The 70723-nt window shown below is 37.1% G+C and overlaps 8 protein-coding genes across 15 annotated transcripts in view; 4 read left to right on the forward strand and 4 right to left on the reverse strand.

The window, feature by feature from the left end:
- Positions 1-52, forward strand: part of LOC147860573 (pathogenesis-related homeodomain protein-like) — a 5909-nt gene extending 5857 nt beyond the window's left edge. For both annotated transcript variants that reach the window (XR_015530278.1, XM_087325109.1), the window contains one exon: positions 1-52. This exon is cut by the window's left edge. The gene's annotated coding sequence lies outside the window, so the exon portion shown is untranslated.
- A 5695-nt stretch (positions 53-5747) lies between these two features.
- LOC147860574 (NEP1-interacting protein-like 2) lies at positions 5748-9776 on the forward strand. Of its 2 annotated transcripts, XM_087325094.1 has the most exons (6): positions 5748-5848; positions 6552-6815; positions 7473-7651; positions 8165-8248; positions 9045-9218; positions 9536-9776. In XM_087325094.1, the coding sequence occupies exons 2-6, from the start codon at positions 6578-6580 to the stop codon at positions 9659-9661; spliced, it is 801 nt and encodes a 266-aa protein (XP_087181220.1). In that variant the 5' UTR covers positions 5748-5848; positions 6552-6577; the 3' UTR covers positions 9662-9776. The 2 variants fall into 2 exon arrangements, with proteins under 2 accessions (XP_087181220.1, XP_087181219.1); XM_087325093.1 differs by lacking the exon at positions 5748-5848 and having other exon boundaries at positions 6498-6815.
- Positions 9777-16852: 7076 nt separating this feature from the next.
- LOC147860575 (AMP deaminase-like) lies at positions 16853-25570 on the forward strand. Of its 3 annotated transcripts, none has more exons than XM_087324970.1 (19): positions 16853-17345; positions 18071-18285; positions 18449-18653; positions 19218-19396; positions 19601-19652; positions 19738-19865; positions 19954-20133; positions 20428-20495; positions 20576-20718; positions 20842-20903; positions 21285-21398; positions 23697-23837; positions 24000-24152; positions 24237-24290; positions 24364-24474; positions 24552-24725; positions 25048-25128; positions 25226-25324; positions 25413-25570. In XM_087324970.1, the coding sequence occupies exons 1-19, from the start codon at positions 16898-16900 to the stop codon at positions 25479-25481; spliced, it is 2676 nt and encodes an 891-aa protein (XP_087181096.1). In that variant the 5' UTR covers positions 16853-16897; the 3' UTR covers positions 25482-25570. The 3 variants fall into 3 exon arrangements, with proteins under 3 accessions (XP_087181096.1, XP_087181097.1, XP_087181098.1); XM_087324971.1 differs by having other exon boundaries at positions 19741-19865; XM_087324972.1 differs by having other exon boundaries at positions 18155-18285; positions 19741-19865.
- Positions 25571-30505: 4935 nt separating this feature from the next.
- On the forward strand, positions 30506-31420 carry LOC147860576 (chaperone protein dnaJ-like protein). Its single transcript, XM_087324168.1, has one exon. The coding sequence runs from the start codon at positions 30691-30693 to the stop codon at positions 30994-30996; it is 306 nt and encodes a 101-aa protein (XP_087180294.1). The 5' UTR covers positions 30506-30690; the 3' UTR covers positions 30997-31420.
- A 794-nt stretch (positions 31421-32214) lies between these two features.
- LOC147860577 (NC domain-containing protein-like protein) lies at positions 32215-34820 on the reverse strand. Its single transcript, XM_087325036.1, has 2 exons — positions 34663-34820; positions 32215-32953 (listed from the first exon to the last, which is right to left on the reverse strand). Exons 1-2 carry the CDS (start codon positions 34754-34756, stop codon positions 32247-32249), a joined length of 801 nt encoding a protein of 266 aa, XP_087181162.1. The 5' UTR covers positions 34757-34820; the 3' UTR covers positions 32215-32246.
- An 880-nt stretch (positions 34821-35700) lies between these two features.
- Positions 35701-42632, reverse strand: LOC147860578 (P-loop containing nucleoside triphosphate hydrolases superfamily protein). 4 transcript variants are annotated; one of them, XM_087324326.1, is made up of 10 exons: positions 42486-42632; positions 40375-41087; positions 39667-39855; positions 39480-39578; positions 39232-39358; positions 39011-39146; positions 37167-38924; positions 36458-36912; positions 36169-36356; positions 35701-35968 (listed from the first exon to the last, which is right to left on the reverse strand). In XM_087324326.1, the coding sequence occupies exons 2-8, from the start codon at positions 40949-40951 to the stop codon at positions 36640-36642; spliced, it is 3159 nt and encodes a 1052-aa protein (XP_087180452.1). In that variant the 5' UTR covers positions 40952-41087; positions 42486-42632; the 3' UTR covers positions 35701-35968; positions 36169-36356; positions 36458-36639. The 4 variants fall into 4 exon arrangements, with proteins under 4 accessions (XP_087180452.1, XP_087180451.1, XP_087180453.1 ...); XM_087324325.1 differs by having other exon boundaries at positions 35701-36356; positions 40375-41072; XM_087324327.1 differs by having other exon boundaries at positions 35701-36356; positions 36469-36912.
- Positions 42633-46606: 3974 nt separating this feature from the next.
- LOC147860579 (uncharacterized) lies at positions 46607-49713 on the reverse strand. The gene is made up of 3 exons (XM_087324925.1): positions 49044-49713; positions 47614-48060; positions 46607-47184 (listed from the first exon to the last, which is right to left on the reverse strand). The coding sequence occupies exons 1-3, from the start codon at positions 49663-49665 to the stop codon at positions 47003-47005; spliced, it is 1251 nt and encodes a 416-aa protein (XP_087181051.1). The 5' UTR covers positions 49666-49713; the 3' UTR covers positions 46607-47002.
- A 4495-nt stretch (positions 49714-54208) lies between these two features.
- On the reverse strand, positions 54209-62978 carry LOC147860580 (uncharacterized). The gene is made up of 10 exons (XM_087324251.1): positions 62249-62978; positions 60641-60761; positions 59747-59832; positions 57833-58274; positions 57633-57733; positions 57152-57218; positions 56139-56366; positions 55511-56020; positions 55360-55432; positions 54209-54991 (listed from the first exon to the last, which is right to left on the reverse strand). Exons 1-10 carry the CDS (start codon positions 62896-62898, stop codon positions 54495-54497), a joined length of 2775 nt encoding a protein of 924 aa, XP_087180377.1. The 5' UTR covers positions 62899-62978; the 3' UTR covers positions 54209-54494.
- Positions 62979-70723: the final 7745 nt, after the last annotated feature.

Genomic DNA, 70723 nt, shown 5'->3' on the forward strand with positions numbered 1-70723 from the left:
TAACTTATGAAGGCTAATGCTTTTCATTAATCATGATTGATTTATTTTTCTACATCCAATACTAATGTATGATTGGCGTAAGTGCATTGTGCTAAATTAAGTTATCAACAATCAGTTATTCAGGCTTTAGATGGTAACTAATGTAGTAATCAAATAACGAGCCATTCATCAATTGATCATTTTAAGTAATGTGCCGATAATGAACTGGCCATTTGAATAATTTGCCACTTATGAATAAGTTTTACTTTTTTCAAAAAGATACTACATCAGTATTAAGAAACGCCTTAAGGGTGTATACATACAAGATGAACCTTTCATTAATGATTCCCATTTTCTAAATTCTGGTCGTCGGCTTAAATAAATACTTCAATGTTTAGTATAACCACTCCACCTTATCAGAAATCCTTCTATAAAATCTTTCCCAGGTGGCATGAAACTCCAATCGTTCAAGCTTTGCATGTTGCGTATTACCTTTTATATTATCCAAAGAACCTTTGAGATTATGCACAATCTTTGTCCAAATCCTATAAATTATTTAGGTAGGTCTTTCAGTCGCATTTTGAAATATCTTCAAACATTGAGCCTTCCAAATATACCAAATTGTGATACTACTTACCAATTGCCATATTTGAGGTTTATCAATATCTATTTGTGGTTTCAAAGGTATCAATGTTTTTTGCATCAAACCATGTCTCATAGCAATAGCATTTGCAACCTCCTTTGTTAATCAAGTGATGTGTTGTAAATAAGTTAATCAAGTGATGTGTTGCTAATGAAATGATTAATTGAAGAAGATGCTATGAATGAAACAATTTGCGTCCTCAATGAATGTCAATTACAAATTGTGGCCTTCCCTTAATTACCACCAAATTGTTTTGAATCAGTTATGCATTTCTTCTTTAGCACACTAAATAAAGTTTTTTTAGTAGATTAATTGAGAAAAAAAGTGTGGGATTTTGGCAAATACAAAAGCAATATGCTATGTAAGATAACGTAGAGATGGTCTAGAGAGAGTAGAGCATAATCTAAACCAGCAAGGGAGATATAAAGCAAAGCTTAAGTTTTAGGGTTCTACACTAGATATGGTGAATATCATATGGAAATAAGATGAGCATAAGTCAAATGGTAGATGTGCATTGGAATGTCTATATTGTTTTTTGCTCTTCAAGGACATCACCTTGTGTGTAGTGCTTACATAATTCAAAGTAGTGGTGAACCATGCGACAATGCTAACGATCTTAAGTATGTTTTTGGGGCCCGTCTACAAAATATCATGTCACTAATTTTTCATATCAACATGACGGTTTGACCCCCTCTTTATTTAATATTTTCAATGGTGTTTTGTAATTTGAAGCATTGACTACATACAAAATTTAGTTGAGCAAATTATTGGTTATACAATGCTTCAATATAGAAAGCAATGGGTTCATTGTTGCATATACTTAACTTTATGTTTGGCTTGATCATACATGCCAATAGTCGTGCTCCTAATATAATGGCTTTACATGTAAAATTTCCATGGCACACAAGTCGGCATAGCCGAATTAAGAAAATAGAATGCATCTAACATAATGATCCATTTGTCAATATGAAAGTTTGAAATATCCTATTTTTTCAAGCATCTTGCTCCTTTTTCTTATTATTGAAGTCGGACAAAATATTTGAATTGATCGACCCTCCTATTTCTTATATGGCAAAGTTTGTAGGTGGAAAATTTATTTGACTAGATCAAACCCTCCTATTTCTTATACAAGAAATACGAGAACATTAATTATTGCATTGCTTGATGATTGTGGTTTATTATTTTAGCCCTTTAGGAAACTTAACTTTAGCGTAATGTAGAAAATTGAAGCCTTACATTATCTTTAACAATCTTAAATCCTGCATATTCGGCACCGAAGCCCACAATACATGGATGTTGAATGATGAAATGTTAAAAGAGTTTTATGGGTTCATTCTTAAGCTATATATAAGTTCAAGATACGGAAGGTCCAAGATGCATGCAATGCATATACAACATGTTTACATGCAAATGATGAATACAAGCTTCAAGGTCAATTTTTTGCTCTAATACAATCATAACAAATTCAAGGTGGGTATGTTTTATATGTTATAACTTATAGTCTTGGACTTCAGCTCCTATCACTACCCTTGGGGAGATGTTGATGGCAATCAAACCCCCACGAGGAGAAAACAAAAGCCTTAGACATGCCCCTAATACTTAAGAATAATATCAAAACTACCCGTAACGATTTGGGGTAGATCATTGTTTTCGTAACATATATAGTTATAAATTATAATGCAACAAAGCCATAAAATATGGAATGAATTCTAAAACTAAGTGAATGCAAATGATAATGCATTAGTTGCTAATGAGCAACAATAATTATTAATCAAAAAAATCTAATTAAATAATATCATTTTATGTAGGTCCTAATGTTTGTGGATATAATTGTGCATGTATGTGAAATGATGCACTTAGGCATGAAACATTGATAGGTTATAACACAAGGATTTATCATAATCCCTCCACCCCTATTTGACTTCTAGAAAGACTAAGGACACATTCTACTAAATGCAAACCTTAATAAAAAAAGAATATCACTAAAGCCTAACCATCATGTTTTACTATTATAATATATCTTATACTATGACAACATATATGGTGATTTTTATGTAGCTTTCTGGAAGGCATGCGTGATGAAAAATAGTCAATGCATCGAGGGTCATCTCTAACACATAATTGAATGCTTTCATAATGTGTTTAAACACATTGTGGCTTGATTTCTCTTGACTTTATTTTGTATGTTTTTTTTCATATCAAACTATATAACTTGAACTTTACATTCTCTCGACTGTATTCGTACATTGAAATGAATTTGATACAATGTCAAAGTCCAACATTCACGTGTAAGAAAGCGAGGTTGAAAGATGATAACACATGCTTACAATGTTATGCGCATGTTGGCCACCATTCCTAATCGACAATTGACTTCAATAATCAAATTATTGAAACACATAATATGGGATTGAAGTAATCGTGTGACATTTTTTTCTATGTGAGATTGTATACATGATTCATGACTTATGTGATTTATTGATGAAGAAACAATGTTGTAATATGACTTTGGGAATTTGCAAACCCATTCTTTGATGACATAATTGATATAGCTGATCTAATTGACAATCTACTAATCCCAACGAAAAAACATGAATGATTTTCTATGATGGACTACATAACTCAACCCACACAAAAAGTTCATTCAAGCTCCTTTGATTATATTCATGTGATAGGACTTCCACTCTTTTTTAACTTGAAATGTGTTCAATGTCTCGTGGCCACTGGTTCGACCTCCCCTTGAAATGCATGTGATGCATAACGTCTATTCTTAGGTTTAACTCCACTTTCATACTATTTTTGTCTATTTGAGAGAAGCTCACTCAACATCAAGGAAATTAAGGGTATCATTGCTAAGTTGAGGAATGGCTAATTTTGTAAGTTTGTTTCGGTCTCTTTTGAGAACTCTCGTTTGTGGTGTAAATTGAATATATGACAATAATGTTGGAGGAGAAGTTCACATCAAAATAAGTATCTTAATTTTGCAACAACAAACAATAATACAAATGATTTCCGCCATGCATCCACACATATGTAGGTATCATATATGGGCTGAATGCGATGAGTTGACCACCCACGATATTTCTATACTCATTCAAAATACAAGAGAAGAAATGGCCATCACTCTCGTAACTTTGTCGAGAGGTTTATATGTGTAGCATGACATGTAGGAAAAGATAACATATTTGAAGGAATATGAAGACTTATATTGTGAATGAAACTCGGATACATGTGCTTGAAGCTTGCCATGCATTTCTTATATTATCTTAATAAATTTCGTTGTTTTGTGCATGTGTACGTTGCTAAGGCAAGTTATTAACGGTCAAGTGGATCACATCCACACACATCAAATGTATCTTTGTTTGTTCAATGGTGATCAAATGCCAACTCAAATTTTAAATAGATATGAACTTGAGCGAAATTGGTGCGTTTAAGTTAAACCAACATAAGGCATGTGATGATAGATGAGATGAAACCACCCATACAAGTTATCAATATATTGGTTGAAATGTGTTAAGGAGAAGAAACCGACCATTATTTTATTATAACTCCCTCATACAAGGAGCTCTGTTATGTACGATGGGTCACTAAATAAAGAGATTTTATTATAACTCTCTTGTACGAGGAGATTTGTTATGTATATACAACGGGTCACTACATAAAAGGAAGCAAAATCTAAGGAATGTAAGGAGTCTGCTCAATAATAATATACATATCCTCGAAGCATGTCCACGACTCAATAATAATAATACACATATACTTGAAGCTTGTCCACGACTCAAAAACAATAATACACATATCCTTAAAGCATGTCCACAACTCAATAATAATAATAATAATAATAATAATAATAATAATAATAATAATAATAATAATAATAATAATACACATATCCCTTGAAGCATGTCCACAACTCAATAATAATAATAATACACATATCCTTGAAGCGTGTCCAAGACTCGATAAAAGTGCACACATCCCTAGAAGCATGTCCACGGCTCAATAAAAAAAAATACACATATCCCTTGATGCATGTCCACGATTGTCAACCTCTTCTTAAGGAGTAGTATTTAGGATTCCTTCCATTCATGTTAATATCGTGTTATGTTCCATTGCGGGTTAGAAGTACACGTGATCAAGGAGTAGGGAAGTATACTGGGATGAGTTTCTTCGACAAACAATAAAAACAACTCTTATTTCTATATGATGATGATGATTTGTGTGAAAGAGATGTCCACAAGAGTTGTGGGACGGGCGGGCGCCCATTTTCCGAGTGCATGGCTGGCCATCATGATCATGATCATGACCATAGCACGTAATATACTCGAACGCATTGGCAAACATTCTTTTTCATACGAATGAAAACGAGTGCATATTTTATCAAAACATTCTTATGTTTTTTCTTTTTTAACACTTTTTACGTTAACTTTCTTACCTTTAAAAAAAATTTACTTATAAATTATAATAAATAATGAATACAAAAAGTATGGTATTTACAATACTTCCCGTGTTTACAATACTCGAAATAAATGAACCATTCTCGAATGCGAATGCACGTATGGTATTTACAATACTTCTGGAGTGTACCATACTCGAAATAAAATGAACCATTCTCGAATGAGAATGCACGGATGGTTCATACTATGATTATTACGATGGCCATGACCATAATGAACATGACCATGACCATTACTCGAGTATTTGAACCATTCTCGAATGCGAATGCACGGATGGTTCATACTATGATTATGACCATGGCCATGACCATCATGAACATGACCACGACCATCATGGCCATGACCATGACCATCATGACCATGACCATGACCATGGCCATGACCATGACCATCCTATCCTTATCCCCTGTCAGAGAGAGTATTTTGCAGAACCCTAATTTTGGTCCCACTGTGTCTGTGTGTGGAGAAGAAGAAGAAGAAGAAGAAGAAGAAGAAGAAAGAAGAAGAAGAGATAATCCGTCTGCTTTTTCTCCCTGCCATCAGAGAGAGAGAGAGAGAGAGAGAGAGACAGAGATAGAAACGGAGACAGAGACAAGAGAACAGAGACAGAGACAGAGAAATCGAAGGTAAGTAAATAATATGTATGTATGTATGTATCGACAAGAGCTGCTTTTTTTGTTTTGTTTTTTTTCCAGTGATGGCTCCTTCACAATCTCAGAAAATGCCACGAACCATGGCGAGGGCTGACGTGGCACGTTCAACTCTTGGAACGGTACTCTCTGTCTCTCTCTCTCTCTCTTTCCCCTGTTTCTTGGCTTGCGATTATACTGCATAATCGTATATGTGGGCTGCACATACGACCGTATGTATACGTATATATATACGTACATGCGTATATATATATAGATTATATACACATGATATACATAGCTTTTATTTATCCATTTCCTTCCATCCTTTTTTGAGTCCCTCCCTTTTCTCTCTGTTTCTCTCTCTCTCTCTCTCTCTCTCTCTCTATGTCTCAAGTCTTGGGCTCTGCTTCATCATAAGATCCATCTCAAGAAACCTTCACTGTATCTCTGCAATCTGTGTAGAAATCTCCATATACATATACATATACATATATATATATATATATATATATATATATATATGTAATTCCTCCTCCATCCATATCCGCATACCTCACATTCGTCCATGGATGTCTGTTCTGTAATGGATGCTTCATATACAAATTGATATATATATATATATATATATATAGGATTTTTTGATGGAATCATGGAGGTTTCATCAGATTATATGAGGTTTTGAAATGGGATTTCAAATGAATCTTGCAACCCCATTCCAACCTCTCTAACACCCTTCATTCTTGCCCACATTCTTTTTGCTCCTTTTTCCTTCTTCCTTTCTCTCTCTTCCTTCTTCCTGCTTCCTTCTACCCCTCTTTTATTTCACCTGTTTGTTGGACCCAGGTTTTCTTTAGGAATTCGTCTTTGCTATGGATGAACACGAACAAGAAGAAGAAGAAGAACAAGAAGAGGAAGAGGAAGATGTGTGGGTTTGCAGTTCTTGCACCTTCCATAACCAAGATTTGGATGAGGTTTGTTCTATGTGCTACACAACGAGACCTGGATTCTCGTGGTTCCTCACATATGGTCGTTCTTTCTCTATATGCCGACTCTCAGGGTTTCTCCAAAACATGCTATCAGGCGCTGTGACCGGTACCTTTGCTCTAGGTAACAAGAAATTACACCTGTCCTTTCCAATTCTTTTTCTTCCGTGAAAAATCATCCTCTATGGCCTTACTTAATTATTTCCTCCAATGAAGAATCATCATGCCATGTGATTATAGCCAAGCTGATCTTTGGTGGATAAGAAAGGAATCTAGTTTATCTTTGCTAATTTCTTTCTATGGAGGATCACAGCTCATATGAATTTGCAAATGTTAATCTTTGCGCTAGCTTGTTATGTTCCTGTATTGGAACAGGCTTCCCATGTAAACATGTGGCAATGCTAATTTATCTTGGCTAAACATCAACAATGTTGATTTAAGAACTATATTTATCGAGGACATGACCATGATTCAAATGCTTAAGAACTATATGTAATTATGTATACGTGATTATATATATACATATTTATTTCTTTAGATAATGTAATCACTGAACTCAAAGCAATTTACATCACATTTGTTGTAGCAATAAAATTTTAACCCATTTATGCTACTCATCATAAAAACAAGAGCATATTATTTGTTTTAGTTTGCTCGTAAGGGTTGATATTCCAAACAAAGAGGGGTGCCTGAACAATGTTTGCATTCAAAAATGTCTTATTTTTGTTGTAATTTGTAATTATATTTGCTAATTCATATGTGTTTATTTTTTTGTGGGCAGTGGGTGCAGTCTCAGGTGCAATTACTGGGGCTTTGGCCGGGCGTGCTGCCCAATGTGGGCTGTTACGAGGGGCAGGTTTGGGTGCTGTGGCTGGGGCAGTACTCTCGGTGGAAGTACTCGAAGCTTCACGAGCTTATTGGCACTCTCAACGGTCGATGCCCATCTCGCTTCCATCTATGGTCAGTTGAATGCACTATTTCTTTGTAGAACAAATTTAATTAGGCCCCAGAGATTCTTTTTTATGATTAAGGAGCAATGATTACCATACTATTTCTTTGATTAGATGCTTTTTTATGCATAAAGAGAAATACATATACTATTTGTTTAGGCATTCTTCTATTCTTAAATAGAAATCCAGTTCTGATTTGTTCAGAAGTTTTTATGCATAAAGAGCAATACATTTACTATATGTTTAGCAATACACTGCCTTTTTATTTAAATGATCTTTTATGCATACAGTATGATGCATATACCATATGTTTAGATGTTCTTTTATGCTGGGAGCGCTATCCAATTGCTATTTGTTTAGATGTTTTCTCATGCATAAAGAGCCACGCCTTTACAATTTATGCATATACAAATTTATGCATTAACAACACTTCATATACTATTTGTTTAGATGCTTTTTGTGCATAACAGCAATACACATGCTGTTTAAGCTAAGAGCCATATATGCGATTTGTTTTATGCAGAGTAATTTCCTTGACGACATTTTAAGTGGAAGGTTTGTTCAAGGTTTTCTAGCCCCTGCAATCTCCGCCACCCAACGATGGCAGGTTGGCTCTGTAACATATCCATTTACAAGTCACGTATAATCTCTAGGATTCAAAGTTTAACATTATGGCATGCTATATTACCAGATAAGTTTTGTTTGTATCGAGATTCTGTGAGAAAAGGATTGCCTGTATAAGTAATGCTATCTTCTGCAAGCTCTTAGAGACTCATATAACAATGGAGATATTCTTATTTCCTTGAGAGTTGTTTTTTTACTAGGATGATTTTTCACTATGAATAAAGCAGTCTGTCTGCTAATCGAACTAGAATTATCTAATTTCAATTTGAGGCTTCCGAAAGTGATATTTTAGATGAACAATTGTGATAATTCTTTCTAACATGGGAAAGAATTTATGTACCATGAAAAATTATCGACCCTACTTGTAATCATACATTTTTATGACTGTTGAAAAACGCATTCGACACTTCTTAATCTTCACAAGGTTTTTCAATCTCTTTTAAAGCATGGAAGCTTGGGGATATTTTTCTTTTCTTCAGAATGAAATGATTTCTTGTTTTCCACCGACAATATTTTATTGTGCGATCTGACGTCACACTGCATTTTGCCTAAATAAAAACTATATGTCTGTTAATAATACATTCACGGAGGTAGATATTTTTGACTTCATTATTTTCCTCCGAGGTAAAAAATGACCTATAGAACCCCCGGGAGAGAGTAGTGAGTGTAGTGATGGATGAAAGGCCTTGTTGATAACCTAATGTTTTATCACTAGGATAAGCCCATTATGTTAAGGGAAGGGTGTGATATGAGGTTTGACTTTGTTTCATTCTGGGCAGGTAAACTTTGCGGAAATGAGCTACGAAGAGCTATATGAGATGTTCATTCCATCCGATGGAAGAATAAAAGGCGCATCTGATGAGTTCCTCAAGACTCTTCCACAGCATGTAATTACACGTGGCAACCTCGTGGATGCCTCTGGCGATGCCATATGTTGTGCCATATGCTTGCAGGTAGTGACAACAACATCGACAGACACTCTGAAAATCTCTTAATGTTTTTTTAGTTCCATTTTGATGTCTTCATTTAACCAAAATTTGAACATTTCTAAATCAGCTTTCCCTTTTTTGCAATGCTTCTCAGTAATAACGCTTTAATTGCTGTTTGCATTTTACAAAATTCCGAAGTGGGGTGTAATTTCTCAAAATGTGGATTGCTTTTTTGCTGAAAATCCTCAGATTTATATTGGTAGATTGGTATAGTTTGTTGTCGATTATATGATGGATCGCATCCTGCGTGTTAATCCCGTGATTTCCTTACTGTAATGCAGGAGCTAGAGGAAGGAGATATTGGACGGACATTACCTCCATGTAACCATACCTTCCATTTGAGTTGCGTGGACCGATGGCTCATGAAGCATGTGGTTTGTCCGGTTTGCCGACAATGTATGCACTAATTATACCGATTCCCTAACTTGCTTTCAAGGCACGGCTGTGGATACTAAGTGAGCATAAAAATTTGATCCCCCCTTTTTTCTTTCTTTTGAAGAGAAGTCATCTCATTTCCCTCACTCCCTTTCCGAAGAAGCTTAGCAGAATAGTCTATCTCTCTCTTGCTCTCTACCCTTATATATATGTAGTATTGCAACAACAGATGCCCAATATACCTCAATATGCAATAATGTAGTTGCTAGCCATCAATACCTTGTGGAAACCAAAACCAGAGAGGATTATGCAAAAAATATTGAAACTTAATTATCATGACATAAATATTCAACTGGAAAGTAAATGTGTGCTATGAATACTATCATAGTATAAAAGGTACACATAAAGTAGAGATCAATCAAAAGGCATACGTTGTAAAATGTTTCGAACAATACAATCATATATAGATTATACTATAGAGCATTGCATATGCTCAAATGTCAAGAAATTAAGAAAATATGGTACTGAGCAAACTTAGTGACCTTATTCTAATCTATCTCTCGTAATTACTGTAACATATTGTTGAGTTATTGTCAATATTTATAGGTTATATTGCCCATCTTCAAAACCCTTTCCGTCATTGGCTATTGTGATATGCTAAAAACAGCTAATGACTCACATTCTGTTTTGTGTAAATGTGACCTTGCATTTCTGTCAACATGCAGGGCTTAGGGGAATGTTGTAAATTTATGTAGATGTCACATCATGGTAATTTTAATCTAGAATACTCCCAAAGCAAATTGAATTTGCCATAGTTTGAAAAGAAACATTTAAGTTAACTACGAGAAAGTAATGTTATACATAAGAGAGAGGCGCTAGATGTCCCATTCCATTTGTATCCGATCAATTATTCCAAGGGCTTATTGCCCCATAGAAAAACTAAACCAATGAGCATGTGCATGTGCTCATTGTTAAAAAATTTCATAAATTTAGCAGCATGCTTAACAATTCTTGTTGTGTGCTTGGAAGTAATCATTCACCTTTATTAATATTTTATAATATTCCAAGACGATACGTCTCATGTTTAATGTATGTTGGAACAATCTATTAAGAAAGTGACTTTCTTGGAGTTGGAGGAAGTATACCCAATGACATTAATTAATACTACATTATTGGCACGCAATTCTAAATTTTCTATTGTGTGGAAGGATATTTGTCAAGCATAAGAAGTGTTTGGTTAGAGGTAGTACATACACTAATAAGAATCGAAATCTACTTTTAAGGGCAATGTTATGGTTTACAAGTATCATGATTTTGTGTTTCAACAACATAGAGAAGATGCAACCACAACTTCATAGTTATTGGATTCTATTCATCATGGCACTACAGATGCAAGAAGACATTTCATGAGTATTACGCAATGATGCACTTCATCTTATTTATAAATGTTGAAGCATTACATTGATTTGCAAGGCACACAAAGCTTTACCTCTTGTTTCAGATATGTTTGAATGAACGAGAACAATTTGTTAGTCTGGTGTGGCTGCAATTGAATGCCTAAGTTTGTTGATAACGAATTCTTGAGACGAAAAAGAGTCTGTGTGTTGGTATAGTTGTCAGTAAATCATTAGATGGTTTCATATTCATCGAAATAAATGTTGGTATGCATGTATGATCATATTTGTGTGAGTGTGTGTGTTTGCACGTGCACATGCATGTGCATATGCTTGCATGCATGCAATGTTTGTACGGATGTGTTCATGTATATGTATGTATGTATGCATGCAATGCTCCTATGTATGTGTGTGTATATGTATACATGAATGCATGCATGTTTGTACGATTTTATGATTGAACGTATGAGTGTATGCGTATGTATGTACAATTAAGTCTACATTGTTTGTGTGTACCTATGGGTATATATATGTACAATGGCAAATGCGTATTTACGTTTGAATGATTGAATGTGTATGATTACGTATGATTGTATGCATAGAATGAACCATATGTATCATGCGTGCATTCACATTCGAGAATGATTCAATCAAACGTGTATAGTAAATCATCTCAAAGTTGGATGGATTGACAAGTTGGATTGGATTGACTAGGGTCTATATTATATATTGATTCACTCTCAATCCCAATAAGTGGACTCTAATCCATTGTGAACCACCAACATAAGTATGGTTGCAATATTTGCATTTTATCACATGCATACTTTTGGGATGCAAATCAAGACATCTCTATCATCCTCACTTTAAAACTTTACAAAAAAATGAGTATGAACTATAAATATTGAATCAAAATATGTCATTATAAATTATAATAAAACGTTCAAAAACTCATAAAACGTATATTCGAGAATATGAAGAAAACATGACATAGGCAGCATAACAACTTACCACTAGGGTGACCTAATTTCTAATAACAAAGAAAGAAAGAAAGAAAGAAAGAAAGAAAAAGGAACATGACACTAACATAAAATTTTGCCATGACATAGGCAGTAGTAGCATAACAACTTACCACTCAGGTGAGCTAATTTCTAATAACAAAGAAAGAAAGAAAAAGAAGAAAAAGGAACATGACACTAACAAGAAGATATGAGAAAGTTGGGAATTGAACCCAAGACACAAGTAATAGTAGCACAACAAGTTACCACTAGGTTGTGCTTAGTTCTAACAATAAAAAAATAAAAGAAAAAAACTATTATAACACTAACATAAAATGTTGCTATGACATGGTACTAATGAGAGAGAGAAAGAGATGAGAAAATTGGGAATCGAACCCAAGACATAAACAGCAATAGCACGACTCCTTACCACTAGGTTGAGCTGGATTATAGTGGTAATTAAAAAACAAAATAGATAATGTAATTTTCCCATTTCAAACGTGTTGGTTTCCAAACGTTTGAATGCTTGCACGAACACGAATATTATGTTCTATGATTGTATGTATATATATATATATATAATTGTTTGCATTTATGTTTGTATGTGCATATGATTGAGTGTATGATCATTGTGTGAAATATGTGTATGCATGCATGCATTACATGCACGCATCGTGTATGTATGCATACACGATACATGCATGTAATGGAGAAAGAAAATACTTATAGCCAATTGAGGAGGAAAAGAGCTTGGTGTTCGGGGAGCACTCTATGAAGGGTTGATGGGAGGGAGTAGAGTTGTCTTTCATGCATACATTTTTTAATACGTGACACTAAAAGCTGATTTCTCTCATGTTCTAGTGTTGAACCGTCATCTTTTTTTTTTGTTGGTGGCACGAAACATCGCAGTTTAAGTCACATAGTTTTTGCAACGTTCAATGTCTCTTCTTTGCAAAAAGTGGCGTGATGATAGATTTGCATTAATAGGAAATACCAATTCTAAAACTAATTTGGGAAATTTGAATCCCTCTTGGGAAGTAGCGAAAAACATAGCACATGGAGATGGAATGAAGGGCCATATCTCAAACCGAAACAATGAACACTTGGCAATGACCACAACCATGAGCACACTTAACCAATGGGTATTCACTAGTGCTCATCACAAAAAAAGCTTCATAATTTTAGTTGCATGCTAACAATTTTTGCCATACACCACGCTATAAGTAATCATTGCCCTTCAATAATATCTTAAAATATCCCCATATGATAGATTGGTTTTGACTATGCTTGTATGTTGGGACCATCTATTTAGAAAATGACTTCTCTTCTTGGAGTTGAGGAAGGAGACCAAATGACATCACTACTACATTATTGGCATGCAATCCCAACTTTTTTCCATTGAAATGGTGTGGAAGTATATTGATCAAGCATATGAAGGTCTGGATCAGAGATAATACACAGACTAACACGGATAAGAACATAAACCTTATTTTAAGGGCAATGTTTTGGTTTGCAGTTATCATGATTTGGTCTTTCGATTGTAGAGAAGAAGAAACCACAATTGCATCGCTATTAGATTGTATTCATCATGGTATTATGAATGACAAAAATATCATGCAATGATGGACTTCACATTTTTTTTTTTGTGAATTTTTATTGATGGGTTATGGATAAATCTCTACTTAAGAACATTATACAAGTTAGTGATGTTTCTGTTCTTGTGACCATGATGAAAAAAATCTATCTAGAAGACCATAACTCTTGTTGTATGACTTAAATGCACAAAAAGTGACGAATTGTTTTTGTTAAAAAACCCAAAATTGACAAAAAATTGCAAATTACTTGGATAGGAAAGTACCATTCCTTTTTCATAGGTATCATGATCTTTGCCATAATGTATTCAAACTAAACTTGTCAAAATGATAATCCATCTATTCAAATAGGGAGTGCTTGATGGAAAACAATACCTCAAAAGGGTCATTTCTAGTGTGCATATGTTGTTTTCATGTCATTCATACTTTAATCATCATTTCTTCCGTTGGAACCAACATGACTTTTAGAAATGTTAGTGTTGCCTTTCAAAGGGCAATGCTATTGTTGTCGCTCTTTACATTATGGAAAACGTGTTGATTCTTAGGATGAAAAACATAGTATAGTTGGTCTTAAATTAATATTTGCACAGAGTCACAATCATGAATGCAACGTCCCATCTATTTGCTAAAGATTTGAACCATTACGTTGATTTTGCAAGACACAGCTTTACCAATGATATGTGCCCCACAGCCAAAAAAGTGCAAGCCCATAACTGATGTGCACTGGTAGTAAATACCAATTCCAAACCTAATGTGGGAAGTCTGAAATCCCTCTTAGGTAGCAACCCAAAAAACCTACAATTGAAGGTGATGTTGAGGACACATTCATGTTACGAGCAACAAACTGAGTCTTGGATCCAAACTTAGAGCACATGACCACATGACCAAGACCAAGACCAAGAGAAAGACCAAAGACCAAGACCAGGACTAGGACCAAGAGAAAGACCAAAGAGAAAGACCAAAGACCGAGACCAAGACCAGAACCAAGACCAGAACCAAGAGAAAGACCAAAGACCAAGACCAAAATTAGGACCAAGACCATAACTAGGAGCAAGATCAAGTCCAAGACCAAAATTAGGACCAGGACTAGAACTAAGAGCAAGATCAAGACGAAGTCCAGAATCAAGATAAAGACCGAAGACCAAAGACCAAAGACCAAAGACCATAACTAAGAGCAAGATCAAGTACAAGACCAAAATTAGGACCAGGACCAGAACTAAGAGCAAGATCAAGACAAAGACCAGAACCAAGATAAAGACCAAAGACCAAGACTAGAACCAAGACCAAGAACAAGATCAACCCAAGCGCAAGCCCAAGCCCAAGACCAAAATTAGGGTCAAGACGAGGACCAAGACCAGAACTAGGAGAAAAATCAAGGCCAAGACCAAGACCAAGATCTTGATCATGACAAGGACCACCAGTTCAACAAAAGTCTTAAATAAATAAATAAATAAATAAATAAATAAATAAATATATATATATATATATGACATAGGTGATAAGAGTGAGACAAGGGTGTGGTCATTTTGTTTGTGTTTGTGGTGTATATGTATATGTATATGTGTATGTGTATGTGTATGTGTATATGTGTCTGGTTTTCTTTCCAAAATAAGGAAGTGGGCCATTACCTTACCTGATATAGAATAATACATCGATTCATCTGATTTTAGACATGCAGAATGTTGTACACACAATCTCGTCTCTGCTCTGTGTTTGTGTTTTGTCTTTCTGCCTTCTGTTCTAAGAAGTCTGAAGAAAGCTTTTAATCCCTAAAAAAGAAAGAAAAACCCTTCAGCTTTCTTTCTGCTTATCGTTTGATTGAAGTCCGGCTTCTTGTGTAAGCACTTAAGAATTGTATGCAGGCTCGCTAGACTTTCTTTTCTGACTTCCTTTTTTGGCTTCAATCTCGGTTTTTGTCGGCAGATTGTGTGTGATCCATTTAATTTCTTCTTCATCTCAAACTCCTCCATTGATGCTTCTCGTGATGTTAAGACTAAAATAATACTGCTGGTGAGAAACTCTGGTAATTCTCTACTTCAATAATCCTGTTGGGAAAGCATCAGAGATTGGCCAGGAAACATTAGCTTATTTTTCCTTCATCAATCTTGTTGAGGAATCATCGCAGATTGAAATTCGTAGCGTAATTTTCTTTTCTGTGGACTTTCTCATGGCTATGGATATTATAGTTTCTTATTGAAAATTGGTTTATTGTTTTTCAGAAAAATCTGATTAGTTTTACGTTAAATCCTCTGATTCGGCACCTTAGCTTCTGTTTCCTCCGTAAATGCCTCTTGCTTTTCGAGATTGATTGGATTGTGAGTCGTGGAGACTGTAGTATTTTATAATAGTGATCTGTGATTTCCATAGCTAAGATACTTCCCAGAAAATTAGATTTCTAATTTGGCCTCTCATTTTGAGATGTCCGAGGATTTTAAGTTCTTCCATTGCAAACGTTTAATCTTCATCTTAGTTGTTTATTGGGCCATCCGAAATTGGACTGATCTTTTTTTTTCTTTCATTTGAGAATTCTGGATAATATGTTAAATTTGTGGGCCAATTTTGGTCTTAGAAGACGTTAATATATCTTTCATTCTTTCTTTCTCACTCCGCTGTTGCGGCCATGAACATTGTTTCTCCAATTAGTTGAATTCTTCATCTTTTGTTGGCAAACTTGGAAGGTTTTTAACTTATTTTTCCGAAGAATTTACTCATCTTCATTGTTTCAGCTGTCACGGATGCTTCTCCGAATCGGTGGATTTTCGTCCTTTGGTTTGACAAGTCTAAAGATTTTACATCCGCAGATTCTCTTCATCCTCATTTGTCCCACACATAGCAGGTATTGGATTCCTGATCTTTTGTTTGAGAAGTATAAAGATTTTGACTTAAATCGTCTACGAAGTCTCAGATACCTCTTCATTGTTTCGATCATATTAGAAACTGGATTCTTGATGGTTCTCTCTGGAAGTCTGGAGATTTTATCTTAAATCCTCATAAGAAGTCACTCCATCTCGAGTTTCAACTGCCCTAATTCGCCAATTGGGTTCTTGGTCTTTGAAAAAGAAATTATAATGTTTTGCCTTTTCTCTCCATCTTTGTGTCTTCTGCCATATCAGAAATTGTATTCTTGTTCTTTCATGTGAAAGAAATCTGAGGCTTTTACCTTCATTCTCTTAAAGTTTCTCCATTTTCATCAGAAGCTGGATTCTTTGAGTTGTGTTCGAGAATTATTCTGAAGATTTTTATTTACCCCAAGTCATAATTGTGTTTCAGCCAACATTTGGGCGGCCATGGATCTTTCTCAGAAATTAGATTATTGGACTGCAATGGCAGCCACAGCTTTTGCAAGTGCAACAATTGTGGCGATTTCTGCATTTTGGCTTCATAAGCGTGCTATAGAACAAATTATAAATGAAGATAGAATGATGAAAGGATTAAACAGTGATCATAGTACTTGTTCTTCAAACATTGAAGAGAACAACATGAGGAGACCAACTAGACCTAAACACCATAAAAGTCATTCTTCTAGCAAAGATAGAAGCTGGGGTTCCTTACAAGAACCTTTAGCACTACAATCTAATAAGGATTCTCAATGTATTAAGATGCAGAGAGGCTCTAATAAAAGGCAAGAACAAGAAAGTAACACATGTCTTCGACCTATTCAGCTCGGCTCCCATTTAAACATGTTAAGCTCAGCTATACCTCCGGGTCTTCCAAGAGTTCAGATAGACAAAGAAGGTATACCTATTACAAATTGTTTCCGTTCCTTTTGAGCATCAACTCACTAAGAACATCCTTGTGGTGTTAGCCTTTTTCTTGAATTAATGCTTCCAAGCATGATGCACTGTAATCTTTAAGAAGATTTTGAACATTAATTGAACTGCGTCAATCAAACATACTCTTTTGATTTTTTTTTATGTTGAGTTAATGCTCCCAAGCATGATAGAGTATCAATCTTTAAGAAAACACTCACATTTTAAACAAAAAGAGAAGGTACCCCTACAATGTTTGAGCTTTGTACTTGCCAAGCTGTAATGCTTAAAGTCATTCATATTGAATCTTTAGAAGGCATTCATAGTACAAACATGCTTTCTTTGAACTTTAGACTTGGAAGAATTTCTATACGTCATGCATGCTGAATCTTTATGAAAACATTCAAAACACAAATATGCTTGCTTTCAACGTTTTATTTAACAAATTACTGTAAAACCTGCATATGAATCTTTCGTAAAACATTCAGATTTCAACTTAAAGAAACAAATTTGAATCTCCACAAAATCTGACAGTGTGAAAATCATTTGTGATGGTAAAATATCCGATGGAACCTATCTATTTACTTCCTTCAAAACATGCATATTGAATCTTCGGAAAACCTTGAAAGTACATGTTTAGATAACATTGATAATACATGGAAAATAGTTTTTTTAATAGATGAAAATTGGATGGAATCTATCAAATTATAGGTATTAACAATCATTTGAGTCCACCCAGAAGGATTTCGTCCATGTCAAACACCATTCTTAGGTCAAATACACCTAAATCTCCAGTATGTGGGAGTGGATTTGATAGCATGGAAGGCTCAGATGCGGAAGACATGATGAATGAAGAGGATGAACAACCATTTGACTACGATGAGCCGGAACAAGATCTTGTCTTGGCTGACGAACTATTAAGAAAGGTATGTTGATATGGGAAGATTTTGAGAAATTTTTGAATGTTCCGTAGAGATATGAGAAATTTTTGAAGATTTTGACACATTGCATGTTCAGAGAGAATTTGAGGTTTTTGTATATTCACACATTCACTCTGCTTAAATATTGTCCATGCATGAATGTTGGCAGGGAGATGCCGTAAAATCGTCAATAAACACTAATGATGAAGCAATGAATAGCGTCAGTGAAAGGAAAGGAAATAGTGTAATTACCAGATCCCACAGTATATCTGAAAATATTCATGGTGTTCATCCACCTGATCCAGTGGCTGCAGATATCCTTCGAAAAGAGCCTGAGCAAGAAACCTTTGTGCGGCTTCAATTTTCTCCAATTGGTATTTGTTTTCCTTCTATCTTGAGGGACTAGAGAATTATGTGTTTGGACTGTCTTTCCTTGCCTTACTGGTATCCACTACAACAATCAAGGTGCAGGCTTGCTCAAGATTGTGACACTTAAAATCCCATCCGATGCCCACTGTGCCACCAGATTTCTTAATGAAGGGTTTGAAGACACACTATGATGAACACCTTATGTGATTGTGGTTAAGCTGTTATCAATGTGAATAAAATTGAAGTAATCTTGATCCAAGAACTATACAGTCCCTATGTAGCATGTTAACATGATTAAAGAAGACGACTGACTTTGGTTAGGTCTTTCTTCCTAGGTTTAAACTTCTATCAGTATGATCTTAAACTGATGGGACATTATTCTTCTGTTTTACGTTTGCCTAAGCTTCCCATTTGTGAACCTTACAGAACCAAGGAATGTTTTCTGTTTTCTAATATGAATATACTATGGATGTTTTAGACAAGCGTGATCTTATTTTTCTTTTATCCATTTATCCTTCTGCACATTGATAAGAGGTGCAGCCTAATGAGAGACAATTAACTATTTGCAGAGGCACCATCTATAGAAGAGCAGGATGTGTGTAGGTTGATGCAAGAATGTCTTGCACTGCGGGAGAAGTATGTTTACTGTGAAGGATCCTCTCCATGGGATAAAGGGCACATAACAGATCCGACCTGTACAATGCCAAATCCAGATCCTTTCTACTACGAGCAAAAACCACCGTCAAAGGTGAGATCGAATAATTTAGTGATTTCAATATTTTTAGCCTTTCTTCTAGTTTTTGTTGTAGATTCTTTTTTCTCCTTTCTTTATCTTCTTCATGGATTTCAACTGGGAAGTTTAGTCCCTTTTATCTTCTCCGAGGCTAGTCTGAGTTTTCATTTTCTTCTCCCTTTAGCTCTGTCATGAATTTGAACTGAGAAATTCTTGCAGCATATTTTTCGGATGATAGATGGAGTTATGCATGTCTATGCAGACGAAGATGGTAAGCATCCTTTAAGCGTATAAATTTAAAAAGTATGCCATACGAATGAATAAAGATTATGGAAAATGACTGGGTATTTCCATAGCAGGAGAAGAACTATTTCCAGTACTATGTGCAACAGATTTTTTTACTGATCTGCATCGAATTCTGAAAATTATCTCATTAGGGAATGTTCGTACACTTTGCCATCATCGTCTTCGTTTACTTGAGCAGGTAGAAGGAAAAAGGTTCATGGTTATTTGGATTGAAAAACAAAGAGCAAGTCTAATGCCTTGGAATTTCTAATAATGTGGGACAACAGAAATTCAGCCTGCACCTAATGCTGAATGCCGACAGAGAGTTTTTGGCTCAGAAAAGTGCTCCTCATCGTGATTTTTATAATGTTCGGAAGGTTGACACTCATGTACACCATTCTTCGTGCATGAATCAAAAACATCTTCTGCGTTTTATCAAATCCAAGCTGCGAAAGGATCCAGATGAGGCAAGTTTTTAGAGAAACATCCTTCCACGCTTAAAAAGATAATGCAATGATTAGCTTAATGTAGTAATAATTGCTGAATGGAGCAGGTTTTCTGCATTTCTTTTGTGTTTAAAGAAATAGTCTTTCTATGCTGAAGAAGATAATGCAGTGATTTTCTTATTTTAGAAGTAATTGTGGATTGAAACTGGTTTGATGCATTTCTCTTGTGGAATACTGTGGCTGCTGTCTGGATACCATTGAATTAAATAACAGAAAGCTTACAAAATTGTAATTTATTAATTTGCAATTACTCAGGTTGTAATCTTCAGAGATGGCAAGTATCTCACACTCAGAGAAGTTTTTGAGAGTCTAGATCTAACTGGGTAAGCTTAAAGTCATTGAAAATCAAATAATACACAATTTCTCATCCATGTTAACATTTTTCTACAACGTTGTATTTTAGATATGACCTAAATGTAGACCTCTTAGATGTTCATGCCGACAAAAACACTTTCCACCGCTTTGATAAGTTCAACTTGAAATATAATCCGTGTGGGCAAAGCAGGCTGAGAGAAATTTTCTTGAAGCAGGATAATTTGATTCAAGGTATATTCGTTCATGATTATTTCAATGTTTCAAATCCTATATACCTACTTGGAATTCACGTAGCCATACTGTGTAGTTAATATTTGTGATTTGTCCTTTGAGAAGACTTGTATTCCACTGCAGGACGGTACCTTGCAGAAGTCACAAAACAAGTATTCCAAGATTTGGCCCAAAGCAAATATCAGGCATGCGTAATCACATTACATACAGAATTAAAAGAAATATCAGGCATGCGTAATTACATTAGAATTTGATTATATGTTATTTATGTCAGCTTTATAAAGTAAATGGTGACAAAAGAAACATGGTATGTTACCTGTGAAATTGTCTGGTTTAAAAGAGAGTATGGTTGTAGACTGGATTGAGCAAATGTGAAATGGGACACTGAGAAGTTGTAAGGTTTTTAAAATGTTTTTTTTGCATATGGAATACTCAATAGTCTAGGAGGCATAGGAGGGTTGTGCTATTGAGTTCCATTTGGCTGATTAGTGTAAATGCGAAATTTTATTTGTTCCTTGGTTGTTTGTATGATTCTGCCAATTTGTTTTTCATTATGGATGGTGCAGATGGCCGAATATAGAATTTCAATATATGGAAGGAAACAAAGTGAATGGGATCAACTAGCCAGTTGGTTTGTTAATAACGAATTATATGGCGAGAATGTAGTTTGGTTGATTCAGGCAAGTTTTGGACATGTTTTTGGCATTTTTGCACCTTACAATTTGTTGTTCCTGGTATATGATCATGTTAGTTTGTTAATAATGAATGCATATTCAGGCAAATAATTAGAGAGATAGAGAGAGAAGGGAGGGGGGGGGGGGATTTGTTGCCCAACGTCACCAACTTATGTTTCATATGGGTTTTGGTGCAAGGATATCACGCCGCACTTTCATGTGGTGATTAGGTGCAGTGTTGCATGTTATGCTAAATGGTGGAGTGATCAGGGCAATACATTTGATGTGGTGAGAACAAGGATGCTTGTTGAGGCCATTATTGTTTGCCATTGCTGCTCACCCGATTTTTGTTACAATGTATAACTTCCATAATGTGGCAAACTTGTTGGACTTCCCCATTATCGATAGCTTGAGCATTAGCAGATAATTCAATCGTGCTTTAGAAAGTTCTACCTGATAATATAGTTAGTTAAGCCATGGAAGAGTCGATTATATTTGGCTTGACATCAGTGTCACACATTAATACGTGTAAAGTAGTACTTATCAGATGCATTGAAAGAGATTTCTTTGATCTTGGATGACATGCAACGTTAATTTTCCTTAAGTGGAATATCACGACAATCTTGGATAATCTATATATTTAAAGTTGGGTACAATCTTGAATAAACTTGTATATTGAAAATCTTAGGCCTGGCTATTTGCTACTTGATTTAAAGCAGGACATGCAATAATAATTTAAATACATAATAGATGCTTAGGTTTTGCCATTAGGCCTGAGCATTTACTACTTGGCATACAAAAATAATGACTCCTATGATTGCTATTTTTTTGCCATACATACCATAGGCAATGAAAACCACTTACGAGTTAGGTTTCATGGGTCATATTTGAGCCCCAAAGCAATTAGGGTGAGCATACCTCAACTAAAATTGGAAGCTATATGGTTTCTGATTTAACCTCCTCTTAAAAGGTGTGTAGGAACTCAATGTTGGGCAAAAATAGTATGTTTTTTGGTAGCATGGACTAACCTATGCCCAATATTCACATGGAACCTTTCTCCACTTTGGTCTTCAAAGTTCTCATTTGAATATTTGCTACTACCATCAAGATCTGCCTTGGGGGTCGTTTCACTAGGGCTCACGCCTAGAGCTGCACCACGACCCCCACGCCCTCCTACTCATTGAGGCCTCACACTTATCCCAATGGCCGGGTATAGGTCGTGCGCTTAAGGGCCATCCATTTTCTAGTTGATTCGGCAGGTGAGTTACACACTCTTTAGCACATTTTGACTTCCATGACCACCGTCTATTATCTTAATCAATCCACACCCTTTGTGGGATCTAGGTTAGCGCGCAGTTCGGCACCGTAACCTGGTTTTTGGTTCATCCCACAACCATTGGGATATACCATCAATCGAAAGTGAGAATTGAATCTTTTTGGTAGCATTGTATGAATATTGCGCAGTCTTTTAAATGCTTAGAATTCATTATGATTCAATACTTAGTGGTTTTCTGGCAATGAAGTTTGAGATTGGTAAGTGGCAACCGCCAAAGCACAGACAATATTCATGTAATGCTCTACCGACACAGGTCCTTGCATCTACATGGTTCTTACATTGGGATGAGCAAGAAAGTCTCTAATCTGATTTCAATTGTACGGCAAAGGTTGTCTTGGCAATTGTGTAGAATGCTATTTTAATCATGTCGCAGATCATGTACTTCGGGTCAATGTGAACCAAGTTTCATATACCTATTGGATAATGATCGTGTGTTACTATCGTTGTCTACATTGCCTATTCCTGCTATCCCTATTCCGGAAATGACGGTAGATGAATTGGGGAAGATTTGTTGTTTGATAACGTGTTTTACTATCATTGTGTACATTGCCTATTCTTGCTATCCCTATTCTGGGAATGACGGTAGATGAACTGGGGAAGATTTGTGGTTTGATAGCAAGAGAATGATCAGATTCTTTGCAATGCACACCAATGGCGCCTATCGAGATAGAACTTGGTTAGAGGTGAAGGTATTGGGCACTCATGATAGACGTCAAATCTTCAAGCCTATCGGAAGTTGATTGAAGATAGAACTTGGTTAGAGGTGAAGGTATTGGGCACTCATGATAGACGTCAAATCATCAATAAACTATGAGGAACTGGATTCTAAGGAAATCAAAACTCGAATGTGTTGGAAGGTAGGGCATTAGTTTACAGGGTAAAATATGCAGTCAAAGAGTCTCCTATATATACATAGAGAGAGAGAGAGAGAGAGAGAGAGAGAGAGAGATTCTATGTGCTTGCTTCAGGTCCCTCGGTTATATAATGTATACAAAGAGATGGGAATCACTCATTCATTTCAAAATATTCTGGACAATATTTTTATTCCTCTCTTTGAAGTTTCTGTTAATCCAGGATCCCATCCTCAGCTGCATGTTTTTCTTGAGCAGGTATACTTGAGGGAATTCTGAATTTGGTTTAGTTCTGAAACCTTTTCACTGATTCAGAAAACTTATATATATCTTCAATTATTCTCTTCTTGAGATTGGATTTGATTTATCTTTAACCTGTGCACTCTAGATAGGTGATTATTATCTTTATGTAATGCACAGGTGGTAGGTTTCGATTTAGTTGATGATGAGAGCAAACCGGAGAGACGACCAACAAAGCACATGCCACCACCTCTCTCTTGGGATATTATTTTCAACCCTGCATTTTCTTATTATGCATACTATATCTATGCAAATCTGTACACCTTGAATAAGGTAAGGGTTCTTTTGTGCATAGAAACTTTTCAAATCAATACACTCGAAAGGCATATATTATCTAACTTCGGTATTGATCAAAAGCTTCGAGAGTCAAAAGGGATGCCAACAATCAAGTTTCGACCTCACTCTGGTGAAGTGAGTTTCACAAATTGAGTATATTGCAAGGAGTTTTTAGTGGTAGTATTGAAATTTATTTTGTTTTATTTAGGCTGGTGACATTGATCACCTTGCAGCCACTTTTCTTCTATCTCATAACATAGCACATGGGAACAACTTGCGGAAGTCGCCTGCACTCCAGTATTTATATTACTTAGCCCAAGTAAGTTATACACACACGCACAGGTCTGTCCCCATATTTTCTGAATGCTTAGGTTTATGTGGAATTGGCTTCGACAGATCGGCTTATGCATGTCACCATTGAGCAATAACTCTCTCTTTCTTGATTATCATCGAAATCCTTTTCCGATGTTCTTTGCTCGTGGCCTCAATGTCTCTCTTTCAACTGATGACCCTCTCCAGATACATCTAACAAAAGAACCATTAGTCGAGGAGTATAGTATTGCGGCACAGGTATTTCTAGCCGAACTTCATTTGTGCATCTATGAAAAAACATCTCTTTACCAGCATGCATGTATGGCGAATATATCTAACAGAAGTGTAAAATTACATGTGTTGTTGGTTGAGGAGTATAGTATTGTTGCACAAGTATATTTAGTAGAATTACATGTGCTAGTATGAATACATACTCCTTAACCATGTCATATGCATGACAATTCTCTTTGCTCTCCGGTTAGTCATCTATGGATGTGGCATGAGAGTTAAGGTGGATGGTAACTAGACTTTTCACATGTTTAAGTTGGTATATTCACCAACAAGTAAATCTTCTTGTCAGGTTTGGAAGCTGAGTGCATCCGACTTATGTGAAATTGCTCGTAATTCAGTGTATCAATCAGGTTTCTCACATGCGTTGAAGGTACTATGATTTGAATCCAAATCTTTTTTTTAGCAATTCTCTTTAGTAAGGGAGCAATGGCTCAACAATGTTTTATCCAATGATTATGTTATGGAAGCTACATTGGCTCGGAAGCAACTACTATAAAAAAGGTCCTGAAGGAAATGATATACATAAAACAAATGTTCCCAATATGCGCGTGGAATTTCGTCATGAGGTATGAACCTATTCATCGGGACATGTCAATCATAGGTAATAGATCTTATGGCCAAATCATGAAAGATCCCAACTCTTGGTGGTTTCAGGTCTTGAAAAATGAGTTACAATATGTATACCTTGGGTCAGCACCAGCTTCACATGAAATCTTTCCTTAGAAAAGTTTCCACTAGGTGTGATGAGAATAAGCGTGAGTGCAACTTTTAGCTTCAATCTTGTTTTGAATTTAACTTTTTTAGTATTTGTTTTTATTCCGTTACACATACATACGTTTTCATTACCATCAATATGGAGTACCTGCTTGTAACTAACATCAACAACTCTCCAATGTGGGAATGTCACATCTCATATTTTGCCAACATAGAACATCAATTTAGAGTTTGGAGTTTGGAGTATGCTTTGGGGCAAAAAGCAATTCGTCTTGTAAGGATTTGAGGTTGTTTGGAAGAGAGCATTTACTAAGTTAACAAAAGGTGGTTAGAAGTTATGTTTGCAAGAAATCATTTACTAAGTTAAACAATAGGCACTTAGAAAAATGTGGGGCAAAAACTATTTATTTGGTCATGAAAGCATGCAAGCAAGTCTAGGGATTCAAGGTTTAGTAGTATATGCTTTGGGGACATGTCACCCCTAAAACATCCCAGGAAAAAACTTGTCCTAGGATGCAATCAAACAAATATATAAGGCACTCTTATTACAATGCATTTACAAGAATCTCCAAGTAAATGCAACCAAATGGATAGATTGCTTTTCTTGACTTGTCTAAACCTTAAAATTGACAAAGATAAAGTGTGATTTGTTTTGGTGTAGGAATGCTTGGATGAATGATTTGCATGAGATTAGATTATTTATTTCACAAAATGGTTTAACCTTTGGGGTTTAGTTTTTTAGTTTTTTAGTTTTTTGGCTTAGGGTATACATCAGTTCAAGAATGCTTGGATGAATGATTTGCATGAGATTAGATTATTTATTTCATTTCACAAAATGGTTTAACCTTTGGGGTTTAGTTTTTTAGTTTTTTGGCTCAGGGTATACATCAGTTCAAGATGGTAAATTTTTGCTTCACACAAGATTTGTACAATTTAGGAAGGAACACTTTAAGAGCTTGGCTAAAATACATAATGGCTTCATGGAAATTTGGCATATAAGATTAATTTGGCTAATGCAATAAAAATGTCTTACTTGAATGTTAGCATAGCAAGTCTAGTTTATCCATTTAGTGTATGTATGAATCCGTCCATGATATTACTATGCGTTGTATCCATTCAATGGTTGATAATCAAGATAAAATTGAGAGTCCTATATAAATTGACTTCGGTGGAGCTTATGAACTATGCTTTGGTTGGAAACATGAAGTTTGGTAAATGCCATGTTTGCCTTAGGGTCTTGCTAGTGAGGAATATATGTTGAGAGAGAGAGATATTATCATTGTCATAGGTCATACATGACCAATGTAAGACCAAAAAAATGTAATGTTTCCATGTATATTACATGGGAGTGAGTAGGAACTCTTGATATTAGAGATTTTTCATAATGAGAGTGCATTATGTGATTGCTAGAGAAATTTGTGCAATGATTGGGTTGGGTTTGAACATGTGATCATATGTAGAGCATTATATCAAGTGTGGTTCTATTGCTTTTCAAATTTATTTGGTGCAAAATATGCATAGTAAGACTAGTGTCATCACTTGTGCTCCAACATCGTGTCTCACTTGTGCATAGTCGTCTAGGAATTGGTAACGAATGCAATAGTCCATAAGGGCGATTGCCATGTATCTTTGTTGGACAATAAGTATCACATGTGCAAACATAATCTTCCACAAAATTATAGATCTGAGGCCACCAAAATGACCGACTAACTAATTCTAATGTTTTATGAAATATCGAAATGTCTTAACCATGTAAGTATCATGACAAAGCTCGAAAACTTTGAGATGGGATCGCCCTAGGATATGATGAGTCGACATCGAGGTGCCAAACGATTCCATCAATAAGAGATGTTGGGGGTCATCAACCTATTATCCCCAGTGTACCTTGATCTGTTGAGTGAGCGTCTTTTCCACACGGGACTCCTGGATCACCATGACTGACTTGTTAGATATAATCAATGACCAGCCCCAACTTGTAAATCTATCCCGATATCTACTCTTAGAGTGCACATTTTGTGATAGCGCCCCAAATGAGGAGCGGCTAGTGTGCAACTCGACCATATGGGGCAACTCTATGAAGGGTTGATAAGGTGTTAATCTAGGAAACCGTAGATGTGTAGGACACAATGGATTTAGGAAAGACCAAAATAGGTAATATGATTGGTTAATCAAGTCAATTAGAAAATTTTGTGGGCAAGTTAAAATGTACTTAGTCTTGAAGTATGTGCCATTGACTTCAAGATAAGTACTATATAGCACTAGCTTGTATCTAGAGAGTTGGGTCATATTAAATGACAAGTCTGTTGACAGAAAAGGAATATCTCCACTACTATCAACTGACATACACATTTTATGTTACACTCAGACCAAACAAAGAATATAATCCACTCTCTTACACAGTGGTGTATTGATCATCAATCCCCACTAATTTTGTAGTGAGCTGGTCCAAATCCCATCTAAGCTCGAAGGTGTGAGCACATGGGTGAACTACCATTGTGAGCTACTCTCATATGTAATAGAAGTTTTGTTTTCATATATGTATCCATCTCTATGGTTGTAACTCTATGTACCTATCTAATCGATTCTCAATATTTCTAACATGACTTTCATCCCGGCTCAGCTAGTAAGTTACGAGTCAGAATATTAGCTTGACGCTACCTTGCTCTGTTACTCTTTGGGAGGGAGGCTTATACTATTACGCTCACAAGTTGTTAGAATATTAGCTTGACCCTACCTCCGCACAACTTTGTTACTAATATTAGAACTTTAGTAAGACCATGTATACTACACAGACAAAAGAGTTGAATGTTATGTCACCGTATATATACAATAGCATGTTGTTTACCATGTGCCACAATTTTTGGTTATTATGTTTAATGTGCTTATGTGATTTGACAATAGTAGGACTCTTTTCTAAGCACTTGAACAAACACTTTGATTTATGATTGATGATTTAGACATATGGGACTAATCTAATTAGGAATGTTTACAAATTTTTGGTTGGTAAACATTATTACTCCCAAAAATTTACTAGCCTTGCAAAATCATTGGATTTAATTTTATCACAAGTCATTAAAAAACAAAGTTTCCACTCTAGGTCACGAACATACGAAACTCATGGAATCTCTAGTAAAGCCTTTGACGTTTTGAAATGAAAAGAAGACGTAAACGGAAAAGGGAAACTTAGAATGATTGCGAAGCCAATAAAGATCTTAGGAAGGGATGAACGTGTGGACTAAGAAAAAAGCCATTTATTCATCTATGTGTATCATTTTCCGTGCTAGAATGCTAAATCCACATGAGTCAAAATTAGCCTCCTATTTCTTTATTTCTTTATTTTTTGTTAGACAAACCAACACCATCTCTTCTCGTGTGGATTTCCTTCTATCTCACTCCTTCCGATATCATCTCGAGACTACCTTACACAAACAATGACGACAACATAGACAAAAAATATAAGATAAAAAACATTGCGTCACTAAATCTACTAAAACAAAGGACTCCTATAAACACCATATTGGTGCAATAGTTGTTCAAATTACTACCATGCAAAGATCAATATCGAGAAAAGCCCATCGATCTGACGAAAAAATAAAACCATGGAAGAACATCAAACATAGATGGCGAAAGAGCGAAAGAAAGAAAGATGAGTTTATATGAGCAAAATGGTTTATTGACGAAACACACATTCACATTCTTGGGGTTGAGCTTGCAACAAGTGAAACGAGAGAAACTAGAATGTGCCCTCGTTTGCAAAAAAAAGCACGGGGTTGATGTGATTCCAAGCAGCATAGCATCATATCAACAAAGGATAGCTTGATGTGTTTGTGTCTATGTTCCTACTATGCATTCACACTCTTGGGATCGGGGCTACTAACAAGCGTGCATGTGTGCGTGTGTGTGATCCCTATGCATTCACACTCTTAGGATCAAGCTACTGACAAGCGACACAAAAAAAGCACAAGTTGATGCAATTCCAAACCGGCATGGCAACAGGCTATCAACAGGACTGACAACCTGCGTGTGTTCTATTCGGGCTAGGTACGAGCAAAACCTCAAGACTCAACACTCAGGCAGACAACGATTGGGCTTCTTCGTTTTTCCTTCTTTATTTGCCAATCTCTCTTGGTAAAGCACCCTACCGAGTTTGCTTCGGAGCACACACACAAATTGGCCTTCGGATCGGGCGCGCGCGCGCACACACACACACACACATTGGCCTCTGAGAGAGTTTCAAAAAGAAAATCCGATGGGTAATTTCCATGGATAACTAGTTTTTGTCTTCTTTTCTACTTTTTCATGTGGGCTTCTCTTCTGTTTCTTCTTGATATTTTCTCTTCATGATAATAAATTATAATATACATTACATAACATACATACATACATACATACATAACATACATACATAACATAACATACATGGCTTAAAAGAAAAGAGACTTTGTCTGCACAGAAAGAGAGAGAGAGAGAGAGAGAAGAGAGAGGAACAGAGTAGGAGAGAGAAACAGACAGAGAAACAGAGTAGGAGAGAGAGAGAGAGAGAGAGAAGAGAGAGGAACAGAGTAGGAGAGAGAAACAGACAGAGAAACAGAGTAGGAGAGAGAGAGAGAGAGAAGAGAGAGGAACAGAGTAGGAGAGAGAAACAGACAGAGAAACAGAGTAGGAGAGAGAGAGAGAGAGAGAGAGAGAGAGAGAGAAGAGAGAGGAACAGAGTAGGAGAGAGAAACAGACAGAGAAACAGAGTAGGAGAGAGAGAGAGAGAGAGAGAGAGAAGAGAGAGGAACAGAGTAGGAGAGAGAAACAGACAGAGAAACAGAGTAGGAGAGAGAGAGAGAGAGAGAGAGAGAACAGAGAGAACAAAGAGAGAGAGAAAGAGAGAGAGAGTGGGAGAGACGCAGACCACGTGTTCGGACCACATTCCGACTTACCCTCATCACACGACACACACACTCTGTCTCTCTCTGTCTCTTTCTTTCTTCTTCTTCTTCTTCTTCTTCTTCTGCTTCTGCTTCTTTATCTCTGAGGCAGAGAAACCATTCCACTCTCCTTTCCTTCCTTAATTCCCACATACACATACACATAGATCCATAATCCCCCCCCTCTCCACTTCTTTTCCTTCTTTTTTTGTTTTACCCTAACTCCATAATCCCCACAATCACAGAAGATTTTAACAAACCCCTCTGTGTTTTTGTTTTTGTTTTTTTGGTGAAACCATCCAATGTCTCCTCCGATCCTCCTCTCCCAAGTGGCTTCAGGCATCGGTGTGGTCATCGGCGCAATCATGGCCAAATCCCTTCTCGATGGGGAAGTGAAATCGGCACCGTCTTCTTCCTCCAGTTTCTCCATGAAACCCCCTTGCCCTACTTGTAATGGATCTCGACGAGTTCCCTGCCTCTGCTCCCGCTGGTCTGATGGCGATGTCGGTTGCAATACCTGTGCCGGCACAGGTAAGGCCATGTGCAACAGTTGTGGTGGATCAGGAACTGGCCGCCCCATCCCCGTCACCATTAAGAGCTATAAATAGTGGGCTATGGAGTTTTTACCAATTGATCTAATACATACATAGTGGACTTATTTGGAGATAGATCGCGGGTCTATGTATTGTAGGCTTTCGGAGATTTATCATTGCTCTTTTGTATGTTGTTTTCTGGGGTTTCTGTTTCGATCACATGGGCTTAACTGGAGACCATGCAAAACAAGATCATATATATGTACTTTACTGGATGCTGAATTTTAAGTAGTAGCGGCTATGGACGCTGGTGTTTTTTTTTTTGTGTAGTTTCTGTCAGTGGCAAACAAATGATCCATCATGTAGCAGGTGGTATTTGTATAGTTTTTTTTCCATGAATGGAAAAAGATTATATATGTATTATACTTTGGCACCTGAAGGCGCTACCCCCTGTGTATATACCACTTACGGATGGAGGGAAATCAAAATTTCCTGATCATTTGGGACCCCTTAGAGGTATTCTTTTCCTTCAAAATCAATGTTGATTGGAGCTCTGCCTTTTATAGTTGGCAGTGTTTGCCATGGTATTTACCACCAGATGTACACCAAGTTTAATATTTGTATATGAATGATCAGTGTAATGGAACTGCTCTTTCTTGTGATTCTGTCTTCATTTAATTCAATACATGTCTCATGGTTGATGTGATGTGAGTAATAATATCCATGTCAGTGGTATGAATTAAAGACCTTATAAGGTACTCTGTTTAAGGCAATGTCTCATGGTTGTATTAGTCTACTACGCAAGATTGCGTAAGTTCTCATGTCATGGTTGCACATGTTAGTTATAGTAAATTTAATCAATTAGTCCTCACCACAACACCATGCTCGTTATCAAGAAATTAAGCATAGTTCACATTACAAAGTAAATACCAGAAATTAAGCATAGTTCACTTTACAAAGTAAAGTTCACGACAGAAATTTAAATCATGTTGTAAATACCAATCGAACATGTTAGTTATCAAAAGCTTGTACATATTGTTCATTGTGATGCAGCAATAAATCATATTCGATTAATAATGCATGCATGCCAAGTAGCATGTTGTTAATAATGCTGAATACTATGTTCATGTGCAAGGATGTCTTGAACAACATGCTGCAGAGCAAGAACAAATAGCAATTATTATTATTATTATGTCATTCTGAAACCATATGTGATGGATGTTTAATTCTTTATGTACCAAGTTCTAAGAGTTTATCCTCTCTCAATAATGTTTTTTGTTCTTTCCAATCATGAAGCCAAAATATCTACAAAGACATCAACTCAATCATGTTTCTTTTTCTTTGTAATCCTCAGTTTGGCTGTTTTTTGTTTCTGAATCATCCATATTGTCATTTGGGACTGAACTGAGTCTTACAACTAGATCTTCAACAGAAATCTGGATGACATCTTTCCTAACACCAATATCAGCAGCATATCTACTCACACAATAAACTGCAGCGCTTACAGCCAATAAACCCCATGATTGTGTCATCAAAAAACTTAGTGGAGAAGAGCACACAGCAGCAAAGGGTGCCCCCAGAATTGAGGCCGCTTGACCACTTCTTCCAATTGCAGTCTTCTCCATGACTAAAAGACCCGTCTTACAGTAAATTGCAAAATCCTCACAATTGTTGTGAAAGATATTGTAGCACCCAAATCCATTGACATGAATATACCTTGCTCTGTGGAGAACTATGTCATGTGGATCTGAATTTGCTAGTGTACCAGTTCCTCCACGGATTTTAGCAAGAAAGGTTAAGGTATTTTCTTGATATTGAAACCGATACAGTGGACATCCACAAAGGAAACAATCCAAGCATGACAAAACAACTCCACTTTTTTCATTGTTTGTGCCACACTTTTGGCATGGTGTTTTGTTTCTCGATGGAGGCAAGGAGCTTCCTAACAACTTATCGAGACTTGTGCCTGTTCCTGTTTCTTCATCTTGTCCTCTAGTAAAATGGATCACTGACTCAGAACCAATATAAATACCTGAAAAACAAAGTTGAAAGAAACCCAAAAACACGTTTGCAATTAGCAACGCATGTATTAAAACGTAAAATTAGAAACACCAGCCTTGTATTACTATGAAGTGCATGTGGTTCACTATTTCCTTATATTGCTTCCTTTGCACTGGAAACATTACCTATATACCTCAAGCATGAGACCATGAACTAGGTCCAATTCTGGACATGATTCATGCTGAAATCATATTCAATCTCGTATCCTTTCAATCTTCAGACAATTTTTTAAAATAAAACTTTCATCACATACAAGAATTGAAGTTCATTCCTATGTGGATTATTGAAGACCTGGAATAGAGTCTTTAGGGGGGTTCCTTAGGTTTTTAAGTCGACTTGAGAGCAGATTATGTGAAAATGATTCAAAGGTAGAACCGTAACTTTTGTTATGATGACTTGCCACTTGCAGTGACTTAGACATTACTACTAGAAATCAAAGCATACTAAATACATATCACCCATATCAGTACTGACAATTGCTGTAGAATACTTAGCATACAATGCATGTAAAATACATCTACCCTTTCCTTAAATACTTAGAATATGTATTGTACAGATAAAATGCATTAGATATGTAGAATACTTGTAGAATATGTAGAATACGCATAGAATATGTAGAATATGTAGAATAAGTTTATTTTTCCTTATTAAAATTTGAAGTTTTTTTACAACAATTTAATTTAATTTATTTTTTATAGTTTTTTGGAAAACGTTAAATATTCTGTTAAATACGTAGAATACATAAGCCATTTTTAAATAGCAGTTCTAAAACGCAGAATACATGTAGAATACCTCGTATTCTAAAACGCATTCTAAACATATACTAGTTCCTTAACTATGGTACTGACGAGGTAGTGTAAACAATTCTCCTTTAGGTAATCCAGGTATTTCACCAAGGTTCAAGCAATAACAGAAATTGGAAACATGATGGCAATTATTATTCTTAAAACTTAACAGTAAACCAGAATCTTGAAATTGTATTGTTAAAGGGTGCATTAAAGTTTGAGTTTTGACAACAGACCTATAGAGACCATTTTAAAACATATATATTCAAACATGTCATACTATCACTGGACTCCTCCAAAGGAAAGGAAGAAAACTAATTTCATCAAACAAGATGGATACCACTAACAAGAGAACCACAAAGTACACAAAGAAACACAAAATCTATGTATGGATTTGATGCAAGATGGATCACATTAACATGGTAAACCATGTCTGATTCACTATGTACATATATGTGAAAAGAAAGCCCTTGCAATGTCGCTAGAATTCCTTAGTTGAAAGAGGAAATATGCTTGAAGGGGAAAGACCAAGTAAGCACACATCCAAACACAACTTCACACACACACACACACACACACACATATACATACATACATATATAGATAGATAGATGGATGGATGGATGGATGGATGGATGGATGGATGGATGGATGGATGGATGGATAGATATATGTATATATGAATATGTATATCCCCATTCATATGAAAGACTGATTCAGTACATACTACATACATACACATAACACATACACATATGCGTATGCGTATGTGTACCCATTCAAATACTCATGCATGTGTATCTATTTGAACAGGTCGAAAGCTAGGTAGAAAAAAAGAACACATGACAGTTTGCAATGTTGGTGATGGGAAGCAGGAAGGAAGGAAGATACCGACCGTGATGTGCGTACAAGTATGCGACGCGCCATGAGTAGATGTGATCCCCAGGACGAAGCTCGTCTCTGCAAATGCGATGAGACAGAAGACCCATCAAGCACACACTCACTGTCTCGCTCGCACGAAATCCATGAAGAGAGAGAGAGAGAGATCCGCAGGAAAACAGAGCTTTTTTCCTGAGGGCGATTTGGTTTCACACTAGGCCTAATTCTTCCGAGAGAGCGCAAGCAAGCAACTCGGTAGTCGATAATCACAACATCATGCAAGGCCTCATCAATCCGTCGGTGGAGGAGCTATTATCGCCCCTCCTCATCACTTTGAATTTGATTGTTATCGGGAGCATTTTGAAACCTCCTCTTCACTTGATTTTACAATGGCTCGCTCTGGCTATATCTCTCTATAACCAACTACATACCCACTCCCAAGCTATGGCGAGCAAAAGCATCAAGTAGGCCATTCCAAGATGTCCTTAGGGGTGAGCATGGACACACAGTGGGCATCAGCACATTTAGCATTGATATATAGTTACAAATGTATGCCAATTTGCTAGGATTCTTGATCATATGTCTATGTTTTTACACACCAATTTTAAGAACATCAAAACCTAAACAATATTTACCTCTCAACTAGAGACCTATCTTTTAAACATGGCCCATGCCAAAAATGGAGTAGGTTTTAACTTTTTGAGGACCTTTGCTGGATATAGGCTATTAACTATAGCGTTGTTGATATTACGTTGCTAATGTGACCTTAGATCATGTTCACAACAGATGGAAGAAGCCGTTGATTAACATGGCAACTTTTGATTGTAAGTTGAAAGTTAGGGGCAACAGCTTATATGAACAGTAACATTAAGCAAATGTTATGCATCATCCATATTTAAGTATGAGGCATAATTTAAAAATGAGTTCTAATTACTGGTTATATCTAATGAACTGATCCTCCAAAGTATGGTGTAGAAATTGTCAAAGTTAGTACAAATCAAGCATTATATTGCAGAATTTTGATCAATCAAGACATCCACAAGCCTAACCAAGCTCATCTTAAAACATGGGTCTTTTATTAAATCTTTGTGAAATCATATGAACTTCACAAATTTCAGCATTAGAGCATAGAGAAGCAAAGCTTAACCACGTCTGAATAATAATGATACTTCAATGATATCTGGGTACCGTGACAATGGAAATCACTAGATTTTCAGTACTATTGCAGCTTATTCAGCCCATCAAAATGGCTTTTCGCAAAACAACCTCCTGTTAATAGAATGTACAATTCTAACTTCGACTGTGCACTGTAAGGAACTCCCCTGTGAATAAAACCTGTACAAATCAGGTGATAACCCATTTTCTATTCCAACATCCTCAAATATTTACATCATGTGTAGCCCAAATACCAGACCAAAACGGTAGGCAAAAAATGAAAAATAGCTCTGCAATTGCATAAATAATAGGATTTGCACTGCAAAAAAGTAACCATATACTGATGATGCCAGGCAGGTCTGGTTACCATGGTACCTTCGACCCAACGCTTTCCCTAAAGAATTGATGACTCTTGCTTTCACTCGCTAACAGACAACAGAAACTTTGATAGCATAAAGATGCAATGTTGAGGAGTTGGTGACCATTGCGTCCTGCTCATAACTACTATCATACTAAGGATAACTCCAGAAATACATCCACCAGGTCACATTTTATCTGTCACAAAATGCGACGGAACGTTTTAAGGCCAAATTGAAGGCATTATGAGAGTGGGAAATTTGAACAGATTTGTTACATTGACCATTTTGAGATCTTACCTTCCAAATACCTTTCTTAATGCTTATTTACAAGTTTCATTATACTACTACTGGTGCTCGGAACGTTTTCAAGTATCATCTGTTGCATCTTCACAGAGACAGGGTTAGAAAGACCTGTCAAAGCCGCCATTATCCTTGGTATCATCCAAATACTTCTGATCCACTTCAGTTTTTAGTTGACTCTAAAGGCTACTTTTTGCATCCTTCGAATTGTTGTTTAGTTTATCAAAATGCATATTCATTTCATTAATTTTTTTCATTTGGCTAGCTGGTTTGGAGTCTCGCAGTAGCCCAGAATCTTTAGTTGAAGGAAGTGCACGATTTATATTCTGTGAAGCAAGAAGATTTTTCACATGTGAAGAGTTCATGGTCACAAAACAACCTCTTTCTTTTGCATCCCCAATTAGGGCAGCCCAATCCTCTGACTGCATAAGCGCTGCAGCATTGCCTATAACCTGTGAGAAGGATAAATATGGCAATGCATCAGCAAATAAGAACAGGCTAATTATCGGCTTCTCAAGGAATTGACCTCAGAGTTTTGCAGGCAAGGTTCAAAATTAAGGAAATAAGAGGAAATTCAATGCCAGAAAGAGAAGATCCACGGAACTATGGCCATCCACATTCAACATTATAAGAGAAATCTACATTTAGAATATCATTAATGTTTGATAAAAATGAGCACTAAGAATGACAAGATAAAGAGGTATACCCAAAGGCACCGACGCGCTCTTGTTAGTGCAACATTCATTCTTCGAATATCTGCAACAAAACCTACTCCATGGTCTGATGCCCGTACACATGACATTATGATGACATCTCTTTCCTGCCCTTGAAATGCATCAACTGTGTTTATATATACCTTATCAGCATGAGACCCAAGAATAGATCCAAATTCCTGATGCAAACACCTGAGTTGCAATTTGTAAGGAGTGATGACACCCACTGACACTTCATCAATCCTTGCCGACTTTATGAAGCTCTGCAAATATTCATATAATTGGGCTGCGAAATGGGCTTCATTGACATTCTGGTAAGACACAGAATTCCCGTTTTGTGACTCCTTTCCATGACTTACATCATAAAAAATATATGGCCTCAAAAGAGCATCTCGATGATAAGACTCATCTGGTAGAGATGCCACATTCTCACTATCCATGAGGCGGCCTTGGTAAAAATACCTTGAAGGAAAATCCCTAATCTGAGGATGCATCCGATATTGAACCGACAGAAGTATCGTTGGGCAGCCACCTTGCTGAAATCGTTCAAACAGACTCCGACTGTACTGTAAGTTATGGGCAGCATGGCTGATGACCGTTGCAGGCAACTGTCGAGGATCACCTATTAAAACACATCGTGTAGCACCCAAACTCAACGGTGGTAAAATTGCTGCTTCAGTTGCTTGGGCCGCCTCATCAATTACAACCATGTCAAAACCATGAGTGAGCTGGTTGAATAGACGACGACCACTACTTGAAATGGTTGTAAACACAATTTCAGCTTCATTTGCAAAACTTGCTTCTAATTTTGTACGAGCGTCTTCCAGAGAGAAACCTCTTCGGAAATGACTTTCTACAATATACAATCGTGACATTTCAACCATAACTTTGTCCCTTTCTTCTACAATGGCTGCTACTTGCTGCATTTTTGTATCACGTGTTTGATCTCGAGCAGTGAGAACATCTGGATCTACACCCACTGAACCCAGAGTATGGGCTGCAGCTGCTGCAACAGTCAATTCCTGCTGCAAAGTTGAAATTTGATGAGCCAAAAATAATTCTCTTGCACGAAGTTGTTGCAGCCAACCCAAGACATCATCTCTAGACATCGCTAAAAGGTTATCTGACCTCCGTTCAACAGACACGGCTTGGGAAGCCCTATTTTGAGTATCAACGCCAACTCGAGCAACATCAGGTCGATATACTCTCATCTCTCCATCAATAAAACCTCTGTCTAATACCCTTGTCAGGAGTTCATCAGTTGCAGCATTAGAGGGGGCACAGACTAGCATTCTAGGTTTTGGACACAACTTTGGTAGAATCCTTCCAAAGCTACGATCCATATTCTGTAAAACTTCATCAAAACCTCCTTCATGAGGCGAGCTATTCTCAACTTCTGATCTAAGAGTATCTGGTGCCAGCTTTTTCAATAATGCGGCGTAATACCTCTGATACTGCACAAGATGTATTACATTAAGCATTCCCCAAACTGTATGTGTTTTACCGGTGCCAGGAGGACCTTGAACAAGGGTAAAAGGCCATGAAACATATGGTTGCTTAGATGTACTAATATTGCACGAAGCTGATGCAGTATGCATTGCTGCCCATTTAATGGCACTAAGCTGTGGATTATTAAAAGTCATATGAAGATGTTGAAGAAAGGGCTCTGTAATACACTCAGGCATAGCTGGAGGTCCTTCCTCATAGCAAGGAAAAAATTCTGGTTTAGGGTTTAGAATAGCTTTAACCATCTGCAAATTATACAGTGAAACTTCAGCTGCAGGCAATGATAAACAGGGCAGCATGTTGAAATGGCAACAAATACGCAATCATTAACCTGCTGTTGTAGTTTATGGAAGCCATGCAAAGCTACATATTCACGCTGGCTTGTTGCAAGAGAGCCGAGTACAGTCAAGTACCACATAATACCCTTGGTTTGAAATTTCCTAATGATTGCTTCTTCACTCATTTGGCTGGTACACAAACACTTTGTATGACTAAATTGTGAATCAGGCCATAACCTTTCTAGATCTAAAAAAAATCATCATGCATACATACCTTTCACCCACATAGAAGCGAAGTATAGCTCCATGTGGATCTCGAGTATCAATTGGTACATAGCGCCGAATAATGCCAGCTGTACGACTTGAAACATCTGAACCATTGGTTGGCCTCATCCTAATGCCTGATAAAATAATAATAATGAAAGGCATAATTCTAAGATTATGCATGGAAAACTATAGGTGGCTTTTTAAGTAGCACAGCTTTCAAGAACTACAAGTTAATTCTAAACCAAAGGTTGTTACCTGACCCAGGCTTTGAAGTAGATATTACTGCAACTTCACCCTCCTTAAACCATAATTTAGTTTGGCAATTTCCAGGAAGTAGAACCAAATCATACCATCCTTAAACAAACAAGGAAAACAAACAATCTTAATATTTTCATTGAGTACTATACAGACCATTTAAAACAGAAGAATAGAAAATGTGTACCTCTTTCACGCCTTTTAACACTTTTTACACAAACTTCAATATGTGGATCCTTAGTGACTCCATCACACAATTCTTCCCACGTGCTATGCAATTGTGCCCGACATTCTTCAAAAAGGAGGGGCTCGAACACATTCACATACTGTTGCACTGAGCCAAAACTACCAGGAACACATTGAAGTTCAGTATCACCTACATAAAGTACAGAAATAAACATTGAATAAAAATGGAGCAAAAATTTCAAACCCACTTTCAGCTATTAAACTGAGTTTTATCTGAGAGGAATTACATAACATTCAGGATCTACTTCAAATACTATTGAAATTATCATATTCAACACAAAGTGTTCAACAAAGGGGCAAGCATGAGCAGCCTTTATTCTCATTTAGAGGTAGATATATCAATTATCTCAAGGTGAACAGATAAATTATCTAATAATAGTAGCATTCAAATTTCGAATAAACAAAACAATAATTGATTAAAGAGATTCTAAACAGTAAATGCATAGAGAAGTCCAGACGAATACTCCAACTGATACTGTCATCTTTTAATCTACACCCATGGCCTGAAAACATGCAAAATTTCAGAGATTTCCATGCCAACTGTCCCATTTATGAAGTATCATCAATATTAGGGGATGTAACTGAACCATAACCTTATAAAATTATCATACTCTCAAGGAATACACACAGGATCCTTCTTTGTACTAACCATCTGGCTTCCATAGTTTGTCGGAAGTGGCCTCCCTGTGCAAGCGCTCTATTGAAGAATTTTGAGAATTTTCCGCATTTTTCCCGAAATTGATTGGGTTTCTCTTTCCTGTCATCTTGGCTGCAGTGTACTTTACCACAGGTGGTTTAACGAGTTGACAGTCTTTTGCTTTAATTTCTCCATCGTGTTTCCAACTATTCTGTGATGGGAATGAATCATGAGTAGAACCAACATCTGATGGTGGAAATGCATTAGATTTCGTTTCTGATATGTTTGCAATGACTATTGACCCATTAATGGTATCATCAGAGGTATTGGAATTCACTGTATCCTTGATATTAGGATCAATTGGAGCTGACTTTTTGCATGTATCTCTGAAACCTCTTAAGGAACTTTTGGGTGTAGCAGTTTCAGGCACAGGTGCCCGTTTCGCAGCCTCATCAACATCCAGGAACATGGTTTGCCGACTGCGCTTTTTGCCAAGCATTGCATCTTTTTGGTCTAGTTTTGCGCTGTTCCCTAAGTTTGTCGAAAATTTGCTCCCAATAGAAGATTGGTGGCTTTTTGAAGAATCCATTTGGTGTGAACCATCAAAAGAAGCTTTATTTCCTGGTGTATGGGCTTTTCTCTATCTGGAAAGTTGGCTGCTTACATTAGCATTAGCTTTCCCTCGTACCTCCACACTAAAGAAAATCTTCCTGAATCATAGTTATCTGGATAATTAATAAATCAATTTGGTAAATCTTATTGCCAACATTGTTATTGGTACTTAACAAGGTTAGAAAAACACTTCTAAAAGAAACCACACTAGTAACCTTCAGGCTAAAGGTACTTAACAAGTTTAGGAAAACAATTAAAAGAAAAGGCAGCAGTAACTTTCAGGCTACACAGACCCATCACTTCAATGGCCATTTGTTTGCATCTTATGTTTCATCTCAACATATGATGAAAGATTTGAGAGTATTGATTGCTTTCAGATGCCATTATAAGCTAGTTTTATTCAGCATATTAAACATTGCATCAAAAATATATGCTTTTTCAGTAACCCAGTTCTTCCTTTGAATTCAACTCGTATTGCCTGTATCCAAGTGAGTGTGTCACTTCTAAGAATGATGAAAATGGACCATTTTCCCATTTTCAAGATCCCCCTAACTGCAGTCCAGATTCGTTTGGTGAATGAAAACATTGTTTGGCATTGCCCATAACAAACCCCACATGGAGATTCACATTCACGTGGATTCCTGTCCCACTCATCCCAAACATAGTCGTTATGTACTTCATGCTTATAAGTCATCTCAAGAATCTTTACCACTTGTAGAACCACCGTGACCTTATTATTTTCTGGTAACTCGTCCTAAACATGATACTTATGCAATCATGCTTGTAAACCCATCTCAAGTATCTTTACTCATTGTGGAACCACCAGGATCTTATACTTTCCTAATACCCCATTTTTCAGATCAAACCCTATTCTTCTTGGGTTCTTCTGTTAAAACCTATATCCAAGCCTTCACATTACCCTGATCTTTCCCTTCGCACTATGGATGGTTTATTTTTAAGGAGAAACAAACTATTGTGGTGCTTTCAAACATTTAAGGGGGTTCTTATAATTATGCAAGGCGCATTGATCATTTCTGAGCATAAAGAACCATAATATCTGTTATGCCATTAAACTCGGGACCGATATTGTTATGATTTTACTTTTTTTTTAACGGTCAAAACGTTGTCTGCTTATTTAGAGATTCATTGACAGGAGTACGTAACTTACAAAGATATACATGATCCAAGATCATTCCTACTATGTCTTTTATACTAAACAAGAATATGATGGCTACACTAGTAATATCAGGTAAGATAGATTGATAGAAGGATACAAAGATCTTTATGATCTAAAATCATTACGTAGCAAAACTAGTTTTTTTCCCTCTGCAATCTAAGATAATAGATGTGTGCAAAAATCTTTATTTTCCATAAGTTCAAAAGAATCTCATTTGCAGAGATGGAGAATGTGATCATTGTTGCTTCAGAAACTGAGCCTAAATGGGAAGAAGAAGAAATACGGAACCGGAAACATATAATTGAGAGACAGAGAGCAGAAGCAGAAGAAAAACCTGGTAGAGAGTAGGAGAGAGACGGAACCGAAGGTTCAACGGCAACAGCAAGAGGCATTTTTACTGCTATGTGTGGATATGGCGGATTAGGGTTTAGCAGAGATTAAAGAGGAAAGATAGCTTGTTTTTAATGATGAAGAAGAAGGTCAATAAAATAAAATTACTCTCTCCTCTTTACACAAAATAAAAAGTGAGAAAATGTATGTACATTTCCTAATTGGCCTCTTAATTATCTTAATTAATGATTCGATTAATTCCCACAATATGCCTAATCACCATAATTATTTTCGCATCCACCTAATCACCATAATTAGGCATTAGAATTAGTTCTGCATACACATAATCACTATAATTATGTCCGCATCTACCTAATCGTGGTACTTAGTCCCCCATCTTCACAATATGGACAAATGACAGGCCAAAATTGTTTCTTGCTCTCTCTTGATTGATGTGAGAATGGTGCCCAAATTGGATTATGCATATAAGCATATTAATCTCATGATTCTCCTAATTAATGCGTCATCGCTTTCACATTGAAAGCTTAATTATCTCATCCAACTTCTAATTCTATCACTCGTGCAGAACCCACTTTCTAACCATGTGGAGGTAAGCAATTAAACCCTGAAATTAACAAGATTCTTATGTGTTCACTTTTAATTTTTGAGGTGATTACGAGATTGTTAATCAAATGCTTAAGGAGTAAAGAAAAGTCAGGTCATTTAAAATAGTTTCATGGAAGGATTGTGCCGATAACTTGGTTTGTTTGGAACTCATTTTGAACTTATTGTAGGGTTATCTACAAACCTTGTATCTCTTTTATACTCCAATAAGCCCTTCTCTTGTCACAAACACTACTCTAAAGCAAGGCTCATCTAGCTAATCTAGCATCCTTCATCCCTTAGGTTTAATTCAACTTGATCGAATCAGAAACTCTTGGGATAAGGTTGGGATCACGGATCTACCGATGAGTTTGTACTCTCTTAGTGTGTTTACCATAATCAAACACATGCATGTAATTTTGCAAATAAACACTCTAAATCAAGGAGAGTCTAGCTAATCTAGCCTCCTTCATCCCTTAGGTGTAATTCAACTTGATTGAATCGGAAACTCTTAGGATAAGGTTGGGATCACGGATCTACTGATGAGTTGTACTCTCTTAGTATGTTTACCATACCAAACACATGCATGTAATTTTGTAAATAAACACTCTCAATCGAGGCTTGTCTAGCTAATCTAGCCTCCTTCATCCCTTAAGTTTAATTAAACTTGATCGAATCGGAAACTCTTAGGATAAGGTTGGGATCACGGATCTACCGATGAGTTATACTCTCTTAGCATGTTTACCATACCAAACACATGCATGTAAATTTGCAAATAAACACCGTGAATTTCTCATACATATAAATAAGCATATTAAAACATCGCATGTGGTTGACCTGGAATCAGTCCCAAGCACTTGAGGGTGGATGCAAATTTTGAAGGTATCAACCAATATAGCTAAAAATGTGATTGCTATTGAATACTCCCAAATCAAAACCAAGAGGGATTCATGCAAGTTAGTAAATATACGTTGTGTTTTATTTTGCTTACCATGTGGTAGTTTAATCTCACTCATGCTTACCTCTAAAATCATTGCGAGATTTTTATAAGCGTTGCGATATTGATGAAAAGGCCATTCTTATGATGGTATCATTTATCTTCAAATTCGTTGCTTCGTTGTATGATTAATCACTTGCTAATGCTCAACAAATCAATTGATCAAGTGCTTATGAAATCATCAATCCTTGGTGGGAAACTCTCCAATACACCAATATAGGCCAATATTTGAAATGGACCCTAGATTACCACTCCTTTTTCATGAAAGGCAATCAGGTAAATTAGCATAAGCAAACAACCTTTACTACACAAAATTTCCCCTCCAAACAGTCTTTTAGCAACCATGCAATTGCACTAGTTCTATGATAACTAGCTTTATGAAAAAGGATGATGATGTGGGTATTTCAGAATGGGAATAGGGTAAACTCCCATACATGTAGTGTTTTGTCAGTGATTTTTCCTTTCTTTAATTGATGTGTCTCACGATGTCATCTCTTTTAACTACAACAAGAGCTTCAATTATCATTAACCTCAATTACCCAAAGTCAAGCAAAAAACGTGATCCATACACCTAGGAAAGCAAACACACACACAAAGACTAAGAGGCCAAATTATGCTCTTTTTTGCTTAAATTATAATAAATGAGTTTATTCAAAGGAAATTATTAGCTAGCTAAGGGTTCATGAAGTGTAATAAATTAACTAAGAAAACGTTGTAGAAAAGCATAACATCTTATGCAAATTTAGAGTATAGCTAACACAAAGGATAACTTAAAGAGTACATAAAGAGGGGGGGAGGGGTTGCATAGTAACCTTTGGTCTTATACCATTGTATTATAAAAACATCTATGCATCAGAATTGTGCAAACAATCTCATCCCATCTTTGCAAAATGGAAAGTGTTCATCCCCTTCTATTATGGCTACCTTATGTTGGTGGATTGAGGAGGAGTGAAACAAAGATGTTGGTGCCAAAGGCAACCACTTGTGCGAAATGTGGAAAAGATGCCTCTTTTGTGAAGTATGACAATGTATTGGAAATCTTCTCATTACCACTTTGGAGATGGCCCGGGCAAAACCCTGCAATTATGTGTGACACATGTAAGGATTGGGTTTGGACGTCTCATTTTGAGCCCTTCCCAACTCTTATTAATGGTACACATCAACAAGCGGTTCCTGAAGCACGTGTCACCCCAAGCCGTTGTTGGTCATGTGCTTCTTATCTTGAACCCGTCTATAGATTTTGTCCTGAATGTGGCTCCAGGCAAGATTTTTGGTGATCCTTAAAATAATGTAAGATTTGTAATCTTCTTTTCAAAAAAGGTTCATATACACTCAAAAACATTTAGTAAAATGGTTTGCTTGATAGCTAAATTCCATCTCATTCTATTTTGACACTTAAGATCATTTTCTTGCAACATGTTTTTGAAGCTTGTATAAATACTATATGTAACTCGTAATAACTTTCTTGACAGCACTCATTTTTTATAACAAGAAGGCTTTAACTTCCCAATGGATTGGTATAATGTATTTGATTTGTTTTTATCATGATGTGCTCCAAAGTAAATAATTAAGATAAGGAGGCCAATGTTTAACATGTCTCCAAGAAGAGTTATGCAAAAAGGTGTTATGTTTAATCCTCGCCATGGGCTAGGCCTAGTCCCATATATCACTATCGGGCTCTTGTGGATGTCAAAAGGACAGCAATCTATCTCTCTTTCTAAGTTCAAATAATCTTGCATTTCAGCATATATAGAAAGCAATGGACAAAATTTTCTCCAATAGAATATAAAGGCCAATCACGATCTAGTCCGCAATCAATTGTTCACAAAGAAATGCATTTTATCAACTGCATGCATGTGTGTATACAATGCAAAAAGGAAACTGACAACTTTTTTCCACTCAAAATTGTGGTAGCAAAATATCGTCAAAGCGCATCCACTTTTTTAGAAGAAAGGGGTGTAAGGGACATCACTTTTTGAGAAGAAAGGAGTGTAATTGTACACGATTGAACCTTAGTTAGCACAAAATCGTCTAGACTCAACTTTTGGACCACCTCTATTAGATGAGTTTGTTCACTTTTGTGGCAAACACCATTCAATAACCAAGCCCTTTGCTATATATATGTAAGGCCCTTAGCATTTTATCAAAAAGTCCAAAGAAATAAGGTCGACAACTAACTTCAATTGGTTCACCAAAGGTGTTTTTTGTTGAAGCCCACATAGTGCTTCCTTTTAGCTTCAAAATGTACTAGCGTCAATCATCTTGTAAAGACAAATGAATTCAAATATACCACATGCTCAAAACTTTCTATGACCATCTTAAAAGAGAGCTTTTTCCAGCATTATTACCACCATTCCTCACGAATATCTTGCACCTCTATTTTGCATAACACATCAAATAGCAGATAGATTAAAATTCATGTTCTATTGAGAATCTTGGATGATGATGATATACAAAGTTTATGAACCATTTGATTAAGATGTGACTAATAAGAAACATGGGTCTACCCATCAGAGAGTAGACAATAGTATAAAAGCATGAGAGCCACTGGATTAAAGATTCAAACAAAGAAAATTTATACATTGATAGTTGTATCCATGCCTCAATAGAGAGTCAGAGCTCAATAATAGTTCAAGGAAAAGCTTTACCTTGTGTATATAACTTTACACAAAGTGCTAAATTATATATTAACGCCCAAGTGTCCAAGTGATGTATCATAAATCATATTGAAATTCTTTTGAAAACAAAACTCATATTCTCACTACTAGCAAGTGGATTGCAGAAATATCCCTCCATCAAATTCACTCACGATGTTATATACCTTCTGAATCTTCTACTCATGACTGTGTCATTGAGCTGTATATTGACACACAAATTCAGCAAAAACCACGATTCATTAAAACTCATATTTAGAGCCCAGCTTATTGGGCATTTTTACTAATATTTTCATTAGAGGTTTTAAATTCTAATGCCCTCGCTTGATCCAAAGGAATGAATTTATAGCACGCCAATCCAATCGCCCCAATACAGAAAGCCGAGCAGAAAAAACCTACAGCCCATTTTTGTCGTACCTGTCTTCTTCTTCGCCGTCTCTGTGTGAGCTCTGTCAAAAAGAATGGTTTTTCTTTCTCAGCACTAAAACCACATCAGTAGGACTTGGAAAATGCCAATATACCATTATTATTTGATGAGCACCCTGGAAAACCACTAACAATTTGAAAATCACTGATGTATCATAATAGTAAAACAATAACCATGGAATCAAGAGGAGAAATATTAAGCACCTTGTCAAACGACTAATTACTCCCACAAAGCTATTAATAACCCCTCTATCAAGCATCCATTTAATCCAATCAGCAGCAACGAATACTAATCTCTAGCTCAGGCCTAAGTTCTAGCCAGACATACAATTTAGCACATGGCATTCCCGTAATTTTCAAATTATGGATGTCTTCCCTTAACAACAATATTAGATATATCACTGCTTTTGCGTATTTTAAAACATCAAGAGAACTATTTTCCATTGCTTTACCTGTTATTTCTTGGTTTCGTTGGAACATTTCTCGATTGACAAGCTCAAGGTATTGCAACTTATCCCATAGCCTTGAGATTTCACGATTTTTGGACGCTACGATGGTGTCCATTTCCTCCTCTTTCTCTGCTCTTATGGCTGCTCGTGCTATAGCACCTCCAACAAGTCGAGCTACTATAACCTCTTGAGGTAGCTCATCAAAAAGATGAGCCTCCAGGCTCTGGTGTGAACAAGAAGCCTCAGACACTCTGGAGAATGAAAAATGAGGGCATTTCTTTGCCATCTCATTCAACCTCTTTTGTAGCAGAGCAGAAGATTCTTCCGCAAAGATTCTTCTTGTAATCTCTTCTTGTAACCTTAAGTTTATTGTTCCACATGACTGGGTGGCTATGGATCTTCCAAGCCTTGTGCTTGTTGTCATTAAACCTTCATCCTCGCTTGAAGGATCTGAAATGAAATACCATCATCATTTTCAGCCTCTTCACCAATAATAGATGGTTACAAATCAAACATTTGTTAGCGAAACAAACAAAGGCCCGTATTTTGAACCAAAAGGTCTACAGGTAACTCAACAGCAAAGAGTGAGCCTGCTTCCGGCATTAAGACAAGGGCAAAGCTTGTCGAATTGACGCATCGTGAAGTTTATTATCATTAGAATAACACCTTGAAAGATGGAAGTGACAAAAAAATATTTTTCATAATACTCCAAAGAATGTAACTCAACATTTATCTTTGGAATATAAACAGCTACCCCAGATTGATCTTTTGGATTATAAGCAAGATAGACAAAAAGTTGATCTTTGGATCTTTGGAATATAAGCAATATATATCCAAATTGATATTTGGTTAAAAAAGCCACGATTGATCTTTTGAAAAATAACTCCATATTTATCTTTGGAATTTAAGCTACATATAGCCAGTGTTAATCTTTAAAACACAAGGAACATAAACACCGAATATTGATCTATGATAAGGCTAGGCCTAATTAGAACTACAACTAAAAATTAATCAACAGAGTGATGCTATTAATAAAATAATTGAGGCTAAATCTAATTCAAAAGGTCAAAATTAAACCTGATCAAAATTAATTAAGAATAACAAGAAATCAACAGACAATTCATTAATCAGAAGAGCCTGAACTTAAGCCTTGCTAAACCAACAACAATCCATCAATAGGAGTCCATTAATCAAAATAGTTGAGGCAATTAAAACAAAAATAAATACAATACTAAAGAAATATGATTGCGTGCGGACACAAAACCATCATGAATCCGATGCTGAACATAATTAAAACTACAACAATACATGAAACGAAATAAAATAAGGCTAATTCTACAGAGTAATCTAATTCATCACGAGAACCTAATTAAAACTGCAATAATCAAGAAGACTGAATCGAAACTCCAAAAAACTGAGTAGAAAAAACTCACCAGAAAGGGCCGAGTCAGGAGCATCAAAGAATTCAAGATCATCATTTGCGGCAATGGAAGGATCAGCCGGAAGTACAAGACTTTCAACAATCTTCCCATTCAAACTAGGATCAACCATTCTCATTTCATCATCATTATCTTCTTCTGTTTTGGATGAAGTGTTCGCAATACCTTCTGCCAACGTCTCTCTCTTCTCCAGTTCCATGTCAAAAACCTCACTTTCCAACCCGCCTACAAGCAATTCGACAGATTTCGTCTCTCCTTCTGATCTTTTCCCACCTTCATTAATCGATGATGGCGCAATTGACGTATTGTCTGAGCTTCTAGTTTGACTTGATGCAGCAGAGACGGGATTCTGAAGCACAGCGTTCCCATGGCCATTATTGACCTGAGGAGCTCTTCTCTTGAAATTCAAAACGTACGGAGAAGGGGACGACGGCGATGGGGAAGGGGGTCGCTGCTGAGTTGCAGGAGTTGTGTATAAAGGAGGGTAGAAAGAGAAAGGTAGGGTGGAGCTTGGATCGCCTTCTCTTTGCAAAGCTGAAGAAGAAGAAGATGCCGATGATGATGAAGGAGGTTCTATGATCAGTCTCTCGAGTGCCGCCACAGAAAGAGATGGCATCTCAGACCGATGCAAGCGGAGAAACAGAGAAGGAGAGAAAGCGAGGGAGGGAGGGAGGGAGGGAGGGAGGAAGGAAGAAACAATAAAAACCCTAATTCTTCTGCTGATAACAGGATGCTTAAAAAGAAAAAGAAAAACCCTAATTTACAAGTTCAGGAAACCCTAAAGACACAGAGAGAGAGAGAGAGAGAGAGGGAAATGAAACCCTAGAAGAGAAGAGGCAGGAGGAACAGTGAGGCTCTCTCTATGATATTTCTTCTTTTGGAAACATTACCCAAAATGGGGCTCCAACTTCTAAGAAACTCCAAAAGTAGCCTCTACTTCTTCTTTTTTGCTTGCTAACCCTCCCCCCCAAAACAAAGCATATATCAATCAAAAAAAATTTTGCTAATTTTTACAGTCATTTTATACTTACTTTTAACCTTTTTGAAATCTCTCTTCTTCTTGTCATTCAAATTTCAAATGTTTTGGTCAAATTTCTTTCACTGTTCTCATATTACATTGCTATTTCGGGGCACTCCTTGTAGTGGAATCGGGGGGCCATTTATCTGGCTCTGGCAGTGATTATTACCCTATACTAACATTCATGCATCAATCTCGCCTATATATGAATGAGTATTACCCTACTTATACATGAGTTTTTGTTTTTTTTTGTTTTTTTTTTCCGAAAAAAAACTCCTTCCATTAGTTATAAAATTTTACAAATGAGACGATTATGTACAAATCCCTGAAGGGACGCGATAGTTCCATCGTATGTGGATGCCCACTGACTCAAGAAAGGGAGAGGACGACCATTGTTGGATGAAGGCTATTCATTGTCTTTCAACTCCCTCGGAGCCGCCCTTAAGGCCATCATATTGGCTCTTCAGAGTGGCTACAATTTCACTCAATATCTCTTGGAGTAACCTTGTTGGATGTGCGGTTTGGTTGGAGAAGACTCGCATGCATCATTGTTTCCATAGAATCCAAAGGGTTATTGGGCTGACCAATTCCAACACCTCTTGAGATTTGTCATTAAGAGGAATGGAGTGGACAGTGCCGCTGGAGGAGAAAAGGACCTCTTGTGCTTTTATCACCAAAGTCATCCCCTCCTCTTGATGCTCGTATCTGCCAATTGCGGCCTGCCATGATAGCCAACATATATTTCCCCACTTGATTGAGCCTTGCACATGGCATAACATTGTTACGATGCTCAAATCTTTCCATTAGGGCTTGCCATCCTACCATAGCTCATCATGCCGAATGATTGAAAATGACATTGTTGGAACGCAAGGGGGATATGGGTGTCGTTAAGTGATGGTTAGTATGCTATATGCTTTAGCATGGGAGCAACAACGTGAGTTCTTCCTGCGTGGTAGAAAAGGGTGACAATGTCTACCCACAAAGGTATGCACAAACCACTCATGCAAAAGCTCATAGTATGCCAACAACTCCTTATCGCACAATGTGTGTTGTGCCTTACTTGCATGCATTCATAATATTGAATGTTGTAGTAAACGCCTCTAATTTCCTACATAGGAAAGTGGCTCACGATCCCCTACTTCCCACCATACCTAGCTATGCATATGTCATGGATTGGTTTCATAAATAAGATGAAGCTTGTAATATTGTTGAACATTCGTAGGGGAGGCATGTTAGAAAGTGGGTCCTTTCCAACACGAGGCTAACCATTAGCCCCATTGCCAATCACCCTATGTAGCTACTTATATAAAGCCTTTATTGAAAAGTTGATTTATGTTCACCATTATTGTATCGTGGGAAATGGGAGAGTACTTAAAACATCCAACACAAGGCACATGTGCATAAGTTTGTTACATTGGCCATTGCTAGAAGGAAATATACAAAATTTTGACTATTTCAATAGCATGAAAACAAAGTATTTTACCATCAGGAGAATTTCGAAGTCTTCTTCTATATCTCATTATGGTAGAGAAACCTTGTTACTTTAAGCAAGCCTCATTCTAGAGCAATGATATTGAGCGCCAAAAACATCATCTTTATCTTGTTGAGTGTTTTATTATTTTGGAGGAAGGGTCAAAAGGAGACAAATAATTTCCATGCAATCCTTAATTAACTCTCTACGAACTTTATTGGAACACAACCACAAGATTGTGATCTAATAATGAATAAGAGATTATAGATGTTGTGATTGGATCAAAACTACAAGAAAATAATATCGACATAGATAACCATATCAAAGGATGATGAGCCTTATATGTAGAAACTTGCTTTGACAATTTTCAAAGAAGGTAAATTGTAAGGGTTGATATGCACCAAATTGCTTGATATGGATATGGAGGTCATTTTCCTTCTAGAAAATAAAGTTGAGTACCTACCTAGCAAAAGACTCGGTAGTCAAGCCATTTTCGATAGAGAATTGTTGGTGAGATGATCATCTCTTCTTGCATGAGTCCTAGAGTTGTCACATATGAGGACCTATGTACCACCAAGCTGAGAGTATTAAATCATATAAAAAGTAGTGATTGGTGGTAGAACTTATGCTTAAGGTTTTGGGTTAAGGGCTCCATAAATAGGTTTGATGTTGCATTATGAGAACTTTTCATAAATTTAGTTCAAGCTCATGCACACACTCCACTCCTTAAATAATGGGTTAGCCACATTGTTATTGAGAAAGTTTCCATAATACAAAGAGTCACAATGATAGCGTCACGCTTATAAAGGTAATGCCAGGAAAGAGAAAATGGTTCTATTGTAATAGAAATGTGGTTGCATTCAAAAGGGAACATAAAGTGTTCTATTGTATTAGGAATGTGGATGCGTTCAATAGATTATATATATCGGAAATATGACTGCATGCAAAAAAACAAGACTCAAATGATATGAGTATATGTTAGCAAAATGGTCTACGTGCAACATGCTTTACTCATGCATTTCTATACGCAATATCATTTGATAATGTTAATATGCTCAGGGCACACATATTCTCTCTCCCATGTGTTGTTTAGAAACAAAGTTGGAATAAGCTCACACATACATCACACATGACACATATTCTATATTACACTATATTACTAATAGGAAATCCTTGTTGAAACTTCTCTCACCAAATTACTAGCTAGTTATGAGATAGTTGAAATACACGATGTAGTGATGCAAGATATAAATTTGGGGCAAGTGTTTCCTGAGACAATAACCAGAAAAATAGCTTGGCCCACTATAGTGTACTTTTCAAACCAAATCAATATAGACATCTTCTATGGTTTGTCATTTTTTTAAAATAACAAAGATGCCTCATATTACGCTTTGCACAAGGATAATATCGTCATTACCCCTACTTTGCATTATACCCCTTGTGGAAAATTGAAAATACCATGATGCCTTTACCTTTAGGAAAGTGACAAGAGCACCTATTGTTTTCATTTCAAATTTCGTTAGTCCACTAAAAAAAGGGATACAAGTTTGGGGAAATATAGTGATTCTTACACACGAGATGCTAGAATAGGGAAAACCAAATGTACAAGTATGGTATCTTTCGATCCCTTGGATAGCAAGAAAGCTTTAAAATAAAAGTTTTAGGTACGACATCTTTGATTCATTTTTTAAAGCTCTTTCTCCTTATTAGAAGTTTCAAGTGTTCACTTCATAGAAGACTTCTAAGATACTGTGTCACATGCATATAGAACTCCATGGTTAAGTCAATGGTTAATGATCCAACAACAGAATCCTCAAATAATGTTCTCCAACACAAAGCATTATATAAAATACACAATTTTCGTTTCAACCTTTGTCGCTCTTTTAACTTTGAACACCCTGATGTATGAGAGAAGTTTATGAGCATAATGTATCATTATTTTATGAAAAAATGAGCCAGCCTAAGTGCATATATGCATGTATATAACCGAATGAAAATGGTATCTATCATATTGACTAGGGCATTGCGTATGGAATATTTAATTGGGTGTTTTCAAATTCAAAAAAATAATGTACTTGATTCTACAAATACACGTTACCTTTTAACTTTTGAGTGACCAATTGCAAATCAAGCATTAAATGGTCTAGTCAACTCAATTACACTCATTAAAGCATCACATCTGGTCCATCACTCGCTTCATTGATGCGTGTCCTTATGAATCAAGGTTACAAATTTGAAGGAATTGGTTAAGACCAATTCAAGGTACAAATTAAGACAAACTTTTTCGTCATCCACTAAAGAATTTTGAGGATTTTGATTACACAGGAGGTTTTCAATTCAGACAACAGCAAGGAGTTGTTGCATAGAACTAGTTCAACCCTTGACCAAACCTTGTGGGTTCATTGTCCTCCATTATCCCCTAACATTACTATTATGTCTCACAAAGGCTTCATTGGCACCATTTTGGCCATGTTGCTTCAACTTTCAGCTTCCTTGAGACTTATTAAACTGATTGGTAAACACGGGCAATCTAAAGGCCCAGAATATGTTTTTTTAAAGTAAAAAATGATTCAATTTGGTGTATCCATGAGAATATGTTAAAAGAAATTAATATTATGGATAACACATTATTTGCAACAAATGACAAGAAAATGCTGCAGCGTGTCAGAATCACAATGACACAAACAAAACAATTACCATTTTCTTACCAAATTTAGACCTCCATTCATTTTCAGAGTATTTCAGTTGTCCATTCACATTTCTTCTGTTGCGTTATGAGTTTAACAGTCAGATTAGATGCTTTGTGACACTTCAAATTATCTTAAACTATATATTGCTGAAATGATTCAATATTTCCTTTCTATAAATATAAAGGGTGGAAGGATAGTTTATCAGTACTAAACATTATGCAGAGAAATTATGTACACATCGCAAAACATTGCAAAAATCTTGGGAGTTACCTAGAATCTCTAAATAAAGTCAGCCATTTGGAAGATTCCTGTGGAACGTTTGTCTTGTAAGGCATCTTTTTTTGTTTTAAGTCATTTGAAGAGGAAAGATCAGAATCATCCAGATGAGAAGGTTCATCGCAATCTAAGAGGGATGCATCATCTCCTCGTTGTTCATCAGAGGTAAATCTAGGAACACTTGAACAAACACCTAAATCTGATGCATCTGAAGAGGCTTCTTTCAGATAAGTTGCAGCTGCATGCCAATCTCTTTTTGATTGTGTAATAGACGGATCCTTAACAACATTTCCATTCAATCGCCATTCATTTTCCTTCATCTTTGTACCTAAATCTAAAATTGAAGACGACTCCAATTTGTGTAATGTTGCTTTCTTCTTAAGTTGCTGTTCTCGATTTTGCATTCTTTGTGTCTTAAGGCCCAGAATTTTTGCAGTTTCTTTAGCACCTCCCCATTTCTCCAAAGCACGTGCTATATGGTAGTGACCTGTGTAAAACATCTCTCATTTTCTGTCTTTTGCTTTGTCTTATATATTGTGGCTCTACCCTAGTGGCAGGCTATTTTCAGCTGTATTAGAGCTGTCCCTAAAACCCTAAACCCTTTCAAATCCCAAAAGTTGCACTACTTTACTACATGATTGCAGAATGTAAGGGACGAACATACAATTTTCTAGTCTCCACTGGTACCAGCTAAGCTATGTTTGTCTGCTCTATCAAACACACACACTTAAAAGGTATTGTATTAATTGCATTACAAAGTTCACTGCCATGTACTGATCATTTAAATATTTCTGTTATAACTGAACTTGAATGCCGATAAGAAAAAATCCAAGATACTGTATTTCATGGAAATACCTAGTTTCTCTATCGATAGACGGCTTGGCAATACATTAGGGTCTCCTCCAAGCTCCTTTTGAACAGCTATGATCTACACAATCAACAAAACCTCTCGTAAACTGAAAGTAATTCCTTTATATTAAAAGTAAGTTCTTTCATTGGCAGTTACCTCATTTCGCAAATTTTGCACATCATCCCAGTAGCCATCAGGCTTCCTTTCTTTATATGCCAGTGACAGTTTCATTCTCAATGCAACAGTTCGGAAACCACCCATGGCAGTTACAGCTTTCTCTAGGTCACTACGGCCATGCTGACGCATATGCCTTCTTAATGGCATAACACCTTCAGTCCCATAAGCTGCAATGAAACTTCTGATTTCCTTTTCCAAGGATCCAAAATCAGTCACCAATCTTTTATCATGTATACGCTTCTTCCTCGGTTTTGATCGGGCAGCCTTTGATTTTCCACCATTCAGACAATCCACAGTATTGTGAATTATCTCTGGTTTAGTAGGTACAATACTGTCTTTGACACCTTCTGTTTGTTGAGTATCATCCACTGTATCAAAGTCAAGCGTAGCCTCACCTAGACATATACCAGAAGAATTCTCAACAGTTGTTAAATTCTCTGCTCTGTCACGTATAGCGCACAGATTTGAAGGAAGATCTTCATATATGACCTGTTCTCAAAAACAATTGTACAGAAGCATGTTGAATCCAATACAGGTTGAACTGGTATTAATATTGAAAATTTGAAGTTCAATGATATAGTGGAAAACCTGGAATTAAGATGTTTACCTCCTCAACTATTGATTCAGAGAGAACACAATCTTTGCGAATTCTCATATCAACTGTGTACTTCAATACTGTGTGTCGACTCCCAAACTGATTGAGCACCCAATTCCCTTCAAATGATTCAAAATCTCCTTCTACTTGGTTGAAAACAATCTCATGTTGTGGTCGTTCCAACAAATCAAGGACAACTCGAGCATGAAGTATCACATACAAAAGACATTTGCAGCCCTCCTGAGTGGACAAAAGCCCAACATAAAGGTCACAAGTCCGAGACGCCACTACATGCGTTATAAGATAAAGTCCTCTTGTCAATTATGTTGAATTGCCTCTATAAGGATCTTTGTTTTAGAAAAATACAAAGACAAAGTAAAGCTTGGGAAATCCAATTAAGTGTCACTCTCAATTTACATCCATCTAGGAAGAACAGGATGTAATTCCCAAAGAGGGCTTTGACTTTTAACATAGTTGAGATTCAAGATATCAAAGAAGCGAGGTATTTACACCGCAGGTCAGACCTCAGGCCCATTGAAATTAGCCAAATCAATGATAAAAGGGCATCTGTAACTTTTGAAAAATGAATATTTTCCCATCAAATGTAAAAGAATAAAAGATCATTGATAAACATTCTTCACTTATTAGACATTTCTAATTCTATCATCCTCCATATAGAACCAACCAAATACAGGTCGTTTACCCCAAAACTTATATTTAGGCATGATCAAGTTCCAGAATGATTAAATAAATGAAAGCATAAATATATTAGGGCTGATGACAAACCTAATCCATTAACCCACACAACGTAAGATGTTTGGTTTAGCTCTCTAATATTCTCTACGCTTCCCATATTAAGTGGGAAGTTGTAGATGGTGTTAATTGGTTTGTGAGAATGAAATCCATGTATATTTGTAGAATTGATTATGTTCTGGAAATTCAAGCCTTATCATCGAGATGTAGAAAAACCTCAGTCAAGATAGACTTGAAAAACACACAAATTATTAATTCGGTAAAGGAGACACCTGAAGAATCCTCACGCTTTCTTTGTCTCGAGAAAGCACCACACTTTTGGTTAGATTGGGAATGAACCTAACAAGAAAAGATAATATTAAATAAGAACATTTGCATGCAATTATCTCAATGAAAGGTCATACATGCACTTCATGGGATGTATGCACAAAGACACACATAACATGGACAGAGTCATTCGAGATGACTACAAGTTGAATTACTAACAATGGTGCTATCTATGGGATGGTGAAGCACCTTATACTGTATTCTTCCTCATTTACAGATAAAAGGTGCAGGGCTCAAGTCATGATTCTTTAGAGTATGGTATGCCATTGGAAGAATAGGTCTTATATTTTGACCAGATTATCTATATCATTTTACTTGCACCGGCATTATAATCTACCTAATGGTCTTTTCCACTTGAATGTAGCACAATTGACAGAGCATTCGATCTAAACCACATTGATAGCAGTAAATGTCATTAAAAATTACTCTGGAAGATCTTCATATGCAGTGAGGACAGCCCACACATCTTTTGAAGGGGCCTTGACTGTGACAGTTGCAACAACTTGTCTATGAACAACACCATTTTCCTGCACTACCCTCAAAAACAAGTGAATAAAATGGTCAACAACATTATGAAGTTCAACAATTATATGGAATATAAAAAAATATAACAGTATTCAACTTACAAGTAGGTTATCCAAGCGTCTGAAATGTATCTCATCAATAAAGCGTTGTTGATTTAGCTGGCAAGTTCGTCCAAAGCCACTCCAAAAGTAAGGTGCACCCAAATTGATAATGTCATTAGATTTTTTGGATGAAAAACCAATAACCCTACCATCATCCATCTTCATTTTCGTGATTGCGAAAGAATTTCTTTTGTTGATGTGATCATTTTCTGGTGATGATGTAGATACAGAGCAGTTTTCAGCTGATTCTTCATTTGAAGCTTTCAACCTCCTAAGAACACCTACCGCTTTACTGTCACCTTCAGCTTCTATTTCTGCACGCTTTGCTATTGCAGATAGATTTTTTGGTAGATCTTCTTTGATAACGTTTTCCACAAAAGTCGCAGGAAAGAAAAGCTTTGGTACAACATTGACTTCATAGTGCAACATGGTTGTTCCAGGCCTGAAAAAATTAATATGTAATTCTAAGCGACATATTTTCCAGAATTTATGAGCTTTAAATCAAGATGTTATCATTTATGACAACCATGGAAGCATAATTATATTGCTAGAAATTATATACAACATGTCTATAATATGCATAAAGTATGTTGATAAATCCTTAAAACGGGATGGTATTTCTGTTACATTAAATGATCACCAGAAAATGATAGAGAGGTACACAGGAGATGCGAAGACAGAGGAAAAATGGTCTTAACCACAATTGCTTTGATGAGTCTTGTACTCTGCTTTTGAGCTGGAAAGAGATACCATTGTTTGCTTACAACTCCAAAAGCATACTTCAGATCCAATCTCAACAATATAAAAAAATAGGCCTTTGTTATTCCAAATCAGTCTTAATTCTATATATTTGATTACCTTAGTGTCTTGACAGAATCTAACGCTGAAACTGATGGTAAATTTCAAGTATATAACCACCCGCAATATCTTAAACAATGACTCTCCTTTGGTCTTTCCTCTTTCCAAGAATACGAGGGATGAGGATGATCAATGTCCAACAAGAAAATACTCAATATTACAACTGCTTGCTCTAATTAAGGGCAGGGGTTTCTATTAGAGGATCAGGGATTTATCCCCCTATATTAACTGAACGAAAAATACATTTGAATTACCCTGTGAATTACCCTGCGATCTAGTTCTTAGGATATTACAAGAGTAATATATACAACCGCTGAGAAGACAATGTAATAATACCAACTAATGTTGTCAAACTCAATGAAAACACGAATGTGCCCTGGGATTAGGTACATTTAGTGGTGTCGTGAAGTATTTACTTCACGAACAGAAATTCTAATTAAAAAACAAATATTTGACTTGAAGATAGTTTGGCTCCATACGTGCAAAGATTTCAATCTCCAATGTGCGATACAAGCATTGGATATTGAATTTGTATTATACATCCACATTGAACCATTGTAAAGTCTATTGAAAGATCAATAGACAAAATTTGGAAGGTTTGCCATGGTACTTGGCATGCATGCGATCTGGCAGTATATGTGGCAGCAGGTAAATTACATGCAAAGAGTCTTTTAAGAGGTATATCTAGACTCTCAAGCCAATTTTAAGGGGGAAAGAAAAAGGTAAACCGATCAACGGGTTCAAGAAGAGCTTAAGACTCTATTATTGTAAGTTGTATTTGAGGATTTGAATATTTAGGGTTAGGTTTTCACTACTCTACTTATATCACCTGAACAATCTCTTGATTTTTCAACACTACCTATCTATCCATTTCTTGAATTCTATTATCTCTCTATCTCTCTTTCTCACTCCCAATTCCTCTCAATCTATCTATTTCATTTTCTTTCTTGCTCTCTGTATATCTCCTCATTCATAACTGGTTCCAACACACTGATCACTAATTTTGTTAATTATTAAACGCGGTAGAAAAATCCAAAAGTTGTCAAAATGCTGCACCTTGGACCAGTTCGCAGGTACCATTTTCCATGATAACGCTTGAAGTCTCCGTCTACCATAGAGAAGTGAAGTTCACTACCAGTCTCCTGCAACCATGATCAGGAATAACCAAAAAACAACTAATTAATTCTGGGGAAAATATACTCAACATACCCCTTATGTAGAGACCAATATCAACAATACACCTCATTTTATGCAGAACATACATGATTATATCAGCCTCCTCTAAAATTTATCAGGGAAAATATAATCAACATACCCCTTATGTATAGGGCAATATCAACAATACACCTCGTATTTTCAACAATATCATATCTACTCTTGGTCATAAAGTTAAGTTTCTCTTAAAAATCAGCACCTAATGAACTTGGGTTTCTCGTCTATATTGGTTCCTAATAACTTATAAGCATCCTCAATTAAAATAATAGGCATCCTAATTGCAATAAACTTCTTACTAAATTGCATGGTTGGATCAAAATATAAATTAAAATATTCAGCATGTTATTGAGAATAATAAGCATCCAAATTTATATTTCCTACTCTGATCACAATATTAAAAAATAATAAGCATGTTATTCAAAATATTGGGCATTCAAATTAAGATACCATCATATGACCCGACAACACATAAGAATATCCCATATGATATTAAAAATATCTTAGTTAGACTATTAAGAACCCTCAGTAAAAAAGGGGAATTTATCTTTAGTAGGCACTGAATTTAAGAAGAAATGAATGTAATGGCTATATTTTTGACCAAGAATAGCCATTGCCAATATTGAAAATATGGCAGGTATTGTTGATATTACCCTAGACATGAAGAGTATGTTTGACACGTTTCCCTATCTACAAAGGTAGGGTCACAAGAACTGAGAAATAAAAAATAAACATTACCATGTCAGGATACTCTTTTAAATCCAATATCACATGAGCTTCAATATTCCAATACATAGTTCGCTGTACTCCTTGTTGTAGCAACCATATGTGCCCAGGATATGGACAAGGGATCTTCTGACTACAGCAACAAATGAAACAAGATACTCAAGATCAGATCATTGTAAAAAGAAAGCAAACCATGGTTTTATTGTAACATGAGTATGTCTGTAACTACAGCAGCATATGAAACAAGATACTCAGGATCTGATCATTGTAAAATGAACGCAAACCATGGATTTATCATCACATGACTGCATCTATAATATGGACAAGGGGTATTCTAACTATGACAAAAAATGAAACAAGATACTCTGGATCCGAGGATCGTAAAAAGAAAGCACCCACTATGACTTTATCATAACATGAATGTGTCAATAATATGGACAAATGACACAAGATACTCAGGGTCCGAGCATTGTAAAACAAAAGAAAAACATGAATTTGTCATCACATGAGTGGATTTATAGCATGGACAAGGGGTTTCTACAGCAAATGAAACAATATATGCAAAAGAAAGTGAACCATGCCTTTATCATAGCATGAGTACATTTGCATAGTTCTACTCAATCTCTCTTTCCCATCCCCTGAAAAAAAACAAGTGTATTGCATTTATCATAACATGAGTACATCTGTATAGTTCTACTGAACCTCTCTTCCCCTAAACCCTGAAAAAAACAAGTGTATTACATGCACAACCACTTCTGAGCTACGCATGTTCTGCCTCACCAACAGAAGTAGGAATCCGATCCTCTGTAGGAATAAATATACAATTGTTCTTAGTTTAATCACTAGCAGATTTGCTCAGTTACGAGATAACTTATTTGCAAAAGATAGATTTTTAGTTCTATTAGATTGATTTTGACATAAAGGATAGGAAGAATTCTCAGAAAAAAAGTTAATTTGGATCAATCAAATTGAACAATTTTGACCTCTATTACATATCAATATGTCTTTATTTCTTTCTCTTATCTGTAGAGTCCAAATATTATCTCAGTGCGAAGAAGAAAGCATAATAGTCGTCATTTTAGTTTGCCATGTGTCAATAAAGGAATAAAAAATGGGATCAAAAGAGGGCATTTGAATGCAGTATCGCTTGTACACAACACTAATGAGATAAAGACTGTTGTAGAAGTGGAGACTCTGACTGAAAAACAGCCCAATATTGTGAGTAAAGAAGAACTTCAAATATTCAAAGCATGTGTCCTCCATAGCAACCTCGTCCAGATTCAATAATAAGGGAGCTTCTAATAGAAAACAGCTCAAACATAGTAAACAATAAGGAACTTGATGGTAAGAAACATATATTTTCCTCCATTGCAAGCTCATCCAACAGCAATTGTTCTTATTGCGAAAGGAAAAAAAACTTCTAGATGGAAAAACAAGCCTTCAACAAAACTGAGAAAAAAAAATGCAAGTGATAACAAGAACAGCTTAACTATTTGCCAGGTTTGGGGAAAAAAATATTAGAAATATATCTTAAAAAGTTAAAAAAGAAACAAGCATTTTTTTATTTTTGTAGAAATAAGCGACGAGAAAGAAATTTTCTGTGTGATACCGATGGCTTACCTATAGACCAAGTTAGGGATGAAATCGCTGAGCTTCTCATAATCAGTCAAGACTTTCCAGACTGTATGCGGAGGTGCTTCTATCAAAATGCTCGCTATAACAAGGCGCTCCCTCCAAGAAATGGTTTCCACACGGCATTCTGCAACAACATGTTCACATGTTCCTCTTTCTCTTCTTCTTCTTCTTCTTCTTCTTTTTGTTATGCCACAGCCAGAAGTGAAGATTTCTTCACCACTGCCATCATCATCAAACGAGTCATCATCGTTTTCTCCTTCTTCTTGGCCATGGGCGTGATCTTGACCTCTTCCGTTTTCTTCAAGAACGTCTTCTTCTTCATGTTTTGTCTGTCCTTTATCCCCTTCTTCTTCTTCTTCTTTTTCTGCAATGAATTCCTCTTCTCTTTCTTCACTATGGATGAATTCGTCTTCTCCTTCTCCTGCTTTCTCTCCTCCTCCTTTACTTTTGGCAAGGATAGACTTTTGATTAAATAACGTTCCGCGATGATAAGGAGGAAGGTTTGGAGTATTGTAGAAGGATTTGCTGCACAATAGAGGGAAGAGAATCGAGCTCCGCGGGTGGTTCTGTGGATATCGAAATCGATGGGAATGAGGAAGAAAGGAAGCGCAGGAGAGGTGAAGGAGAGATGCCATGGATGGGGAATCATCCTTCTCTGCCTCTTCTCACACAGAAGCCATGGCTTCTTGCACGCATAGCTTGATCGATTCTGCTTCTGCTTCTGCTTCTGCTTCTGTTGCAGCTGTTCCTTATCCATCCGAGGATTCAAAAGTTTGGGAAATTTATGAAAGTAGACCTCTGATTTCTCAAATACTACATAAAAAAGTTTGTGTGGAATTGATGACAGGTTCGGTTCGGTTTGAGAGGGTCAAAACCGAACCGTTAAAAAAATTTCAAACCTGAACCGAACCGAACCACGAAACCGTTAAAACCGCAATTTCGTGGTTCTGTTTTGGTTTTAAATTTAAAATATTTCATTATTTAAAAATTTAAAGATTTTTCTAAGGTCTGCGAATAAGGCTGAAAATGAAAAGATTATTTAAAAGCTATTTTTTAGAATTTTAAAAATAATAATAAACCGTTTAAATGCAGTTTCTAATTGTTAAAACCGAACCGAACCGTCCAAACCGTTAAGCCATGGTTGTCGACAATTAATAGACCTCTTATTCACACATTAATAAAAAAAAGCTTGGGGAATTTATGAAAGTAAACCTCTGATTTCTTAAATATTACAGAAAAAAGTTTGGCGAATTTATGAAAGCAGACCTCTGATTCTCACATATTACAAAAAATAGTTTGTGTGGAAACTATGAAAGCAAACCTTTGATTCTCACACATTACAAAAAAAAAGTTTGGTGAATTTATGAAAGTAGACCTCTAATTCTCACATAATACAAGAAAAAGTTTGGAGAATTTATGAGAGTTATAGGGAATTCTCACATTTTTTTTTTCCAAAAAAACCACTACTTCGCATTAGTTAGCAAATAGAATACAACAAAGTTTATCCAAATCCACAATGGGATCAACATATACAACTTGGAGAAACAACTCCAAAACTATTAACCAAAAACAACAAAAAAAAACTCAACGGATCCTTGACTCAAGCAAAATTGAATTAAACCCTATTTTACCCCGACTCTACAACTCCCTGACACACGTTTGTGTCAACTATACATACATAATTACAACCCATGTACAATATTGGGAGCCATTGGTGGAAACAGGCACCTAGGTGCTTGACAATTCCACTTAGGCCTCAATGAAGATTTGACTAGCATGGGAGAGCTACTCCATTTCAGCAAGAACTTTGACCTTGCCCTTTCTGCTTCTTCCGAATCCCCTTGAATCGAATCATACCGACTGAGCAACCAAGCCACAAGATCAAACCAGATATTTAACATCATCTCCCCGCATGAGATCTTTTGCTGCTGAAAAACCACCTTACAACGCCTGATCCAGATGTGCCAGGCCGTCAAACAGACCACCATAAGCCAAATCTCCTCAAAAATTTCAGAATTTGTGCTTGGTCTCACCCCATCACATTGGAACACGCTACCGCCCTACACTATAAATCCATGTCCTTGTGGGTTTAACCGTTCACCCCAGCTTTACCCTTTTAAGGACAACCCTTGTATTGAGTGCCACACAATGTTCCCTTTCACACCACAAGCTGCCACGATTTGAAGGCTTCTACTCCAAATGCTAATCGCCTCTGTACAATTCCAAAAACAGTGAGAGATTGATTCCAAAGCCTGTCCACATAACTTATAGCTAGCCTCGAGAGCTCAACCACTCGCCTACAGGTACCGCTGTCGTGCCTTTCGGCTCCGGATCGTTGCGTGAGTCGGGTGGGAACCGCCGAGGTTTTGGACTAGGAGAAAGAAAAATACAAATAAGGCTAGTAAAGAATAGGTATAAAGAGTTATAAGATAAGAATCTCGTGAATCCCACGAGTTTAGTATATTTAGTCAATATTTAGGTAGTAAGAGAGAATTATTTTAGCAAATTCGTGAATCCCACGAATATTTTAGATTGATTGATCATTATAGAAAAATAATCAACAAAAACTACAATGTGCTCCCCATCCTTATATAGTGATGGGAGAGACTAAGCATAGCTACATGCTTTTTTTCTAATATGTTCATGCACACTAAATGTGCATGTGATGCTTTTCTAATCCTTGCTTTTATTTGCTAAATATAGTGCTCATGCACGCTAGATGTGCATGAGTCACTTTTTAGTTGCTTGCGTTTTTTCTATAAAATATTCACACGCTCTAAAAATGCACGATTTACCTTTTAATAAAGGTAGGCACAAATAAAGGACTTATAGTTATTAAATCTATTTGTAGAATACTAAAGATAAGGTAGCATAATGGTAAAGTTGAGGTTCGGTTATGTGGAGGTATAGGGTTTGAATCTTGCCCTATGCACGTGATAAATATTTTGATATTCTTATTTTATTTATTTATATGTAATTAAATCGGTTATATTATTTTTACTTTTTCACGTAGTGTACGAAATACACTACGACACTCGCCCCCTCCGAACCTGCACATCCTCCGGTATGTGTCGAAGTTGCCGGTGATTGTTAGTCTCGTCCGTCCGTTCTCCGCATGGTTGGTTTCGTCACCGGTCATTTTTTGTTGCCGGCCCCGTTCGGTCTCCGGTTTTTGGTTGCCGACTCCGCCCGGTTTCCGGTTCAGTTCAGTTGCCAGCTCTGTCCGGTCTCCGGTTACCGGCCCTCGTAATTCTTCGTTACTTGTTGTACCCTTCGTTTCTCTTGCTATGTCAGCTTTGTCTCTCCATTTTGAGCACATCCATTCTTTCCACCCGAACCATTGTTGCCATCCAATCCACCATAGTCTTCGTTCACTCTTTGCTTTGCCATGAGTGGTTGTCATGGTCCCTTGTGGTCCTCTTGAGCATCTCGGTGTGTTGTCTCTCTCCACTCTACGCTTGTCTTTCGTAGGTTCTACCCACGCGTCGATGTCGATCTCTGAATATGCGCTCGCTGTTAGGTCCTTGTGCGGCTTTAATGCATGCTTTATTCCTCGATGTTGCGCATGCGTCGTATTAGGCCGTAGCGCATGCTTCGTATTCCATCGTAGTGCATGCGTTGTATTACCCCGTAGTGCATGCTTCTTTTTGCACCGTAGCGCGTGCTTCTTTTTGCGCTGTAGCGTGTGCTTCTTTTGGTGTCGTAGCGCGTGCTCCGTATTACATGCTTCTCCCATCGTAGACCCGACCTTCGCGTTGTCGTGCTTTTGTTTACATCGGAATTTCAGACAGATCATCTTCCATCCGAACCGGCTTCCGACTTTACCTTCCTTACTGCCACCTCCCGTCTCTCCGGTCTCACGTTGGTTCTCTGACACAACCGCCGAAGTCTCTAGAATTAGTGGGTAGGAATCCTCGGTATTATCATCCTCCGTTGTTTCACCCATAGCCATATTCTCGGCTATCTCTCCGTCATACGCATCGGCTTCGACCTTTGTTTTCTCTCCGCCACCTTCCGTCTCTTCGGTCTCACGTTGCCTTTCGAACGCAACCGCCGGAGTCTCTGGAATCAGGGGTGGGGAAGTCTCGATATGGCCATCCATCGTTGATTTGTCCATAGCCACCTTCGATTCGATGTCATCTTTCGTGGTGACCTCCTCAATCAAGTCCTCCTTGCTCTCTTTCACTGCATCAATTATGCTTACCCCTTTTTCACCCGATGTTTCGGACACTTGTATTCTGAAACCTTCTTCCGTTCTTGAAGTGGTGTTCGCCACTCTCAAGTCATCGACCTTATCCTTGGTCGTCGTTCTTTCGCAAGAAAAGAGGGTAGCTTGTTTTACACCCTCTTCCGTCGCACCATCATGTTGTATTTCGGCCTTCATATCGGCTCCATCGTTTGTCTTCAATCGACCATCCTTCATCGGCCATGTCGTTGACAAGATTCTCATCTTCCTCTCATCATGTCTCCGGCATACCCTTTGGACTTCGGCCCAATCTTCGATAAGACCATTCGCACCGTCATCGTCTTCGAGTTCGATCCCGATGTCCATCCTTTCTTTTCGATCGATCGATTTTACGAACATTAGGACTTTATCCTCCCCCACCAATCGTTGTTCCCGCTCCGAGAGTCGAGCAAGACGATGCTCGAACTCTAGGAATGCTTGTGTTGCACTTTGGTGGGTCTTCTCCGATGCCACCCATTCATCAAACTCGCATCGATCTCGTCCCTTCGATCTCTCGTAGTCATATGCCTCTTGTAAAGCTTCTTCAAAGGACCCTGTCATGAACAGTACTGAGACAGAGAAGGAATTAGTACTAAACGAAGGATTAGTACTATGAGAGGTGTGGAACTTCTTCGAGAGAAGGAAGAAGTGAGCGAGACAGAGAGAAAGAGAGAGAGAGAGAGAGAGAGTGAGAGTGATGATAAGAAAGATATTTATTATATGAAGAGAATATACAACGGTGGCTAAAAGGCTTAAGACTGGCGTTGAACCAATTTGGTTCAACATAATGCCTAGTGCCCTCTTTTATAGTGTTTTCAGGAGTAATCCTGAAGCTTCTAGAATGTTCCAGAGAAATCTGGAATATACACTAATTTCCTATAATAAAATGTAAATGAAAATAATATCCTACGTATTACAATAGATGGTCTAATGGTCAAGAGCTCGACCCATATAACCTAAGGTCATGGGTTCGAGTCATGCCATATCATGACACTATCCCCCCTTTAAAACGACGAGTGTCACGGGTCGTCTTTGATTGAGGACCCGGTTTGTGTGGATATTGACGATGGAAGTCTTCAAGAAGAGCACGAGCATTGGTTACATTCTCGTTAAAACGACGAGTGTCACGGGTCGTCTTTGATTGAGGACCCGGTTTGTGTGGATATTGACGATGGAAGTCTTCAAGAAGAGCACGAGCATTGGTTACATTCTCGATCGGTTCCCAAGTACGTTCGCTGGGACTATAGCCTAGCCAATCGACTAGATAGTAGAGCTTGTTGCGAACAATCTTGGAATCAAGAATGGCGGCAACCTCGTACTCCGGCCCATCTTCAAGCTCGATTGGGGGTGGAGGTTGGATAAGACGTTCTGGGATGGTGCTCTCGTGGTAGGGTTCGAAGAGAGAACTATGAAACACCGGATGTATCCGAAGTTGAGGAGGTAGATCGAGACGAAAAGCAACATCATTAATCTTTCCAATAATACGGAAAGGACCTAATCGCCGATAATCCAACTTCTCACATGGGCGAGTAGTCTTGATGTGTCGTCGTAGCAACCACACCCGATCTCCAATATTAAAACTAGATGGAAGTCGATGACCTAATCGCCGATAATCCAACTTCTCACATGGGCGAGTAGTCTTGATGTGTCGTCGTAGCAACCACACCCGATCTCCAATAATCGTGGGATTCACGAAAATAATATAATCTATACTTGTGGGATTCACAAGTTTCTTATATCTTTCTTTCAATCTAAATACATATTCTTATCTAAATATTGATTAATCGAATACAATACACTCGTGGGATTCACGAAATTTCTATCTCTCTTTCTAATAATCTATTCATTACTAGCCTCATCTCATATTCTTCTTTCTCCTAGTCCAAAACCTCAGTGGTTCCCACCTGACTCACGCAACGATCCGGCGCCGAAAGGCACGACACCGCCTTGTGGCTAAGAAGCCACCACCAAGCCTTAATTTTTTCTAGCATATCCAATGCCCATAGTCTCCTCGAAAACAACTTTAAATCGTCGTCTGAAATGCCTTTATCCTTCCAGCTGTTGCGAATCATTCTAGCATCCACGATTTTGGAGCCAACGATTCTTCTTCCTAGCTTGGTATTGTATTCAAAAAACTTTTTCAAGTTTTTTGTTCCTGGTGTCTACCACCAAACCTCCAATGGGTCCCACTCCAAATCATATAAGGGCTTATTATCGTAAAGCCATATTTTACAATCATGATCCAGTGTCTTAGGGTTTGGGTTCAATTGCCACCACTTACCCTCCAACATTGTCACCCGCACTGCCATCCACCTACCATCATCTGTCAAAGAACTTCGGTTACCCCACAAACGATCCTCGCTAGTTGAGCACCTACCACAGATAAGTTGTGCGTCGCCCTCACCTACAAACCAGCCCGACCAAACTGTCTCTTCCGCAGTCAACTTATCCAATCCATCAACAACCCCATCTATCAGTTGGGTTACCTTCGCTAGTCTTCCAGTAATCCTACAATTAACAATCTGACCTGTCCGCCTCTTCATGCTGAAAACCTCCCAATCGTGTACCGACCGAATCTTGTACCCTAGCATCTTCCCCCAAGGCAAGTACTTTTGTTGTCCAAGCATCTTACCATCTTCACTTCTAATCCTAGGGTTCCAAAACAATGGTTGTCGTAGCTGTTCATCCAGTGTTTTCGGTTGCATTAAGACTAACCCTTCTCTTAAACTTGACCATGCCTTCATTATGGCGTGAACCACTCTATCCTCCATGCTAGCCGATTCTTTCAACTTTAGAGCTGGGCTGAACAACCACCATGTATTTGCCTGCCAAGGACCACCATTCCTGGGACACCAAAGGTAAACTCTATTCCTAAGGAGCACCTTCCACAATTCTGGTCCGGGTTGCAAATTTCGCACTAAAAGCTTACCAAGTAGAGCCTTACTTTGGTGAACCGGATCCACCAGTCCAAGTCCTCCCTCATTCTTTGTCTTAACTAAACAACCCCACGCCACTTTAGCTGATGCCTTTTCATTGTCTCTACCTGACCACAAGAAGCCTCTCACCATTGCCTTAATATTTTTTATGCAGGCTTTGTCTAACATCCAACATGCCAATGAATGCCACATGATGGCCAGCAAAATATGGTTCACCACCACAACCCTACTAGCAAGGGAGAGCTTTACTGATGCCCACAACCGAAGCTTTTTTCTAATTTTGTCTTTGACCTGCTCAAGTTGCTAATTTTTTGGTGTCTCAACTCCCACCAAAAAGCCCAAATACTTAACAGCCATGCCATTGGGGACCCATTGAAAATCAACGTTGGGACACCATAACGGTCGTGGGTTTGAACTTACCCAGAATCCTCTACTTTTGTTCCAGTTAATTTCCCCCCCCTGATGCATTGCAAAAACACTCAATCCGTCCTTTCACCTTCTGTAAATTAGTATCATTCCCTTGCAAGTAAAGCATAGTGTCGTCTGCATACTCAGAGTCCAGCAACTCCTTACTCGCATGTGGGATAGCTAAACCTCTTATTCCTGCATCTGATCTGTTCAAAAAGAAAGAGAATGCTTCTGTAATAAATAAAAAAAGATAGGGGGCCAGCGGGCACCCCTGTCTAACAGACCTATGTGATGGAATCGATGGGCCACGATGCCCTATCAATAACACCCTACTCGAACTTCCTTTGTAAAGGGCTAGCGCAGCTGATCGCCATTTTAAAGGTAGACCCAACCTTTCCATGACTCTATCTAAAAAAGGCCACTAAACTCTGTCATATGCCTTCTCAAAGTCAAGCATGAGACAGGCAATGTGCTGATTGGTTTTCTTTGCCAAGGCAATCGCCTCCCAAAATGTCAGCACATTATCAATTATGTATTTGTTTTCCATGAACCTTGTTTGTCCAACATGGATTAGTTCCTGCAGGTAGGGTTTTACCCTCTTGGCTAGTATATTAGCAAATATCTTATATATTGTGTTTAGTAGCGTGATTGATCTCCATTGCCTTGCATCAGTTGTTACACCATGGCAAAAAACTTTTTGAGGATGTGGAGGTGAGTAGAAACATAAGGCGTATGTGGGAAAGCAATTCGGTTGGATGTGGCGCACTTGATAAACTTCGAGGGAAGATTATCGAAACGTCAACCTATCTCCATAAGGCGACGAAAAGTAGAATTACGAGGTCTAAGGAGGAAGAAATGTGTTTAAGGAGATCAATAACGGCTGCCTAAAGG

Source organism: Azolla caroliniana, unplaced genomic scaffold (genome assembly GCF_043228905.1).
Source record: "Azolla caroliniana isolate FFs.n. ecotype wild unplaced genomic scaffold, voAzoCaro1.0.p SCAF_9, whole genome shotgun sequence".
NCBI classification, from domain to species: domain Eukaryota; kingdom Viridiplantae; phylum Streptophyta; class Polypodiopsida; order Salviniales; family Salviniaceae; genus Azolla; species Azolla caroliniana.

Coding starts and splice junctions, on each gene's coding strand:
- LOC147860574 (XM_087325094.1), top strand. CDS start 6,578: ATGGATGAACACGAACAAGAAGAAGAAGAAGAACAAGAAGAGGAAGAG. Junction 6,816..7,472: donor GACCGGTACCTTTGCTCTAG/GTAACAAGAAAT, acceptor TTTTGTGGGCAG/TGGGTGCAGTCTCAGGTGCA. Junction 7,652..8,164: donor CCATCTCGCTTCCATCTATG/GTCAGTTGAATG, acceptor TGTTTTATGCAG/AGTAATTTCCTTGACGACAT.
- LOC147860575 (XM_087324970.1), top strand. CDS start 16,898: ATGGATCTTTCTCAGAAATTAGATTATTGGACTGCAATGGCAGCCACA. Junction 19,397..19,600: donor AGCAAAAACCACCGTCAAAG/GTGAGATCGAAT, acceptor AAATTCTTGCAG/CATATTTTTCGGATGATAGA. Junction 25,129..25,225: donor GTTTCTCACATGCGTTGAAG/GTACTATGATTT, acceptor ATGTTATGGAAG/CTACATTGGCTCGGAAGCAA.
- LOC147860576 (XM_087324168.1), top strand. CDS start 30,691: ATGTCTCCTCCGATCCTCCTCTCCCAAGTGGCTTCAGGCATCGGTGTG.
- LOC147860577 (XM_087325036.1), bottom strand. CDS start 34,756: ATGGGTCTTCTGTCTCATCGCATTTGCAGAGACGAGCTTCGTCCTGGG. Junction 32,954..34,662: donor ATACTTGTACGCACATCACG/GTCGGTATCTTC, acceptor TTTGTTTTTCAG/GTATTTATATTGGTTCTGAG.
- LOC147860578 (XM_087324325.1), bottom strand. CDS start 40,951: ATGGATTCTTCAAAAAGCCACCAATCTTCTATTGGGAGCAAATTTTCG. Junction 39,856..40,374: donor CAAACTATGGAAGCCAGATG/GTTAGTACAAAG, acceptor TACTTTATGTAG/GTGATACTGAACTTCAATGT. Junction 39,359..39,479: donor TACTTCAAAGCCTGGGTCAG/GTAACAACCTTT, acceptor TTATTTTATCAG/GCATTAGGATGAGGCCAACC.
- LOC147860579 (XM_087324925.1), bottom strand. CDS start 49,665: ATGCCATCTCTTTCTGTGGCGGCACTCGAGAGACTGATCATAGAACCT. Junction 48,061..49,043: donor TCCTGACTCGGCCCTTTCTG/GTGAGTTTTTTC, acceptor ATTTCATTTCAG/ATCCTTCAAGCGAGGATGAA. Junction 47,185..47,613: donor ACGAAACCAAGAAATAACAG/GTAAAGCAATGG, acceptor TCTTTTTGACAG/AGCTCACACAGAGACGGCGA.
- LOC147860580 (XM_087324251.1), bottom strand. CDS start 62,898: ATGGCATCTCTCCTTCACCTCTCCTGCGCTTCCTTTCTTCCTCATTCC. Junction 60,762..62,248: donor ATCCCTAACTTGGTCTATAG/GTAAGCCATCGG, acceptor TTGTTGCTGTAG/TCAGAAGATCCCTTGTCCAT. Junction 59,833..60,640: donor TAAAAGAGTATCCTGACATG/GTAATGTTTATT, acceptor TCATGGTTGCAG/GAGACTGGTAGTGAACTTCA.